At 42.3% G+C, this 72,089-nt stretch overlaps 2 protein-coding genes across 6 annotated transcripts in view; one reads left to right on the top strand and one right to left on the bottom strand.

Moving 5' to 3' along the window:
* Window positions 1–28,199, top strand: part of mtr (5-methyltetrahydrofolate-homocysteine methyltransferase) — a 119,578-nt gene extending 91,379 nt beyond the window's left edge. For 4 of the 5 annotated variants that reach the window (XM_070889288.1, XM_070889287.1, XM_070889292.1 and 1 more), the window contains 9 exons: window positions 6,832–6,913; window positions 10,273–10,371; window positions 10,802–10,877; window positions 13,460–13,615; window positions 13,947–14,143; window positions 15,370–15,570; window positions 24,453–24,645; window positions 24,995–25,107; window positions 27,354–28,199. In XM_070889288.1, coding sequence (XP_070745389.1) covers window positions 6,832–6,913; window positions 10,273–10,371; window positions 10,802–10,877; window positions 13,460–13,615; window positions 13,947–14,143; window positions 15,370–15,570; window positions 24,453–24,645; window positions 24,995–25,107; window positions 27,354–27,437 — 1,201 coding nt within the window. In that variant the 3' untranslated portion in view covers window positions 27,438–28,199. Of the gene's footprint in view, window positions 1–6,831; window positions 6,914–10,272; window positions 10,372–10,801; window positions 10,878–13,459; window positions 13,616–13,946; window positions 14,144–15,369; window positions 15,571–24,452; window positions 24,646–24,994; window positions 25,108–27,353 lie in introns of those variants that run through there. The other variant, XM_070889290.1, reaches the window with a different exon arrangement.
* An 8,481-nt stretch (window positions 28,200–36,680) lies between these two features.
* Window positions 36,681–71,613, bottom strand: adpgk2 (ADP-dependent glucokinase 2). The gene is made up of 6 exons (XM_070889286.1): window positions 70,999–71,613; window positions 62,419–62,578; window positions 52,453–52,643; window positions 48,119–48,215; window positions 46,369–46,505; window positions 36,681–41,184 (listed from the first exon to the last, which is right to left on the bottom strand). Exons 1-6 carry the CDS (start codon window positions 71,171–71,173, stop codon window positions 40,517–40,519), a joined length of 1,428 nt encoding a protein of 475 aa, XP_070745387.1. The 5' UTR covers window positions 71,174–71,613; the 3' UTR covers window positions 36,681–40,516.
* Between the last annotated feature and the right edge of the window lie 476 nt (window positions 71,614–72,089).

Here is a 72,089-nt window from a genome sequence, read left to right as displayed (position 1 = left end):
TTGTATTAACAATAATCCTCAAACCAAAGTGAATAATTTTTGTATAACTGCAATAAAATATATTGGCCCGTAATTTGTGGTCAGCAGCGAAGCAAAGGTATTTGCCGCTGGCCCCGAAGCAAGCTTCCAACAAAGATCTCGCGATCTCTGTGGTGAGAAGTTCGGCTTTTCTCACGTGCAATTGAAATCAGCATAAGTTAATGCGGAATCCCTAACGCGAGCTGTTGTGACATTAATAAGCTGTCTAAGCAGCCAATCACAATGCAGAATTCTCAGACAGCAAACCAGGAAGTGAGTAAGCTCCTTTGATTCTAAGTTTAAAAAAAATGTTATGGCGAACAAAACAAATATTGTGCTCTCATATGGGGAAACGGTAAACCTGAAATAAAGATGAAGAAACTTTTTTTGACTTTTTTTTAACGTTTCTTAAAAGTTATAATTATTAAAATAGATACATTTGACACTCCACAAAATTAAAATTCGTTTTCCAGGGCCATAAACCTTTGTTTAGCAGTAAATATGCTGTTAAAACACAAGTTACACCTAATGCAAAAGGTCTAAGTTTTAATGGGATATATAACAGTGATATTACCGCGGAAGAGTCGAAGTTTCCCTGATTTGACAGATTACACTGATTGCCAGCCCTGCTGGCGGGGGCGGGGGACGGTGTCCATAACACAGCCGATGTTAGGGCAGTGATGACTGACTGCAACTTTAGGATTTTCGTGTTGGGATACGCATGCACTAAATCCTGAAGTTGCGGTTTCAAAGAGGCAATAACAGGGAATGCTAATTCTGGGCTATTATTTTACTCTGCTTGTATGAGAATTACAATTTTTATGAAAACCTCTGTGTGGGAGGGAGGAAGAAATGATCAGATACAGGATAGTAGCTTCCTTATCTTCGTAAAGGCTGAAACCATCCAATTTATACATGCTCCTTCTGTGCAAGTTATACTACTTTAAATCCCTTCACTAATACAGCCTTGTACGTAAGTTTTAAAAAAAATTCTAAGGACACTATGATCTTGATTTCTTTTTACTCATTTGGCTCCATATATTTGTCTTAAGCATATCAGCCATACATTCTTCTGTAATTTTGGTAAAATACAAAAAATGCTCAGCACCAGTTTTGAGAGAGAACCACAGAGCGACGAGAACCTAGTGACACCATGTATGTCCAGAACAGCAGGTGAAAGACTTCATAAAAAGAGATATAAATAAAAGGAAAAAAATGCAAATACTGGAAATCTGAAACCAACCTATTCTGATGGCATGTACCTCAAATGTTACCATCTACTTTCTTTACAGATGCTGACTGTGGTATTTCCAGCTATTTCTGTTTCCATTAATAGAAATACCCGTTGCTTGTGTAGCACTTGTACTAGTGTACACTTAATCAGCCTGTCTTAATCTGAGTCCATCAAAGAATTAATTTCATTTCCATGACGTGGTAGCATTCTTTGTCAAGCACATTAAGTTTATTACTCCATTTGACGCTAAATTTGACCCGAGGTCATGTTTGTGACCTTTTATTTTGCTTTTTCTTGGGCAGTAAATAGTGAAGACTTGCTACCCACTATTCATTAATATATGCATAATTCAAGGCATTTATTTTTAAATAGTGCTGGATTGGATTGTGGAGCAGTGAACTGGGAATTAATAGTACTGTAATTCGAAAAATATCATCATCGGCAGTCCTCGAAATTGAGGAAGACTTGTTTCCACTCTAAAAGTGAGTTCTCAGGTGGCTGCACAGTCCAAAGTGGGAATTACAGTCACTGTAACAGGTGGGACAGACAGTCATTCAAGGAAAGGGTGGGCGGGGAGTCTGGTTTGCCGCACGCTCCTTCCGCTGTCTGCGCTTGATTTCTGCATGCTCTCGGCGATGAGACTCGAGGTGTTCAGCGCCCTCCCGGATGCTCTTCCCCACTTTGGGCGATCTTGGGCCAGGGATTCCCAGATGCCGGTGGGGATGTTGCACTTTATCAAGGAAACTTTGAGGGTGTCCTTGAAACGTTTCCTCTGCCCACCTGGGGCTCGCTTGCTGTCTAGGAGTTCCGAGAAGAGCGTTTGCTTAGGGAGTCTCTTGTCGGGCATGCAGACGATGTGGCCCGCCCAACGCAGCTGGTCGAGTGTGGTCAGTGCTTCGATGCTGGGGATGTTGGCCTGAGCAAGAACACTGACATTGGTGCATCTATCCTCCCAGTGGATTTGCAGGATCTTGCAAAAATTTGTCACCATCCTCCGCCTGCTCCACGACAACATGCAAGCAGTGATCCTGACCAACGGATTCACCACAGACCCAATCCACGTCCAGACCAGGGTCAAACAGGGTTGCATCATCGCACCAATGCTCTTCTCGATCTTCCTTGCTGCAATGCTCCATACTCTCAATAAGCTCCTCGCTGGAGTGTAACGAAACTATAGAACCAATGGGAACCTGTTTAACCTTCGTCGTCTCCAGTCTAGATCCAAGACTGTCCCATCCTCTGTCGTCGAACTACAGTATGTGGCCGATGCTTGCATCTGCGCATGTTCAGAGGCCGAACTCCGAGCCATCGTGAACACCTTCACCGAGGCGTACGAAAGTATGGGCCTTACACTAAACATCTGTAAGACAAAGGTCCTCCACCAACCTGACCCCGCCACACAGCATTGCCCTCTCCGGTCATCAAAATCCACGGTGCGACCTTGGACAACGTGGACTATTTTCCATACCTCGGGAGCCTACTGTCAGCAAGGGCAGACATTGATGATGAGGTCCAACACCGCCTCCGGTGTGCCAGCACAGCCTTCGGTTGCTGAGGAAGAGAGTGTTTGAAGACCAGGACCTCAAATCTGGCACCAAGCTTATGGTCTACAAGGCAGTAGTGATACCCACGCTCCTGTATGGCTCAGAGACGTGGACTATATACAGTAGATACCTCAAAGCTCTGGAGAAGTACCACCAGTGCTGCCTCCGCAAGATCCTGCAAATCCACTGGGGATTCGAAAAATAAAGCTGCTTTCAACTTTTAGATCTAGCAGTCAAAAAGCATCTATTTATTCCGATTGTCCTTTTCACACACAGCTTTGGCGGGGGGGAGATAAATTACAGCTTTGGAGGGGCGATAAACTACAAAGAGTTGACAGACTGGTCAACAAATGAACATTCATAATCTTCCAAATCATTGAGAACAATTACAGTTGAACATGCTGTGTAAAGTAAATGTTCCCGTGGTATGTCGTGCTGCAGCCTAGCATTTTGGCTGTTGTGTTCTGAAACCGAAAAATGATCTCTTACTTTCACGTGCTAGGTGATTGTTTCTCCTATCATCATTCAGCTATTGTCAGTGTTTTTGCCAACCACTTCCTTCAGCACCTATTACTTTCTCCTTTTTCAGAATAGCCTTGACTTAATGCAGCTCTTAATTAAGTAACTGGGGCTGGATCATGGACCCTTGTTTAATAACCACTCATTTTTTTTCGTCCCTGTTCTGCCCATTTTCTCCTCCTCCCCATCTTTCCTGAATCATTATTAAGTCCTTGCTGGGACATAGGTGTTTGGTGCTGAGTTCCCTCAGTACCTCACCCAAGTGACCACTTACCGTGCGGGCCTAAACAGTAAATGTTAGCTGGTCAGGTTATTCGACTGGTGACCTTGCAGCCAAGTCCAGTTCTGTCCTCACCCGACATCTACACTTTGGCGCTTCCAGCAAGAGTGCCTGGATTGTTATCAGGAGAGGTAACTGTTTCTAATTTTCCACGTCCCTTGCTCATGGAAGCTAAGTTCAGTTGTGGTGTCTCTGTCACCACTGTTGGTTTTTATAGGATATTGTCATATATCTTTTGCCCTTGTTTTGAGGTATTTTAGGGTCGTCATTGATCCTGCACCTCTGTTACAAGTTTGAGGACGAGGAAACAATTGAGAAGTCTAGTTAATACTCTTTATTTTTCAATCAGTTATACAACACAACCCCTTGCATGCAGTGCCCATGAGAATGGTATCGATTATAACACACGTGCACAGGATTCATAAGGAAGTCATAAGCGCTTTGTCTTGACTGCTCACACTAGCCTCAGCAAGTCCCTAAGGATCAAGTGTTCATATCATAGGGTTAATCATGTCCCCATACGTGATATTCCATCAACACATCCTATCTACATCTGGCTAAATAAGTGAGCACTGTAGTCTACTACGTCACTGTGTAAAGTGACGTTCATTGGGTAATCCCTTCCAATGGACTTGTATAATGCCACTAGTTTCTTCATTGCATTCACTAAATGTGAGTATCAGCTATGACCTTTTTTCTTTTCTCTTACCATCCATAACTTGCTCCATTCATACCGTTTACTCCCCATATGTCTCATAGAAACATAGAAAATAGGTGCAGGAATAGGCCATTCGGCCCTTCGAGCCTGCACCACCATTCAATATGATCATGGCTGATCATGCAACTTCAGTACCCCATTCCTGCTTTCTCTCCATACCCTTTGATCCCTTTAGCCGTAAGGGCCACATCTAACTCCCTTTTGAATCTATCTTAACGAACTGGCCTCAACAATTTTCTGTGGTAGAGAATTCCACAGGTTCACAATTCTCTGAGTGAAGAAGTTTCTCCTCATCTCGGTCCCAAATGGCTTACCCCTTATCCTTAGACTGTGTCCCCTGGTTCTGGACTTCCCCAACATCGGGAACATTCTTCCTGCATCTCACCTGTCCAATCCCGCCAGAATTTTATATGTTTCTATGAGATTCCTTCTCATTCTTCGAAATTCCAGTGAATATAAGCCTAGTCGATCCAGTCTTTCTTCATATGTCAGTCCTGCCACCCTGGGAATCAGTATGGTGAACCTTCATTGCACTCCCTCAATAGCAAGAATGTCCTTCCTCAGATTAGGAGACCAAAACTGTACACAATATTCAAGGTGTGGCCTCACCAAGGCCCTGTACAACTGCAGTAAGACTTCCATGCTCTTATACTCCTCTCGCTATGAAGGCCAACATGCCATTTGCCGCCTTCACTGCCTGCTGTACCTGCATGCCAACTTTCAGTGACTGATGTACCATGACACCCAGGTCTCGTTGCACCTCCCCTTTTCCTAATCTGTCACCAAATAATATTCTGCCTCGCTGTTTTTGCCACCAAAGTGGATAACCTCACATTTATCTACATTATACTGCATCTGCCATGCATTTGCCCACTCACCTAACCTGTCCAAGCCACCCAGCTAAGTGTTATCTGCAAACTTGGAGATATTACATTCAATTCCTTCGTCCAAATCATTAATGTATATTGTAAATAGCTGGGGGCCCAGCACTGAACCTTGCGGTACCCCACTAGTTACTGCCTGCCATTCTGAAAAGGACCCGTTTATTCCTACTCTTTGCTTCCTGTCTGCCAACCAGTTCTCTCTCCACATCAATACATTACCCCCAATACTATGTGCTTTAATTTTGCACACTAATCTCTTGTGTGGGGCCTTGTCAAAAGCCTTTTGAAAGTCCAAATGCACCACATCCACTGCATCTCCCTTATCCACTCTATTCACTATCTGGCTTTACGCCCGCTTATTTTCTTAGCTCTTCCCACGTACTGTTAGTTAGCTATTATCTGGTATACTCCAGGCCTGATCTCGTACTATTTGCACTAATACAGATTTAGTCTTTAATACGTGTGTGTATATATATTTCATGTAAAGAAAAGCTTACTGTGGCTGCTCTATCTATACTTATAGTTGCTTACAACCACCCACAACTAAAGACATAGACAGGCTAAGTGAGTAGGCAAAAATTTGGCAGATGGAGTATAATGTTGGAAAGTGTGAGGTCATGTACTTTTGCAGAAAAAAAATCAAAGAGCAAGTTATTATTTAAATGGAGAAAGATTGCAAAGTGCCGCAGTCCAATGGGACCTGGGGGTACTTGTGCATGAAACACAAAAGGATAGTCTGCAGGTACAGCAAGTGATCAAGAAGGCCAATGGTATCTTGGCCTTTATTGCAAAGGGTATGGAGTATAAAAGCAGGAAGTCTTGTTACAGCTGTATAAGGTATTGGTGAGGCCACACCTGGAATACTGCATGCAGATTTGGTTTCCATATTTACGAAAGGATATACTTGCTTTGGAGGCAGTTCAGAGAAGGTTCACTAGGTTGATTCCGGGGATGAGTGGGTTGACTTATGAGGAAATGTAGAATAGGTTGGGGCTCTACTCATTGGAATTCAGAAGAATGAGAGGTGATCTTATCGAAATGTATAAGATTATGAGGGGGCTTGACGAGGTGGATGCAGAGAGGATGTTTCCACTGATGGGGGAAACTAGAACTAGAGGGCACGATCTTAGAATAAGGGGCCGCCCATTTAAAACAGAGATGAGGAGAAATTTCTTCTGAGGGTTGTAAATCTGTGGAATTCACTGCCTCAGAGAGCTGTGGAAGCTGGGACATTGAATAAATTTAAGACAGAAATAGACAGTTTCTTAAATGATGAGGTTTTGGGGAGCGGGCGGGGAAGTGGAGCTGCATCCATGATCAGATCAGCCATGATCTTATTGAATGGCGGAGCAGGCTTGAGGGGCCGTATGGCTGACTCCTGTTCCTATTTCTTATGTTCTTATTAGGTGTGAAAATGCTGTATAGAGTGGGGATCTTTCTATCTGTATGGCTCAGCTACTCACTGCCTTGACCAGTTGAGCCACTGAGAGTGTCAACAACCATATTCTTATATTGACTTTGATAGGTTGCATCCATTTGCATCTAAATTGGGCTGGGACTAGCTGAAGTGCTTCGATGGGTGAATAACCACCTGTGCTGTAATCATTCTATGAAATTGCTTTTCATGTTTTCAGGACACACACAGCTGTCAAAATTGCGCCAAGGTATAGTGCACCTGCAATTCATGTTCTAGATGCTTCTAAGAGTGTTGTTGTGGTAAGTGTTCCTGTGAGAATGCCCTTGTGACTGACTGGAGGATTATTTGTCTTTCTGGAATTTAATTTTTTGGTGATGTTGCTCATTTTGACTTTATGTACCATCCCTTTTTGCAGTAAGGAGGACTTAGCAGATACTCTCTCAAATTTTCATCGAATCACCACATTATCTGTGCAACTGAAGTTCAAAAACTTGGATACACAATGGTATCAGGAGACACCAATTCTGTTACTGGCATACAATCTCTACTCTGTGTAACTGCTGGTTTCATCTACCACTATTAAAGTACTGACCATAGTCAGGCTGATTTTAATTGGGAAATATTGCATTAATGGGGTGGTGATGGCCTTAAAATAGTGTTATTAGATTCGGCGTTCAGGTGGCGCCACGCCCCAGCCACCGCCATTTTGAATGGCATCCAGAGCACCCGGCTATTTAAGGCAGCAGGGTCTGGATTTTCGGTACTGCTCATTTCGGAGCAGTAATGGCAGCGGAGCGGTAACAGTTTGCGCCTCAGTCAGCAAAATTCATCAGCTGGGCCTTGAGTGTGGGGCGGACCGCTAAGGGAGGCGTTACGCATCTTTCTGCCAACTGAGCAAGCGAAAATCCCGAGCTAAACAGCCGGCTTCAGAGTGTTGTAAGAGAGGCCCAGGGGTCAAAAATAAAACCTGAAAAAAAAAACCACCATAAACATTCATTCTCAATAAATAACTCAGCCCACCACAACATAAATCGCAAAAAAAAACAATCACATTTACCTGAGGTCAACATTACTTACTTCACTGCAGCTGTGACATCTCGTACCGCACACTTTCACAGCGTTCCGGGAAGGGCGCTCTACAGGGTGCTGAGGGTCGGGCGGCAGCCAAGAATCAAGCCGGTGTCGCAACCATGGACGTTGCACGCCGGCTCGCCTCTTGGTCGGTAATGCTCCACGCCCCGTTGAAACCGGCACCGAAGCTGGCCACCTGCCTGGAAGTGGTACCTGCCACCATTGCCGCCCCTCCAGGGCGCTAACCGGGGCAGCAGAAGCCCGAAAATCCAGCCCCATGCCTCTTGATTATGCAAACCATGGTCCTATGACATCCCTCGTTTCCCTGGGCAGTGGTCATGGGCCTTCTCCTTGAAACACTGGAGGAATCCTTGTGGTGATGTTTTCTTAAACTCATTATTACACAGATACTGACCCCTTCATCTCCTGTTTCTAAACTCACTACAGGTGCAGTGTCGAGAATCCGGAACCCTTGGGACCAAGGCCGTTCTGGATTTCGGGCTTTTCCGGACTTTCAATCGTCTTTCTGACGACACACATCCGGAAACACCCAAGCCCAGGTTCGGGTATTTCTGGATTTCGGAATGTCAGAAAGGGAGGGGGGTGGTGGGGACACCCCTGCCGAGGAGCTCCTTGGGCTGACCGGCCCAGTCAATGAGGTCGTCGGGCGGGGCCCCTGCCGAGGAGGAGCTGTTCGGGTGTGTAAAGTCCTGACCCTGCAGTACAGACTTACACGAGGCACATGCTGAAGTCAAGGTCACTCTGGACCTGCACCTTTATTTCACAGCTCTCGAGTGCCACACTTGCCTGAGACCTACCTTTATAAACCTGTGTGGAACAGGTATGCAGTGTCTCCTGCAAGTGCACCCCTGGTGGTAAAGTATGCTTGTGGTTACAGGTCATATCTAGTTACAGTCATGTATAGCATGGTAAGATACAGTTATGTACAGTAGTGTGAGATACATGACAGGGTGGGCCCCGCCGAAGAGGAGCTATTTGGGCCAGTTGGTCGAGGAGGCGCCCTGGATTCCGGTGGGGAGGCCTTCTCTTGCCGCGCTGCGAAGTGCGCTCCCATCCGGAGGGTTCCCACGCAGAAAATACAGTCAAGTGTGACTGCTCAGCCAATCAGGTACGTATTCCACAGGTTCCCATTAATAGTACTGAGAACTCCGTATCTACAAGTTCTCATTGCTATTAATGGGAAAAAAAACAAACACACAATAATAAAAAATAAGAAATAGACCACACATATTTAAAATTAATTGAAATTAATTATTAATGTCTTATTAAAAAAATATATATATTTTTCCAATTTAAAAAAAAAAGTTTTTAAAATTATGGTTAAAATAAACTTACCGTAGTGGGGAGGGTTTTTAAACATAGAAACATAGAAAATCGGGCCATTCAGCCCTTCGAGCCTGCACCACCATTCAATATGATCATGGCTGATCATGCAACCTCAGTACCCCACCCCAGCCTTCTCTCCATAACCCCTGATCCTTTTAGCCATAAGGGCCACATCTAACTCCCTTTTGAATATGTCCAACGAACTGGACTCAACAACTTTCTGTGGCAGAGAATTCCACACGTTCACAACTCTCTGGGTGAAAAAGTTTCTCCACATCTCGGTCCTATATGGCTTGCCCCTTATCTTCAAACTGTGACCCCTGGTTCTGGACTTCCCCAATATCGGGAACATTCTACCTGTATCTAACCTGTCCAATCCCGTCAGAATTTGATAAGTGTCTATGAGATCCCCTCTCATTCTTCTAAATTCCAGTGAGTATAAGCCTCTTAGCATCCTCCTCGCAGCTCGCACTGCCACCATAATAAAATATGTTTTTATAATTTTATTTTAACATGTTTGTGTGTTTTAAAGCACTTGCACTTGTAAAAGTAAGCTACGCGCCTGTTTTTATCAGGCGCAAGATTTTTGAGAACATTTGCTGGGCTAGATATGCGTAAATCACACAATCTTGCCCAAGCAAATGTCCTCGCTCCTGATATGCGTAGGATCTGTCGAGCTCCAGCTTGACAGATCGGAAAAGCCGGTTTTCAGTGTATGCGCATTGCGTGCTGAAAACCGGCTTTTCCGATGCCTTCCCGGGTCCGTAGGAACTTCGTACGGGCCCGGGACATCAGAATTTCTGCCCCACTATTGCACAAACACTGCTCCTTTCATCTCACGCTTCTAAATTCAATATTACACACACACGGCCCACTTCTAAACTCACTATTACACAAACACTGCCCACTTCTAAACTCACTATTGCACAAATACTGACTATTTCACTTCCTAATCCTAAACTTGTTACATCAACACAGATCCTTTTGCTTCTCGCTTGGATAGTAAGCCCCATAATTATCTAGAAACTTTAATGTAGTGAAATGTCTTAAATGTGAGACAGGATGTGGGCAGCAGAACTTTAGATGTTTTGAAACCCATCTTTTCCATTGACTTGTAAAATATAATTTTATTATCTCTCAGCTTGTATCAAGTGTATCACTTTTATATTGCACTGAGCTAAATGTTTCAACACTCTTCAGCTTGTAGCGTGTCATTATTCTCTTGTTCTTTAAATTGTAGTGCTCTCAACTTTTAGATGACGACCTAAAAGATGACTACTTTGAGGAAATAACTGAAGAATATGAGGAGATTCGACAGGATTATTATGACGTTTTAATGGTCAGTTTAGAAATTAATTTGTTCATCAAATACTTAAGGGAACAGAATGGTTCCTCTTTTTCTGAGGAGAGGGAAAGAGAGGAAGGGTGGTTTCTGTGAATGAGAATGGGTCTGGATTGAACAGTAGAGATATGAGGATGGATAAATACTTTGGAGTTTGGTTTGGGGGAAAAAACAGTATTTATGATAAACTTTCCCTTGGGGTTAAATGGCTGAGGGTGAGGCCATGTTAGAGAAATTACACACGGTCTGAGGAAGGAGTGAGCTAATGGACCAGTTAGCCTTTTCTCGCTCCATTCTTCCATACTTATATTTGTATTGAGTTTTGACCATTCTGACCTTTGCCATTATTGCCAAGGAGGAGATTGGATACATTTGGTGAGTGTCACAGGTCTGTCTGTTCATTGATCAGAAATCTTACCGTTTGCAGGACAGAAAATATTTAACGCTAGGGCAAGCCAGGAATAGAGGATTGCACATAGACTGGCTCTCCCATCCTAAACCAGGTTAGTAGCGACAGAATTTTTTCACAAAGTAACATTCTTTTCGTCACAGGTGCATTTGAGTCACTACTGTAGAAATTAAAGTTTTTTTTAATGTATATTTTTAATTTATACGTGTTTTGTTCATCTTGCATCATTTCCAACTCGAAGGAGAGATACAAGACCTTATTTATAGAAGTGTACCACGAGGAAACCTGCCGATATCTCCCAGATTACCTTAATCCTACGCTTTCTATTTTTCTAACATACTTTCCTTCCTTTTCTTCACTGCAGGAAGTGCCAGCAACCAGCATATCTCCCTCTTGAGAATGTAAAATTGCCTATCAAGAAGGAGGACTAAGGAATATGGAGATTGTAATAGATCTATTTGATCCACATAGGGGTTTGGAAGAGAATGCAGAGATTTACCGGGGGAAGGGTGCGAGTCTGTGATTGAGGTCTTAGGCATGAAATGAATGGGCCTGATGATCTAAGTGTACTGTTCTCGTTCTGAGCTTTGTCTTTATGGGTAGAATCACATGTAAATGTACGTACCACTGTATGGTGCAGCTTGATAAGTAGTTCACCATTATGGTTGAGAGTAGGCTCCTTGCAAGAGAAGAGCTAATAACTCCCAGCATAGTGATTCTTACTCGGGTAACTGTTTCATTGCTACAACAACAACTTGTATTTATATAGCGCCTTTAATATAGTGAAATGCCTCATGACTCTTCACAGGAATATTATTAAAAAATTGGCACCGAGTCACATAAGGAGAAATCGGGGCAGATGACCAAAAGCTTGGTCAAAGAGGTAGGTCAAAGCCAGCACTATATGCTTGAGATGTTATTACTCCTGCCAAAATGATCTAGATGCTTCAAAAATGGAAGTAACGTTACAATGGAGGGTAGGAGCCTGCAGGAAGATCCAGTACATATCCTGAAGTAAAAATGTCAGGCTAATACTAATGAGAATCAAAGTTTCTGAGGGAAGATTTCTCTCACTAGGCTCAGTTAATTTCGGCCTAGTAGGAGATGAACAGGCAGAGTTGTTGGTGCCAGATGTCTAGGTTAAATGTTTTGTGTTACTTTCTAGTTATTAGAATAAACCTTTTTGGGGGCACAGGTGGTGAATTGTTAGTTATCTAATATGTTATTGCACGTACAGTAGCATCGTGGTCCTGTAACTGGACTAGTAATCCAGATGCCTGGACTAATGATCCGGGAGACAAGAGTTCAAATCCCACCAGGGCAGCTGGGGAATTTAAATTCAGTTAATTAAATAAATGTGGAATAAAAAGCTAGCATCAGTAATGGTGACCATGAAACTACCAGATTGTTGTAAAAATCCATATGGTTCACTAATGTCCTTTAGGGAAGGAAATTTGCCGTCCTTACATGGTCTGGCCTTTCTGTGACTCCAGACCCACAGCAATGTGGTTGACCCTTAACTGCCCTCTGAAGTGGCTTAGCAACATAGCAAGCCAATCAGCAAGCTACAAAGAAGTGTTATGGATTGCAGCGGTTCAAGATGGCGGCTCACCACCACCTCCTCGGGGACAATTAGTGATGGGCAATAAATGTTGGCCTTGCCAGTGACGCCCACATCCCGTGAATGAATGGAAAAAAAAGGTGCGATTGTACATGTGCATTCTCATCAGCACAGTCTGTGAAAGGCACCAAGTAGGAGCCCAGAGATACCTCACCAACAGGCAGGAGAAATCAGTGGAAGAGTTGCGCTGGGACACACCTGGGCGATGCACAGTAGCTAATTAGAGACCAGCATTACTGGAGGCATGGGAACAGGAAATCTCCGGCATCAGCAGGTGTAGTGCAGGGAAAAGGAAGAAAATAGCACACTAAAATTGCTCCTGATCTGTGCATTACTATCTATAATTTCAAAGAACATGTCTATTAAAATCATTTGATAGAATTTAGGTTGTGTGGACAATGCAAATAAAATTGTATTGGTTTTGGAAGTTCTCACTAGTAACTGCTGTTGCCTCTCACTCTATCTCACTTCTTACCTGACTGTCTTAAATACTGTTTTCCATTTTGTGCATCAGAACTTTTTCTCCCCTCATTTTCTTTTTGCTTTTTAAAAAATGACTCTTGTTCAGTTCCTGTGCACAATTATCCAAATTGAGATATGGCACTCTTTTGCCAGTCCCCCTCTAATTGGCTAGTGAGAGGTGTGAAAGCATGCCGATTTGGATTTGTCCCCTTCTCTCAATGGCATTTCTCCAACCTCCTTTGCTATTTCCTCTTCCTGTCCCCGCCTTCTCCTCCCATGACCAAAGCCAAGATTGGAAGCTGTCAGAGTATTCACCTGGCATTTTCTCTCTCCCTGCTGCACTGCTGACAGATCTATTTATTGTGTGTATAAAACAAGTGTGTTGTGCACTTTTAATACAGTTACACAGATAGGGGAGATTTACAGTGGCTTACCATAAATAAACTGGATAAATGTGTTCGACTGCACCAGGTACAGTGTGAATGATCAGGGAAAACAATTGTTAATAAATGGGAAAAAATGTTTTTTAATCTTAACACAGTTTCTGTTCAATTAACTTTAAAAGTGATCAGAATTATTTCATTCTCTTGCAGTGAAGCCAACGTTTATTGGGACCCAATCCTTTAAAGATTATGACCTGCAGAGACTGACGAACTACATTGATTGGAAACCTTTCTTTGATGTTTGGCAGCTGAAGGGAAAATACCCAAATCGAGGATATCCCAAAATCTTTAAAGACAAGACAGTTGGTTAGTGCCAATAAATTCATTAAGCCTTAGTACTAAAGTTGCATTCTGCTACTTCTTTTACCTTAAGCTGTCAATATTCTTATGGTGGTGTGGTTAAGATGCCCAACAACAGAATTGAGCAGTTTGAAGACTATGCTATCCTAATCTTTGTAAATAACATGAAAGGTAGTGTTCATCTGTGTTTTTTTTGTTGCATCCACTGGCCACATCGAGCAGTCTCAAGTGTAAGCCAAAAGTTGCCCCGCACTGACCAGAGAATGTGCTATCTAAATCATGCCCTGCATCAACACCCTCCCCTCATAATAGGTATCACCTGTTAATCAACCTGTAGGTGAAGAAGCCAAGAAGGTTTTTCAAGATGCGCAGAATATGCTGAACACAATGATTGAAGAGAAGAGGTTGAAGGCCAGAGGAATTATAGGGTTCTGGCCAGCGCAAAGTGTGGGCGATGACATACACTTGTTTGCAGAGGATATTTTCCCCCACACTGGTGAACCAGTGGCTAAGTTTCATGGTTTACGGCAACAGGTACGACTTTTTCTTGTCGGTTAGAAATACTTAGCTCCTCCAGTTTCTTGATTGGTAAACACACTGCCCAGTGTGGAACTGAGATATGCAGACCAGGTAAGTCTTGGATATGATCCCTCGCCTGTGCTGTATTAGCTGATCTTTGCTGGGGTGTTAGGTCACTGGTTAGGGAAGTGAAAGACCAGCAATGGTTCCCACCTGATCACTGTTTAGTGATACTTGCTGGGAACAAAACATGCAAGGACATGATTGGCCTCCATTGTGCTGCCCATCACAGTTGAATAGTCTGTCGGCACTCACTATCTCGACTCAAATTATTAACCGCATTTGAATGAAGTGTTAGAAAGGCACCCATATCGCAACAATTGTGCACGCCTTTCCGAGGTGGAAAAATTGACAGTAAAAAATTAACTAATGTATTGCTCATTCTCTGCTTTTGAAATGTTCAGTCTATAATTTGGGGCTAACATTCTATTCAAGGTTCTAGTATATTTGGATTTTTAAAACCTAGTAATGGCATAATGTCTGTTTTGCTCTCCAACAATTGTCCTTTCCATGACCAGTAAAAGCTTACTTCTGTGCGTTTGCCCCAGGTCATGCTTCATTTCCTGGGGGTAGGGGGGGAAGGAACGGCCTGCAACAGATTTCTCCCCACATTGAGCAGTGTAGCTAAGACATTAGCTGTTGGGAGTGGGTGACTGTGGGCTCTCCTTACATATTAATGGTTTTCTTTATTGGTAATTAGGTGGCATGTAAGCTTGCAGTCAGGGGCACCTGTAATGAGGACAGATTCTTTTGCTTGGAGCCTCTTCCGGTATGAACGGGAGAGTTGAGGGGGTGAGCCTGTACAGAGCTTTGGTGTACCAGCATCTCTTTGATTTCATGGCAGTAAAGGAAACCTGGAGTGAAGGCATGTAGCGACCATCTGAACGCTTGCAAGTACAAAACCTTAATCACAAATGGTAGATTTTATGTTTATTAGGGATTAATAAAGGACACGGGGGCATTGAATAAATGCTGTGTTGCCTATGACACTGCTCCCAAGTAGTATTGCAGTTACAATGAGTGCAAGCATGGTTTTCATGTGTGTTGTGTAAATCATTATTTCATCCAGTGTGACAATTGTTGACGATGTGACTGTGCTCTTCCTTGCGGGCCATCAGCATGATTTTTGTATGCCAGGTTGGCAATAAATACAATTTGTTCCAACTTTTTGTGTTTTCCAGATGGAAAAGGACTCTATTAGCACGGAAAAGTACTGTTGCATCTCCGACTTCATAGCACCCAAGGACTCTGGCGTGCCAGATTACATCGGCATGTTTGCAGTGGCATGCTTTGGTGCTGAATTGCTGACCAAACAGTTCGAGGAGGACGGCGATGACTACAGCAGCATAATGGTTAAAGCCTTGGCTGACAGACTGGCTGAAGTGAGGCTGATATTTGAATAATCATAATACTTAACTAGAATGAATAGTCTCATTTACATGTGGCTTAATGAAAACCAGTAAGATTTCCATATTGGATATTTGCATTTGATAGTTGAGTTGTCACTTGAACAATAAGAGTTGGCCATCATCATAAAAATAGATGTGACCTAACTTTCAAGTTTTCCATCTTAGGTTTGATCCCAGCTCATTGCCCAGGCTTAAGAGTAAGAGAAATTACACTAAGGATGGGTTTGGGTATGGGTAATACCTGAATTTCTCCATGCAGAAAGAGTTTTACTCTAACTTATTGTAAGGTATAAAAATAACTAATGTGTGGTTTTGTACCACAAAAGTAGGAGATAGCTAGACTGCTTTAAACAAACTGTTTATCCTCAACTTTACCACACAGGGCAACTATAGACCAGTATTTTTTGTTTAATAGTATGTAGGAAATCAAGGACTAGTCGTTTGCACAAAGTTAACTGACTCCAGGGACGTTATTTCAACCAGAACATAGCAAGGGGTATAATGTATAATTCCAGACAGGTCATTTTAAAACTCTTATTTGCCACTGGTGAGACCACATCTGGGGTGCTCCATACACTTTTGGTCTCCCTGTTTCAGAAAGAATATTCTGTTATTGGAGGGCTACCGTGGAGGGCTGCATTTGATTCCAGAACTGAGAGAGAGAAGGCTGAGAGAGGATAGGATGGAAGCATTCAAAATTATGAAAGGTTAGGACAAATTGGATCGAGGAGATTTTCTGCCGTGTACATAATTTAAGTATAAAGGATCATACAGGTGCAAATTGCCGAATCCGGAACTCTGAAAACCGTAATTGTCCAAAAACCGGACGTTTTTCACATAGCTGATGGAGTCGACTGGAATCCGGAATTATTGTCCGAAAACCGGACATTTTTGAGGGAAGAGGCAAAATCCAAAATCCGGCACTGATTCGGTCACGGATTTCCGACAAGAAAATCAAGTCTGAAATCCGGAATGCTCGACCGAATCCGTGCCAGATTTTGGGTTTTGCTGGATTTCGGACCTCACCACTCAAAATCCAGCATGGATTCGGTTGAGAATTCTGGATTTCAGACTATTGATTTTCTTGTCTGAAATCCGGAAAAACACAAAACCAGAACGGACTCTGTCCCGAGGATTCCGGATTTTAGACGTTGTACCTGTATTTACAAATTAAAGACAATGAAATAATGCAGGAAATGAAGAAGAAACTTTTTTTTTACCAAAAGGTTGGTATGTATTTGGAACAGATGATTGACATGGGTGCTGGAACAAAAAAAAACTCTAATGGGTTTCAAAAATGCACCAGACTTGTTCTTATCAAATGGGATTCAAGTTATTAGGAAATGTGGGCTAGATGGACCGATGTCCTTCTCCTACCTGAAACTTACGAGCTCTGTCAAGCCCGTATGGAGGCTGGTGTGCAACGGCCGCCACACGTTAATAAAAAAATCCACGCACAGGCATCTTCCACCCTTCAACTTGTAGTTCGGGAATATTAGGTCCTTCATTGATACACCTGTGATTATGTCACAATATAGCATCAGTGATTTATTCTGAACAAATCCCCACTCCACAACATGTGTTCTCTTGGTTTAGAAGAACATAAGAATTAGGAACAGGGGTAGGCCATCTAGCCCCTCGAGCCACCTCCGCCACACAACAAGATCATGGCTGATCTGGCCATGGACTCGGCTCCACTTACCCGCCCGCTCCCCGTAACCCTTAATTCCCTTATTGGTTAAAAATCTATCTATCTGTGACTTGAATATATTCAATGAGCTAGCCTCAACTGCTTCCTTGGGCAGAGAATTCCACAGATTCACAACCCTCTGGGAGAAGAAATTCCTTCTCAACTCTGTTTTAAATTGGCTCCCCCGTATTTTGAGGCTGTGCCCCCTAGTTCTAGTCTCCCTGACCAGTGGAAACAACCTCTCTGCCTCTATCTTATCTATCCCTTTCATTATTTTAAATGTTTCTATAAGATTACCCCTCATCCTTCTGAACTCCAACGAGTAAAGACCCAGTCTACTCAATCTATCATCATAAGGTAACCCCCTCATTTCCTGAATCAGCCTAGTGAATGGTCTCTGTACCCCCTCCAAAGCTAGTATATCCTTCCTTAAGTAAGGCGACCAAAACTGCACGCAGTACTCCAAGTGCGGCCTCATCAATACCCTGTACAGTTGCAGCAGGACCTCCCTGCTTTTGTACTCCATCCCTCTCGCAATGAAGGCCAACATTCCATTTGCCTTCCTGATTACCTACTGCACCTGGAAACTAACTTTTTGGGATTCATGCATAAGGACCCCCAGGTCCCTCTGCACCGCAGCATGTTGTAATTTCTCCCCATTCAAATAATATTCCCTTTTACTGTTTCTATTTCCAAGGTGGATGACCTCACATTTTCCGACATTGTATTCCATCTGCCAAACCTTAGCCCATTCGCTTAACCTATCTAAATCTCTTTGCAGCCTCTCTGTGTCCTCTACACAACCCGCTTTCCCACTAATCTTTGTGTCATCTGCAAATTTTGTTACATTGCACTCTGTCCCCTCTTCCAGGTCATCTATGTATATTGCAGACAGTTGTGGTCCCAGCACCGATCCCTGTGGCACACCACTAACCACCAATTTCCAACCCGAAAAGGACCCATTTATCCCGACTCTCTGCTTTCTGTTAGCCAGCCAATTCTCGATCCATGCTAATACATTTCCTCTGACTCCGTGTACCTTTATCTTCTGCAGTAACCTTTTGTGTGGCACCTTATCGAATGCCTTTTGGAAATCTAAATACACCACATCCATCGGTACACCTCTATCCACTATGCTCGTTATATTCTCAAAGAATTCCAGTAAATTAGTTCAACATGGTTTCTCCTTCATGAATCCATGTTGCGTCTGCTTGATTGCACTATTCCTATCAAGATGTCTCGCTATTTCTTCCTTAATGATAGCTTCAAGCATTTTCCCCACTACAGATGTTAAACTAACCAGCCTATAGTTATCTGCCTTTTGTCTGCCCCTTTTTTTAAACAGAGGCGTTACATTAGCTGCTTTCCAATCCGCTGGTACCTCCCCAGAGTCCAGAGAATTTTGGTAGATTATAATGAATGCATCTGCTATAACTTCCGCCATCTCTTTTAATACCCTGGGATGCATTTCATCAGGACCAGGGGACTTGTCTACCTTGAGTCTCATTAGCCTGTCCAGCACTACCCCCCTAGTGATCGTGATTATCTCAAGGTCCTTCCTTCCCACATTCCCGTGACCAGCAATTTTTGGCATGGTTTTTGTGTCTTCCACTGTGAAGACCAAAGCAAAATAATTGTTTAAGGTCTCAGCTATCTCCACATTTCCCATTATTAAATCCCCCTTCTCATCTTCTAAGGGACCAACATTTACTTTAGTCACTCTTTTCCGTTTTATATATCGGTAAAAGCTTTTACTATCTGTTTTTATGTTTTGCGCAAGTTTACTTTCGTAATCTATCTATCCTTTTTTTTATTGCTTTCTTAGTCATTCTTTGCTGTCGTTTAAAATTTTCCCAATCTTCTAGTTTCCCACTAACCTTGGCCACCTTATACACATTGGTTTTTAACTTGATACTCTCCTTTATTTCCTTGGTTATTCACGGCTCGTTATCCCTTTTCTTACCGCCCTTTTTCACTGGAATATATTTTTGTTGAGCACTATGATAGAGCTCCTTAAAAATCCTCAATTGTACCACCGTTTAGTTTATGTTCCCAGTCTACTTTAGCCAACTCTGCCCTCATCCCACTGTAGTCCCCTTTGTTTAAGCATAGTACGCTCGTTTGAGATACTTACTTCCTCACCCTCAATCTGTATTACAAATTCAACCATACTGTGATCACTCATTCCAAGAGGATCTTTTACTAGGAGATCGTTTATTATTCCTGTCTCATTACACAGGACCAGATCTAAGATAGCTTGCTCCCTTGTAGGTTCTGTAACATACTGTTCAAAGAAACAATCCTGTATGCATTTTATGAATTCCTCCTCAAGGCTACCTCGTGCGATTTGATTTGACCAATCGATATGTAGGTAAAAATCCCCCATGATTACTGCCGTTCCTTTTTCACATGCCTCCATTATTCCCTTGATTATTGTCCGCCCCACCGTGAAGTTATTATTTGGGGGCCTATAAACTACCCCCACCAGTGACTTTTTCCCCTTACTATCTCTAGTCTCCACTCACAATGAACATTTTGTTCATTAGAGCCAATATCGTCTCTCACAACTGCCCTGATACCATCCTTTATTAACAGAGCTACCCCACCTCCTTTCCCTTCTTGTCTATCTTTCCGAATTGTCAGATACCCCTGTATGTTTAATTCCCAGTCTTGGCCACCCTGCAACCACGTTTCTGTAATGGCCACCAAATCATACCCATTTGTAATGATTTGTGCCGTCAACTCATTTACTTTATTTCGAATGCTGCGTGTGTTTAGGTAGAGTGTTTTAATACTAGTTTTTAAATCATGATTTTTAGTTTTGACCCCTCCTGCAGCCCCTTTATATTCATACATATTGTCCCTTCCTATCACCTTGTGGTTTACACTTACCCCAGTGCTACTCTGCTCTGTTGCCTCCTGTCTTTTGTATTCTTTCTTGGGGTCCTGTTCATCTGCGCTCTCACCCACTCGAACTAGCTCAGAGCCCTCTCCTGGGTTCTGAATACTCCTCGCATTGAGGCACAGAGCTTTCCGGCTTGCCTTTTTATTGCACTTTGACCCTTTAGAATTTTGCTGTACAGTGGCCCTTTTTGTTTTTTGCCTTGGGTTTCTCTGCCCTCCACTTTTACTCATCTCCTTTCTGTCTTTTGCTTCTGTCTCCATTTTGTTTCCCTCTGTCTCCCTGCATTGGTTCCCATCCCCCTGCCATATTAGTTTAACTCCTCCCCAACAGCAATAGCAAACATTTCCCCCTAGGACATTGGTTCCGGTCCTGCCCAGGTGCAGACCGTCTGGTTTGTACTGGTCCCACCTCCCCCAGAACCGGTTCCAATGCCCCAGGAATTTGAATCCCTCCCTGCTGCACCACTGCACAAGCCATGTATTCATCTGAGTTATCCTACGATTCCTACTCTGACTAGCACGTGGCACTAGTAGCAATCCTGAGATTACTACTTTTGAGGTCCTACTTTTTAAATTTAGCTCCTAGCTCCTTAAATTCGTCTCGTAGGACCTCATCCCTTTTTTTACCTATATCGTTGGTACCAATGTGCAACACGACAACTGGCTGTGCACCTTCCCTTTTCAGAATGTCCTGCACCCACTCCGAAACATCCTTGACCCTTGCACCAGGGAGGCAACATACCATCCTGGAGTCTCGGTTGCGGCCACAGAAATGCCTATCTATTCCCCTTACAATCGAATCCCCTATCACTATCGCTCTCCCACTCTTTTTCCTGCCCACCTGTGCAGCAGAGCCAGCCACGGTGCTATGAACTTGGCTGCTGCTGCTCTCCCCTGATGAGTCATCCCCCTCAACAGTACTGAAAGCGGTGTATCTGTTTTGCAGGGGGATGACCGCAGAGGACCCCTACACTACCTTCCTATGGCTTTGAAGGGCATAAATTAAAATTCATTGTAGTTTTACAGCGATTTAGTAAGAAGTTGCAGGGTAACACTCATGGTGATACTGTATCGAGTAGCCCAAAATCAACAGGAAACGTATGGGGAAAATCTAACTTTCCTTTAAACAAAATGCTCTTTCATGAAAATCATTTGGCAAAGTCTTTTTAGTTGCTATTATGTGCATTTTGAAATGTGTTGTTAAAAAAAACTTGTGCACAATGAACACCATTGTGACAAAAATCAAAAGACAGTTCTTAATGAAGACCGTGCCCCTTTAGAAAGATTGATTTGTAAGTTACAGCACGACCATATTAAAATAATCAGCACACCCATCGGGACTAAATAGTTTACAAAAATTGAAATCGCTCCTACTCCAGTGATTTTTCCTTCCTGAGACTGAAGGAGTTCTCGCTGTGTCGGAGATGCCACAAAACAGGTAGAACAATCGAAATCCGGAGTTCTAAGACATGTAATTGTCCGAAAATTGGACATTGTGCAGACTGCAAGAGTCGTTGTACAGAATCTGGAAATATTTCCATACAAAAAGACTTTTAAGCTGTACATATCTTTTTCCAAGCAGGAATCCAAAAAATTACGCAGCCCAGCATGGCCTGGCTCGGCCTCAAGGTTGTCAGATTCGGGCCATCTGATGTAATGCTTTGAAATACGGAAATACACTTAGTCGGCCCAAGGGTTTCTGAATTCGACATGTCTGATTGTCTCCAAAACCTGAAAATACTCGATACTCGAAACTCGACCCAAGGGTTTCCGGAATAGGGGCGTCGAATTTTCTTCTCCGATATCCAGAAATACCTGAACTCGGCCCAGGACTTTCCGGATTCAGGACGTCTGATTTCTTCCCCAAAATCCGGAAAAACTCAAAATCGGAATGGCCTCGGTACTGAGTTTTCCGGTTTTGGGACGTTATACCTGTACATCTTAAGCACACATTGAGTAATGGGCATTAATTCTGGTTGCCATTATTGTTCCAAAGACAAACTAAAGTATTTTGAAGTAGCTTCTCTTGAAAAGCTATCTGAGACAGATGACTGTCTTAAAAGCAGCAGTCATGTGATTTCTGGGCCATGTTGTTGAACCAGTATATCAGCAATTTACTACAATTATATATTAAGACAAAGGTCCTCCACCAGCCTGTCATCCTCGCCCAGCACTGCCCCCCCCAAACATCAAGATCCATGGCGTGGCCCTGGACAACGTGGACCACTTCCCCTATCTCGGGAGCCTCCTATCAACAAGAGCAGGCATTGATGATGAGATCCAACACCGCCTCCAGTGCGCCAGTGCAGCCTTCGGCCGCCTGAGGAAAAGAGTGTTTGAAGATCAGTCCCTCAAAACTGTCACCAAGCTCATGGTCTACAGGGCCGTAGTAATACCCGCCCTCTTGTATGGCTCAGACGTGGACCATGCACAGTAGACACCAAGTCGCTGGAGAAATACCACCAGCGATGTCTCTGCAAGATCCTGCAAATTCCCTGGAAGGACAGACAGACACACAAACATTAGCGTCCTCGCCCAGCCCAACATCCCCAACATTGAAGCACTGACTACACTTGATCAGCTCCGCTGGGCAGGTCACATTGTTCACATGCCAGACACGCGACTCCCAAAGTAAGCGCTCTACTCGGAACTCGTCCACGGCAAACGAGCCAAAGGCGGCCAGAGGAAATGTTACAAGGACACCCTCAAAGCATCCCTGATAAAGTGCGATATCCCCACTGACACCTGGGAGTCCTTGGCCATAGAGGAATAGATCACTAAAAAGTGGCAGTGTGGAGGAAGTGCATTCGGGAGGGCGCTGAGCTCCTTGGGTCTCGTTGCCGAGAGCATGCAGAAATCAAGCGCAGGCAGAAGGAGCGTGCGGCAAACCAGGCTTCCTGCCCACCCTTTCCCTCAACGACTACCTGTCCCATCTGTGACAGAAACTGTGGTTCTCTTATTGGACTGTACAGCCACCTAAGAACTCATGCTAAGAGTGGAAGCAAGTCTTCCTTGATCTCGAGGGACTGCCTATGATCGGGCCCTGGTGAGATGGCACCTGGAGTATTGTGTACAGTTTTGGTCTCCTTACCTAAGGAAGGATATACTTGCCAGATGAGTGCAACGAAGGTTCACCAGACTGATTCCTGGGATGGGGAGATTGTCCTATGAGGAGAGATTGAATAGACAAGGCCTATATTCTCTCGAGTTTAGAAGAATGAGAGGCGATCTCATTGAAACATACAAAATTCTTACAGGGCTTGACAGGATACATGTCGGGAAGATGTTTCCTTTGGCTGGGGAGTCTAGAACCAGGGGTCACAGTCTCAGAATAAGGGATTGGCCATTTAGGACTGAGATGAGGAGCAACCTCTTCACTCAATGAGTGGTGAATCTTTGGAATTCTCTACCCCAGAAGGATGTGGATGTAGAATAAAGTTCAAAATTTAACAAAAATCATCCTTTATGGCATCTCCGAGAAAGACATTGCTGATTTGGTGGCTTAATTGTGGACGTGCTATGTAGCGCTGTGCACTTGTATCCGCTAAGAATTGCATTGCAAGACTTTCCAAACCCATTTCTTGAAGAACTCTCAATAAATATCCAAAAGAGGAGAGTTTAATTCCTTCGGTTTGGGCTGGATTCAAATCCAGGTACAAGATATGAAAGGGCTTTGTGCGAAACTACTGCGTTGCCCAGGCTGCACCCGGATTGTTTTTCTGCAATAATTTACGAGTTAATCCCTGCAACATTGTGATGGTACAGAGTGCTCTATTTTTCACACATTCAGCTGTATTTCAGCTACGCTCCTTACAGGGGTGTGCCAAGCAGAGACCACGTGTTTTCATGAATAGGAAGAAAATTGAATGTCGTATCTTCAATGGCTTTGACCAAGGGAGGTGCATGACGAGAGAGCCTAGAAATTGGAGAATGGTTAGGGTGGAGGTACTAAGAAAATTGGTTTTGCTCTTTCTTGTTAATCTGGTCCTGGGAGGTAGGGAATTCATTAAATGCTGTGTAAATGACAAATGGAATGTGGCTTTTAGTGCATATTACACGCAGGTCAAGGGTCAAATGGCAGAACTAAGTGCAGCATTAGAATTTGGTACTCTCTGCTCTATATTAGAACGGTGTGGAGAAATCACCATTCTATTTAACCATTTCCAGATGCACCGTTGGACTTGCTGCTTGGCTATATTACCTCGTAGAATGCTGTAAAATATGTTCCGGAGATTTTTTACTTTATTTTCATATTTTGAAGGCCTTTGCTGAAGAGATGCATGCAAGAGTCCGTAAGGAATTTTGGGGCTACTCCCCTGAGGAGAGCCTGGGTGCTGCCGACATGCATAGAATCAAGTACGCGGGAATCCGTCCAGCTCCAGGCTACCCAAGCCAGCCTGATCACACTGAAAAAATAACTATGTGGAAACTAGCCAATGTTGAGGAGAGCACAGGTAATCAAGTGTGAGACTCTTTCATTTACTGTATTGTTCAGCAGGAATTGATTGAGGGTTTAAGGATTGTCGTAACCAAGAGCAGCAGTTATATTATGGATAGGTATAAGCTTCCAATTGTTCCAACTGTGTTTATTTCTTCTTGCTCAATTTGAACTTTTGGCTGAAGTTGCAGCAATGCACATATTTCTCTGAACCTATTTTCTATCCTTTAAGTGGATCAGATAAACATGTTAAATTATTTGAGAAAATGTGTGTGCTTTTGTTCGTAATTTCAATACCAAAGATATTTAGTTTTCTCTCCTTGTGCACATCAAGCTGAAAAGGTTTTTCTTTATTTTCTGCACAGGGATTGCAATGACGGAATCCTTGGCTATGACTCCAGCAGCTGCAGTCTCAGGACTGTACTTTTCCAGTCCACAATCTATGTATTTTGCAGTTGGAAAAATTACTAAAGAACAGGTTGGTGATTATATTGTGTCACAATCTGTTCCAGGAAATGCATTTAATGGGCTAAATCTGCCTAATCTGGGGGAAATGGGCAAAACTCACAAATTTGGGAATATTTCCTTGCATTTTATGGGGCTCTTGTAAAAGTTACATAAATATAAATATACCTCCTCCATTCTTTTTTTAAAAAAAAATAATTTCTACTTGAGCACACATGTTTCAGACTGTCTTATTAATGCAGTACTCTGGGAGTGCTGCACTGTCACAGGTGACGTCTTTCAGATGAGACATTAAACCAAGGCCTCACCTGCCCCCCTAGGGGTGGACATAAAAGATCCCACGGCACTGTTCAAAGAAGAACAGGGGATTCTCCTCGTGTCTTGGCCAATATTTATCCCTTCAACCAACATTAAAATAGATTATCTAACTATTAACTCATTGGTGTTTGTGGGACCTTGCTGTGTACAAATTGGCTGCCCAATTCCATATATTACAACAGTAATTACATTTCAAAAGTACTTAATTGGCTGTAAAGCGCTTTGGGATATCCTGAGGTCATGAAAGGCATTACATAAATGCAAGCCCTTTTCTTCTTTTCCTTTAATAGTATTGGACATTACTATGAAAGGGATAATTTGCATTTATTATAGCGCCTTATTCGTATCTCTGAGGTCATCCTAAGGCACTTCATATTCAACTAATTACTTTGAAATGTAATCCATTTTTGTTGTAAGCAAGTGCAGCAGGCAATTTACACATAAGAGGGTCCCACAAAAAGTAGCGATGAATGGCTAGTTGATCTGTTTTCCGTGATGTTGCTGAAGGGAAGAATGTTGTCCAGGACACTAAGAAGACTTTGATCTTTTGAGTAGTACCATGGGATCTTTAACGCATATCTGAACAGGGAGGCGGGGTCTGTGTTTAATGTACAACAGCTCCGCCAATGCAGCGCTTTCTCTCGAAGCGCTGCATTGAAATGTCAGCCTATCTGAGGTGTTGAAGTGGGTCTGGTCTTCTGATTTCTGACTCAGACAATTAAAATGGCTTGCAATAAGGTTTCAGTGCTTTTAAAATAGCAGGTTATCAGTCAGTGTGGATTTTGGGGGTTGAATTCTCTCCCTCTGGTGCATTCCCAATGTCACCTCAGCTGACTGGGACAGCCACTGAGCAGAGTTGAGATAAATTGCTCTAACAGGAGGTGTAGAGGGAGAACATAATGATGGGGAGCTTCTGCAAAGCCAGATAAAGAGCAGGGAGTAAAAGACAGGACACTGCCTGTCATTTTGCTCGGCGTGTTATGAGGATAGAAGTAAATGAATTTGGGGAAAACCATTAACAATGGGGAGAGAAATTTTGGGTTTATGAAAATGAACAATGGTAGAAAATCAGCATATTTTAGAACAAAGTAAAAAAACATGGCAATAGAGCATAAGAATACCATTCTTGAGTTATCATGATTATTACAAGCTCCTTAAAGAATCATGGGGTCTGCACATCTCAACTATCCACAAGAAAATCCCAGGTTCAGTCTCCACTCTTAAATTATCGACCTCAGTCAGGGCAGAGTAGTTATGCTACAATTGCCTTCACTGCACCTGAGTTGCGAGGGAATTTTGAGGCAGTGCGGGGGATTGGCTCAGCTTCTGATCCAGAGATACCTGCTGCGAGTATGTTTGTAGAGGTCAGGTGAGGTTCAAACCCAGTTTTGATGTCCTCCATAGCTGAATAGCCTGTCAAGGCTCCCATAACAATAACTCACCATTTGGGTAAGTTACCAGAAGACAACTGGCACTCATGGGATTGTACCCCAGCCTTTAGAAGAGAAAATTAGGAAGAATATTTTTAAAAGATCATTTTAACCCTGCTCCCATTTACCATTATTGTCCCACTTAACACACAGGCACATTTCACAAAGATACTTTCCAGTGCATTGCTACACTGAAGGAAGTTCGCCAGATCTATCTTTTTTTTAAATATAGTGAACATTTGCCTAACTTGATGTTTGCAATACTGTATTCAGTCTGACAAATGCAACAGTGTACATGCTTTCATTTTGTCCTGTTGTATATCTAGGGATTTTTTAAACCTGGATATCTGCTTAATGCAAATTCACATTATGAAGCAGATTGTTTTAAATGTAAATGTACGAACTTGCAGATCAATATTTAAAACAGGCCAGTTATCTTGATTTGTGTTGATGTACTGGTGATAAATTGGTGGTGTTTTGCAATTCATATGAATGTGATGTTGATTTACAGGTTGAAGATTATACAGCCAGAAAGCAGATGAGACTAGAAGAGGTTGAGAAATGGCTGGGGCCCATTTTGGGATATGAATACTGACCTCGATTTCTTTAAGACAAATCATATTGAGGCACTGACCATAACCGTCTTAACTAGGTCTTAAACACAAAAACATTTTAGAATTTCTGCATTCATTGATGACAATACTGATAATGTTTTCATATGTTACAAAAATTATGTATTTTTACATACAGTAAAACTGCAATTCTGAAAAAATTTCAGAACTCCACTCATACATAGTTTTGAGTTCACTGAAATTTTCACCAGCTATCTTAATATATTTTAGTAGAAATGGAATTAAATAACGCATGTTAAGAATCTTCTTTTTCTGTCTGAGGCTTTCACTCCCCACAGGTCATAATGTTCCCAGCAGAGAGGGTACTCCCAGCTCCCAAACCTCTATCACCCTATAAGCAGCAGTGATAGTATTCAATATTAAATTCCCTTTCAAACAAGATTTCAAAACCAAATTTCTGATGTCCTCAAAATTAAGTCCAAGACTTCAATATCCAGCAGTTATCTCAAACAATAATTTTTTAAGTTTAGGATTTTTTTTTTTTAAACTGAAGAATAAAAATCAGGTTTTATGTAAAAGAAAATATCCTTCTCCATGTAAAACTTTTCGCACAACTCCTTAGTGCTTAACCAATGATAACAAAAATTAATACTGGGTAAGTACTACATGTTGGCGCACGAGCACATGGTATCGAGTGGTGGGTATACAGGGTCAGCTCTCTTACCTGCCTTCCTGTCGAGTACAGGTACACGATGGTCAGTGCCTTGTGAATGGGGGTGGGTGGGAGGGGTGTGGGGAAGGGGTAATTGTTGCATGGCTGAGTAACTGGTTCAAAACGTGCAGTAGCTTGGCTGCAGAAAGTCTATTAAAGATCAGAACAGTAAATGGGGAGGGGGAGGAAATAAAAAAAAACATAAAACTAAAATCACAAGGACAGCAACTTTTTTTTTCTCTAGAATTGTATATTCTAGAACCATGTATAATATACAAAACCATATACTATATATAAAAAGTGTGAATTCTCATACAATAATTTTCTAGGTAGATACTTTTTCCCCCATTTTCTGTCCTCGTGAGAGTCTCGGAGGAGGATCACGGTTCAGCCCAATCCGGTTTCCTGTTTTTACTCGCTATCCTCTTGCTTTCCATCAGGGTTGACGGGATTGTGATGAGGTACATTTCACTCTGGCTGGTTTCTTTCCGCCCGCCCGCAACACTGAGGTTAGTTATTGTTCTGCCAATACTGCCCTGGCTGAAATCTGCTAGCTCAGCACAGACAAGGGATGACGATCCTGAGACTTTCCTGGTCTGCCTAGTTGAGAACCATTTACCCACTGAGCTATTAGGGTCACCTTGTGACATAAAGGTGAAAATTCAGAAGCATTGTTTTTGTGTGAAAATGATATGCCAAATTAAACAGGGGCATTGTAAATATTGCAGGATCAATACCATGGTAAAAAAAAAAAAGGCAGCTATAAACAAGCTGGGGTTTTATTATGCACTGATGGTCAGAAGGAGTTTCTTTAATTTACTATATATATGTGTCACCTTGATGTGTCATCAGTCATTCACCTTCTTTCGTTGTTGTGTGGTTCAAGTATAAACTTGCACATGTCTGAATCAAGTGTTGATTGAAGGTCTGAAACTTTTCACTGAGTCCTCAGGTACTTTCTTGTCTCTGACATTAAGATGATGCTTGATTTAATTCAGACCAATGACATCTTGGCTCACCCTGAAAAATTAGTATCTTAAACTTAATGGCAGCTTATATAGAACAAAGTGATTGCTAAATCTGGCAAATCTCATTTGTATTTAATATATGAACGGTTACACTGTCTGATATTGCACACCCTGTATCTTTAATCTCGATCGCGGAGGATATTTTTCAGTTACATTGCTATTTGCAGTGCTCTTTAGAAGTGCAATAAAAATTTAATTTTGAACAGTTCTGTTCTTTATAACAATCCTGAATGTATAAATCATTTCAGTCAAACCTGTAATTTGTTCATGTCGAAGTATCACTGTATATTCTCAATGAATGTGCTGATCTTTAATTACATTTCTGATTTCACATTGCAATTTAATTTCCTTGGAATAGAGTTTCTGCTTTGGGCGCAGTCAGTGATTCTGGCATAAATTTCCCCCGTTTTGAAGGGTTTTTTTGTGTTTCTGCTCACTCATTTGCATATCGAACACATAATCTGCCATGAACCAGCGCATAAGGACAGCCTTTTAAAATCATTTTTTGTATTTAAATTGGCTTTAAAAATATTCATAAAAATGAGTGGTAACTTGGTAAAGTTTCATTAATAGAACTGAAAATTGGTTTATCATATTAAAAAAATAAGCATTTTAAATCTGTCAATCCACCACATGTGAGTAACCCAATTTTAAATGGCTGAAGTAATTAGTTTTGTATATATTTTTAATTAGGAGCTGACTTCTGTAGCCCAATTTTAAATAATTCAATCCTAATGTCTTTGCGCCTAAAAAATCCAGCTTAATTTATGCTTGCAAACGAGCAAAATTAGTGGAAACTCTAGTAATTAATTCACCTGGGGTTGTGGCTAGTTCTGTGCTTCTAGCTTGATGTTTTTAAAACTAGTGCAAGATTGTGGGAATTATTTGCAGTGAACGCAATTTGCGCTTAAAATCTGCCCTCTTTTACGCTGGTTACAGATATTGGGGGAAATGTGCCAAAAAAAACTAGCACTAGCACAAGTGAGTAGAAACTCCAGTTCAAGTCTTTTCCAGAATACATTCAGGTTTTAAATGCAGATTTTCATTAATGTATTGAATAAAATTGTTAGAATTATTGTATTTTTGTGTTTTTGGTTAAGTCCTGGTATTTATTTCAAATCACATTTATAAAGCAAACAAATAGTATTTAAATCCACCAAAAGACTTAACAGAAGAACGGTGTTTTCTAAATCTGGATAAAATGGCACCTTTATTTTCTGGAGTCTAAAATTGAGGGCAGTTAGTGTCCTGCTCAAGAGTGAAAATGATACAGCACCAGAAGTAGATCATTCTACTGTAGTGAAGAGTGTCGTAAAAGAGTAGAAGAAGCAGCAGACAGAATAGGTGTCCTCAAAATCAAAAAGACCGATGTGGATGTTCTTAGATTAGGCTTTAAATACACAGAAGATGGGAAAAAGCCATTAGGCACATAAGCATTTGCCCCATAATTGTCTAATATCATTTCCAGGTTAGAGCTATCACTCTTCCTCCTAACTCTTGGGCAAGGCGTGACACCTGTAGCCAATTCAAGAATCCTGTGTCAAATATTCCTTTGATCTATCAAAATCAGGAAAGCTTCAGGAAGCCCCCAAACTCTAATTATTTTCCAGAGTCTAATTAGTCTTGCCATCCATGTCAAGATCACCTCTTTTTCCATAAACCCATCTAATACCTTCTTACCAGACTTTAAAGAGTTGGTCTTCAGTACCACTGCCACAATCCTGTTTCATCATTCTCAGAGAAAAGTAAAACTTCCAATCATCCAACCTCACTACCAGCTATTTCCAGTTTATATTGGTAGTCCCCTAGTTCTACCTGATCCCAACACCTCAAACACACTGCCACTTTTTAGTGATCTATTCCTCTAATAGTTTATTACAGATACAGTACGAGTAGTCATCATCCTCATAGGCAGTCCCTCGGAGTTGAGGAGGACTTGCTTCCACACTAGAAATAAGTTCTCAGGTGACTGAAGAGTCCAATGCAGGACTGACAGTCTGTCACAGGTGGGGCAGACGGTGGTTGAAGGAAAGGTTGGTCGACGCTCCTCCTGCTGTCTACACTTGGTTTTCTTGGTCCTCAGCGCCCTCCCGGATGCTCTTCCTTCACTTTGGGCGGTCTTGTGCCAGGGATTCTCAGGAGTCGGTGGGGATGTTGCACTTTGTTAAGGAGGCTTTGAGGGTGTCCTTGAAGTGTTTCCTCTGCCCACCTGGGGCTCGCCTGCCATGTTGAAGCTCCGTGTAGAGCGTTTGTTTTGGGAGTCTCGTGTCGGGCATGCGGTTGATGTGGCCTGCCCAATGGAGCTGATCGAGCGTAGTCAGTGCTTCGATGCTGGGGATGTTGGCCTGAGTGAGAACACTGACTTTAGTGCATCTATCCTGCCTCTGGATTTACAGGATCTTGCAGAGGCAGCTCTGGTGGTACTTCTCCAGTGTTTTGAGGTGTCTGCTGTATATACTCCACATCTCGGTCGACAGGGCAGTAATGATACCTGCCCTCTGATATGGCTATGAGCTTTTTGCCAGGTTAGAGGTCCTGGTCTTCAAACACTCTCTTCCTCAGGCGACCGAAGGCTGCGCTGGCACATTGAACTTGGTGTTGGATCTCATAGTCAGCGTCTGCTCTTGCTGACAGTAGGCTCCCGAGGTATGGAAAATGGTCCACGTTGTCCAAAGCCTCGCTTTGGATTTTGATCATCGGGGGATAGTGCTGTGGGGCAGGATCAGGTTTGTGGAAGACCTTTGTCTTACAGATGTTTAGCGTAAAGCCCATGCTCGTATGCCTCGGTGAAGGTGTTGACAATGGCTTGGAGTTCGGCCTCCGAGTGTGTGCAGATGCAAGCATCGTCCGAGTACTGTAGTTCAATGACAGAGAATGGGAACGACCTTGGATCTGGCCTGGAGGCAATGGAGGTTGAACAGATACCCATCTGTTCTATAATTTAGCTCCACTCCGGCAAGGAACTTGCTCAGGGCGAGATGTAGCATTACAGCAAGGAAGATCGACAAGAGTGTTGGTGCAATGACGTAACCTTGCTTGACCAGTCCGGACATGGATTGGGTATGTGGTGGATCCATTGGTCAGGATCACGGCTTGCATGTCATCGTGGAGCAGACGGAGGATGATGACTTATGTATGTAAGGTCTGCCTACCAACAGGGGGCACTACCGTTGGAGATGGTCGGGTCATCTGTACACTTGTGCTCGGCCCAGTATTTAACCTGAACTTCACTTTTGTGTCTTCACTTCTGGAAGCCATTAAAGACTGACCAGGTTACACTAGTCACTGGCTCACAATACAGAGTTCATTGGATCATTTCATACACCACAACTGGTGACGAGGTAAATACGAACCCACGCAAAACTATGGCGAGCACAGCACGATTGAGTACTGTTGGAATTCTTGAGAGATTCAATGAGGGAGAGGATTGGGGAGATTTCACAGATAATTTTGACCAGTATTTCGTGGCAAACACCCTAAGCAAAGACAAGGGTGCAGAGAAGTGCAGAGCAGTTCTTCTCGCCATCTGTGGCCCCACGATCTGCTCAAGAATCTGTTCTCACCCACTCTTCCTACAGAAAAGGATTACAAAGAACTGTGTGCTCTAGTTCGGGAACACAAACCCACGGAAGGAATCCTCATATCCAGATATCGCTTCTATACGCACGTTCATCCAGAAGGCAGGACGTAACGATATTTGTTGCCGAACTGAGACGTCTTGCAGGGCCTTGCAAATTTGGGCCTGTGTTGGAAGACACGCTGCGTGACTTTTTCATCATCGGCGTCAACCACGAGGCGATTTCAAGTAAGCTGTTGGCTGCAGAGACGCCGGACCTTAGCAAGGTCATCACTATCGCCCAGGCTTGCATGTCCATACAGAAAAGCAGATATCGCAATAAAACAGGAACTCCACAGCAAATATTGTGTACAAAATTGTATCAACGGCTGGCAGAACTGCACATGGCAGGGCCTACTCGAGTGTGTCTGCAAGACGAGGAGCGGCGCAAATCTGAGCTCAACGTGTTGGCGTTGCGGCGGCAATCACCGACCCCATCAGTGCCGTCTCAGGCAGTATGTATGCAGAGGGTGTGCAAAGACAGGGCATCTTCAGCGGACGTGTGCACAGCAGAGCATGCAAGCTGCGACACAGCGTGTGGACGATAATCCACGCGGAGGAGGCAGTGTATAGCGTACGTGCGTTCCTAACAAAGATTCAACTGATAATGGAGGTAAAATTAAATGGCGTACCGGTATCCGTGGAATTAGGTGCGAGTCAATAGATAATGAGCCAGAGGACTTTCGAAAAGCTGTGGGAGACCAAAGCAGAGAGACCCAAACTGAGTCCGATAAATGTGAAGTTACATACCTCCACCAAAGAGCTCATACCAGTGATCGGTAGTGCAAGCCATAAGAGTGTTGTACAAGGGACCGATTCATGATCTACCAGTATGGATTATCCTGGGCAATGGCCCATTGTTATTCGGCAGAAGTTGGCTCGAGAAAATAAAATGGAAATGGTACGATATCAAAGCTTCATCAGCGGATGATGTGTACTCAACAGCTGAGCAAATTTCCCTCACTGTTTGAACCAGGAATTGGCAGCTTCAAGGGAGCCAAGGTGTAGATTCACCTGGGCCCAGACACAAAGTCCATCCATCACAAAACCAGGACGGTCCCGCACATGAGAAAAGGTTGAGCTCGAATTGGACAGGCTACAACGCAAGGGGGTCATCTCACCGGTTGTTCTCGGAACATAAAGGTATCAATACCAACGCGCTGTCCTGCAGCCAGAGGTGGGCGCTGACATTATCTGCCTATGATTGTCATTTGCCATAGACTAGGCACAGACAACTGCGCTGCTGCATTGAGCCGGTTACCATTGCCCACACCGGAGATGGAAACGGCAATGCCCGCAGAGCTACTCATGGTCATGGATGCCTTTGAGTGTGAAGGGTCGCCTGTCACTGCTAAATAAGTTAAGACCTGGACCAGCCCATCAGTTGTAAAACGTTCGGTTCTCAACAGGGACTGGTTAACCATCCCCAAGGAAATGGGTGATGAAACCAAACCTTACAGCCGTCGCAAAGATGAGCTTTCCATCCCGTCCGACTGTTTACTGTGGCGAGATTTGTACGGAAGTTATGTAGTACGCATCCCAGTATTGTCATGATGAAGGCAATCGCCAGGTCCCATGTTTGGTGGCCTGGCATTGACGTGGGCTTAGTCATGTGTGCATGAGTGCAGCACTTGCATGCAGTTAAGCAATGCCCCAAAGGAAGCTCCGCTCAGTCTGTGGTCATGGCCATCCAAACCATGGTCTAGAATCCACATAGACTTTGCTGGCCCCTTCATTGGTAAAATGTTTTTTGTGGTGGTGGATGCATACTCCAAATGGATAGAATGTGTGATCATGTCATCCATCACTTCCATTGCCACCATTGAGAACCTGAGAGCCATGTTTGCCACATATGCTCTGCCAGACATCATTGTCAGCGACAACAGACCATGTTTCATGAGCCTGGAGTTTCAAGAGTGCATAAAACACGTGAGGTCATCCCCGTTCAAACCTGTAGCCAATGGTCAAGCGGAACAGGCAGTTCAAACACCATCTCACAGCCTGAAATGTGTAACTCACGGTTCCTTAGACATGCGTGTCACGCATACTGCTCAGTTACAGGACAAGGTCACACACGCTTATGGGGGTCTCCGCTGTGGAACTATTGATGGAGAAGCCTCAACAATTGCCTATCCACTGTCAACCCTTTAAGTATCATTTGCCAGTCTATCCTTGCCAATTCACGTCTCATACCATTAAAGTTTCCTCATGTTCAGAACCCTAGTCTCTGAACTAACTGTCACTCTCCATCTTAAGAATTCTACCATATTATGGTCACTCTTCCCCAGGGGGCCTCACAAGATTGCTAATTAGTCCTCTCTCATTACACATCACCCAGTCTAGGATGGCCAGCTCTTTAGTTGGTTTATCAACATATTGATCCAGAAAGCCATCCCTAATACACTCCAGGAAATCTACCTCCACCACATTGCTACCAACTTGGTTAACCCCATCTCTACGAAGATTAAAGTCGCCCATGATAACTGCTGTACCTTTATTGCACACATCCCTAATTTCTTGTTTTGATGCTGTCCCCACCCTCACTATTACCATTTGGTGGTCTGTACACAACTCCCACTAGCAGTTTCTGCCCTTTGGTATTCCGCAGCTCTACCCATACAGATTCCACATCATCTAAGCTAATGTCCTTTCTTACTATTGTGTTAATTTCCTCTTTAACCAGCAACACTACCCCATCTTTTCCTTCCTGAATGTTGAATACCCCTGGATGTTGAGTTCCAAGCCTTGGTCACCCTGGAGCCATGTCTCCATCATCCCAATTATATCAATCATTAGCAGCTGCTATTTGGACCCTAAGCTGTGGAATGCCCTCCCTAAACCTCTCTTTCCTCCTTTAATACGCTCCTTAAAAATTACCTCTGAACAAGGTCATCTGCCTTAATTTCTTCTTGTGACTCTGCCAAATTTATCTGCTTTGACTTGTAATACTTGGGATGTTTTACTATGTTAAAGGCACTATATAAAAAAATATAATCTTTTGAAAAAAATTCAGTTCATTGAGTTTATATCCACTGGTTCCCGATTTAAAAATCAGTAGAAACAATCTTTCCCTCAAAACTTATCTTAACCCACTATTAGACATTACCTCAATTTTCTCCAAGTCTCATAGCAGCAAAAGGGAATGGAAATTTGAATCACAGTGCTCTTCATAGAAAAAAAGAGTTTTGTGTTGAAATTGCTGAATACAATGGTTTCCCCAATGCATTCTGCTCTGTCAAACCAACTTCTGTGGCAGTAGCAAAAACAGGAAACGATGGAAATACACATCAGTAAATATCTGTAAAACTAGTCAATTTTTTGAAGAGTCAAGCTAGAAACATAGAAAATAGGTGCAGGAGTAGGCCATTCGAGCCTGCACCACCATTCAATAAGATCATAGCTGATCATTCCCTCAGTACCCCTTTCCTGCTTTCTCTCCATACCCTTTGATCCCCTTAGCCATATCTAACTCCCTCTTGAATATATCCAATGAACTGGCATCAACAACTCTCTGCGGCAGGGAATTCCACAGGTTAACAACTCTGAGTAAAGAAGTTTCTCCTCATCTCAGTCCTAAATGGCCTACCCCTTATCCTAAGACTCTGTCCCCTGGTTCTGGACTTCCCCAATATCATTAAATATTAACTCATCCTCTACAACTGTTGACTGATCTTTTTCTAGCATTTTCTGCTTTGGTTTCAGATTTCCAGCATTTGCATTTTACTCCTCAGAAGCAGCAAGCACTCAGTTGTGGACTTGAAGTTATGCCAGCAAACCAGTTGCAATCTCTACCTCCCCTCAACCAAAGTGATGGATCCTTTTTGGAGGAGATGACTAAATTAGACAGTGAAATATTCAGAATCACTTTATTGGAAACAATATAAAGTACAATAGAGTAAAAGGATATTTCATCTGAAACAGGGAAAAAGAAAAAATAGCTTATAATAATGGCTGACAATTTGAGCAATTTAATTCACGATCTTTGTCATGCCACAAAAACAAATTCACATTTTCAAGCAAAATAGCTACATTTCTGGCAAAGAGTTTGCACCATAATGTCTTGATCAACTAAAGTACAGTATCCCATATTATCTTTAGCTGACCTCTTCCTCTATTCTGAATGGTGAGGCAGTCTTTCAAGAGATCTCACATTATAGAGGAAAACCTGTGAATAAGTGGAAGCAAGCTCGAGCGGATTCACTCCGTGGTTCAGAGTCCTGACCTCAGCTTTAAGTACATCTGGATTCAGTAAGAATGAGTGCTTATCCCAAAATAAAGGACCAACTCAACATTCTCAGGAGGCAAGAGCCAGTAATCGAGCTTGTGTACACTCTAGCAACAAGCTATTGGATAAACCTAAAATATTTACTGCATTTTGTTGATAAGCTAGTAATTTCTATGGTGGTCAAAGACTTCCTGAGTAGTTAAATCCAAAGTCATTTTCTTTGGCTTTAAATTTTGAAGTGAAGTAGAAGAGGGTTTCATTGCTAGTTTGAGCTATCTATACTTTGAACACATTATTCTTACTGTGTAGAGAACTTTATTTATGCAATGAAAGTCTCAATTTCATTATATTTAACAGAACAAAATCAGTCTGTACATTTTTTTTGGGGGGGGGGGGGGGTGGAGGAAAGAGGGGGAAGGTGGAGAGAACAAGGACAAGAGACTCTGTACTTGAGCACACAAAGCTGTGCCCTGCAGGTAACAATGGAATTTTATACAACTTCTATATGTCTTTAACATAGTAAATCCTCCCAAGGTGCTTAACTTATTAGATTTAACATCTAGTAAGTTCACTACCAGAGAAAAATAAACCTCATGATTCCCAGGTGCACTTCATTGCTATGTCATAGTGCTAACCTTCCAGACCTGCATAACAACATTGGTTACACTAGTTGTGCACCACTTTTTACAAAATTTACCCAAAAGGTTTCAGTTTGTGTCTTTATCAGATAACAGTTAATTTCTGAATTTCCTTTAGCAATCATCTCTCTGTTGCATTACTGACATTCACAGCAAACATAGGAACAGGAGGTGGTCATACAAGCCCCTCAAGCCTGTCTCATCATTCTATTATATAATGGCTGATCTGTACCTCACCACCATTTACAGGTCATTGCTCCACACCCCCATAAAGCCTGATCTAATAAATTATCTCAGTCTTGAAAATTTCAACTGACCCAGCAGCCACAGCCTACTTTTGGGGAGTTACAGATTTCCACTAATGTGTGTGGGAAAAGTCCTTCCAAACTTCACTCCTAACTGGCATAGCTCTAATATTATGCACCCTTGAACTGGATTCCCTCACTGGAGGAATTTTCAGCACTAATGAGAAGCACAATGGAACATTTCCATATGCATTGCAATTCAATCAAAGCAAAAATACACTGAGAATTGGTAGGTTCCTTTGAGTGAGCATTTACTTTTCATGGTTTCAACTCACCAAATCTACCCAAGAATCAACTATTAGTTTCAAAATCATACTGTGCTATTCACTTTGCTCCAATGAGGGCAAACAAACAAATATTTGTCATATTTGTTTAAATTAATAAAACATTGTAATCACAGTAAATAAAAACTTACGATGGCGACTTTTGAAGGGACCCTGTCAAATCCAAAACTTCTGCTTCCACTTGGAAAGATGTTACAGGTAGGGTTTCTGATGTTTTTAAAAATATTCAGTGCTGATTTTAATCATTTTTCAGTTGTACTAAACCCAGGTGTTAACTTGTGCTTTGCATTTCTCTTTCATTTAAAAAAAGTTAAAAATTCAGAGTAAAACAGGGTGCGATAGAAGAATGTAGCATATTATTTCATCCCTGATTGGGTTGCTTCTGTACCAGATACTACAATACAAGTGAAACTTTAATTTAGAGAAAGCATTTTTTTTTCTCATTTCCCACCCTAACCTATCAATTCCTTTTGGAGTAAAGCACTCTACACTCAAACAAGTACTGATGAACGACCTTGATGAACAGTGATGCTTCCTGTAATGGAATAGCCAATTAAAATAGGTTACTGACTTTCATTTTAATTAGATTCATATAGCAATATTTACTACTATAAATCTTGCTTTATTCATTTAACCCAATAAGGTCCCTCAATTGGGTATAAAAAAAGACTGTAAAATGGATCCTTTCTATTTGTCCTATTCTGTCCTTCCTGTTCACTAAATATTAAATATTTGTATTGAAGAACAATGCTGTTTATTTTTCCACATTAACTCAATTAAAGCACACCTATCTCGCATGTTTTTCTTTTGCTCTGTAACCTTATGAACATACAACTGTTAGTTTGATTTTTGTATTTCCACATGATAATTTAAAATATTTTCCTTTGTTCATTAATGACACAGTAGACTACTATAAAATACTGCTCAATACTCATTTTTTCTAAAATTAGCAAAGGAAAATACACTTAATTATTTAAATGTACATAATAAAGTAGTCAGCAAAATGTTTTCTGCTGAAAGTTTTTGGAAATTCACATGGAATTGTGATAATGTCCCAGCAGCTCAAGAGTTGAGGGTTCCCAGTTTCGATCAGACTTGTATTGCCATTTTATCTCAAACCTTCTCAAAAAAAAGAGAATGTGTGTGGCCAAATGCACCATGTGGGAAGGTACAAAACCAGAGACTAGAAAAGTCCTACCCATAATCAGTGATCATGCCAAATTAGCTGTGCTCAGTTATGGCAGAAACACCATGATTGGCTTCAGTGTCCTTAAGTGGGAAGGGACAAGGAAGAATGGTCAGTGTTTTCACTTGCAATTTAGTGATCCTGCTAGAATTGGGCTGATTGGAGATAATGTTTCAGATAGGATGGGATCAGATAGAACTTGGCTGTCTATTTGACCATGGGCAGGGAAGAGAGAGACAGATAACACTAGCTATCCAGGCTCACATGGCTATTTTGATGAAGTTCCAATCAGCTGCTAGTGCCCATAGAACTGGATCTAGCGTGAATCACAGGGGTTTAAAAAAGGGAAAACTGAAATGGGCCATTTGGTTGATCGGGACCAAACTACTGGAGCATCTGGAAGGAACTGTTAAATCAAAACATGTCTGCCTTACACTCCATACTATTGTAAAGTCACGTAGGAGCAATTGGCATATACACTATTGGGAAACTGAAAAAGGAAAAAATAAAGCATAAAATATATACAGAATCTTTAAACAGCCTGTCAGGAAGAATGTTTAAAGAAAAAAAGCAGCACAGAACTGTTTTGAACCTGAGAACAGTCAAAGACTCATAGTTTCAATTAGTCACCTTCGACAGCCATGGGAATTTAAAATATTGACAAAAAATGGAGATGGAATTTGAACATTGCACCAAGCTCTGTATTCATAATGCTGAGCAGGGGCTGGCTTGAGATCAGAATATTCTCAAGAAAACGGGAATGGGACCGACAAAGATTCACTATTCAGCCACGAGTATTAAATAGTGAAAAAGATTTAAACAAAAAAAACCCTACAAAAATCAAGATTTTATCTTTAAACCTTTTGACGATCAGAGTAATTTATACAAAAATCATCAAAAATGAGTATTTAATCACGTGTGTGTTCTTAAACAATACCCAAAAACCTGAACGTTGATTACAAGAGGCCAGAACATTGACTAAATTTTATTTTTAGGGGTGGTGGGGCATAAAAGCGAAAAGTAGTAAGTATAATTTAAATCTTCATGATCTCCTTCAAGGAAAGATGCAAAGGTTAAGGATATGCCAGTTCTACCTTCCTCCTTCCCTTCAGATCTGAAGAACCAAGCTGGCCGCAGAAATGTTGTCACCGCCACCCACAGTCTGATAGACCTCAGTACATACCAGCACTGGAGCAACACAGATCTCATAGTCATACTCCTCCCAGCAAGAAACGGGTCGATTTTCTTTGAGTGGGATTTTCTTACTCCCTTGTACGCGGCTCACAGAAAAGGAATCATCCATGATCAACTTGGCTTTGCTGGGGTCAATATTCGGCGAGCCACAAACATGGCGATTTGCAGTCAATGAAGCTTTGGCAGTTGCTGACATGGTGTTTCTCCAAGAGGACCCTTTGGCAATGATGATTGCTTGGAAAGCAAGAGTATGAACATGCAGCCGTGTCAGCCTGCGTTGTGCGCTTGTTATTTCCTGAGAATTTAAGATGCGATAAACTTCCCGCATTTGATCGAGTATACTCGCTACTCTTGGGTACGGATCAGACAGGACGGTGATGTTGGCCCCCTTTAACATGCTAAGCAGGTTGGGCAACTCCTGTTCGTTCATCCCTAGAGAATCTGCATGAGTGATGATGTAAGTAAAAAGATTGCTCAGAAGACGGTTGTCCACAAAAGAGGCCATTTCAAAATGAATTCCAGTGGTGCTGTCAACTGATAACATGAGATCCTGGAGCAATCTTATCCGTCCCTCAAGTTGACCTGTCAGCAAAAGAATTCAACTGTCAGCCACAATATAATGAATATTTCTGGGATCTGGGAACTGCAACAGTTACATGTGATTAATAGGTGGCACGGTTTTCACTGTCTGCAACAAATGAAGCAAAGCTATGCCAACTTTATCTCAACCAATCAAATCTGAAATGCAAGCATCTCACCAAAAGAATAAACCAAAGCAGAAAAATTAAACTTTGACCAAAATATTGTGCATTATATTGAAATTGAGTTAATTCCCCAATTACAATTTATTTTGCTTTGACAAACTAAATACGCCACTTCCAAATGTTTTAATAAAAATAAAGGCCACTTTTACTTTCCTTCGGCAGTCAACACATGATAAATGTGGCCAAAAATTGAAGCAACTGAACCTTCACATCTACACCAGCTCCCCTAATGTGAGGATAGAATTATTCAGCTCGGGAGCATCTTTGAAGATAACTTTGAAGTCATCTTCAAAGTTGCTCCCAAGCTAGTTAATCTTCTCCCTTACTCTTGAGTAATTCACCTAGATGATCCCTCAATTAGTCTCCATTCCTCCCTCGAAGACAACCAAGACTGGCAAGTGTGATCAGAGATATTTTTTTTTAAAAAGAATCCTCAAACATAATGTAGTACGACCAACAGTAGCAGAAACCACGCACACACATTACCACCAGTGCACAGGTTCCAATTAATATATTCATACCATGTGCAAACCTGGGCATGCATGCAACAGTTGCAATTTCATATACAATGTTTAACTGCAACTTGTAGACCCATATAGGAGATTGGCAAACGAGCCATTTAGTGCATTTTACTGCTAACTGTCAACAACAAAATGCCACTTAGAAATTACAGCTTCAGGAACCTTCATTCATATAAAAAGCTTCAGGTCATCTAAATTTAAGTTTGTGTTACTCATCTTTTTCCACAAATTATTCGTTAAACACATCCATGCTAAAATTGTCAGCTAGTCCCTTTCATAAAGTGCTTGAACTCTGGCCTTTTTCACATTTCACTCCTTTAAAAAAAAAACAAATGTCTTGTCCCTTTTGAAAACACTTTTTGCTTTTGCACTTTTCCTTCAGTTGACAGTGGTGAGCCTATTGAGTCAGTCAGTGCCATAACATAACATAATAGGAGCAGGAGTAGGCCATACGGCCCCTCGAATCTGCTCCGCCATTTAATATGATCATGGCTGATCCGATCATGGACTCAGGTCCACTTCCCTTCCCGCTCCCATAATTCCTTATCAGTTAAGAAACTATCTATCTCTGTCTTAAATTTATTCAATGTCCCAGCTTCCACCTCTGAGCCAGCAAATTCCACAGATTTACAACCCTCAGAAGAAATTTCTCCTCATCTGTTTTAAATGGGCAGCCCCTTATTCTAAGATTATGCCCCCTAGTTCTAGTCTCCCCCATCACTGGAAACATCCTCGCTGCATCCACCTTGTCAAGTCCCCTCATAATCTTACATGTTTTAATAAGATCACCTCTCATTCTTCTGAATTCCAATGAGTAGAGGTCCAACCTCCTCAACCTTTCCTCACAAGTCAACCCCCTCATCTCCAGAATCAACCAAGTGAACCTTCTCTGAACTACCTGCAAAGCAAGTATATCCTTTTGTAAATATGGAAACCAAAACTGTATGCCGTATTCCAGGTGTGGCCTCACCAATACCCTGTATAACTGTAGCAAGACTTTCCTGTTTTTATACTCCATCCCCTTTGCAATAAAGGCCAAGATTCCTTTGGCCTTCCTGATCACTTGCTGTACCTGCATACTATCCTTTTGTGTTTCATGCATAAGTACCCCCAGGTCCCACTGTACTGCAGCACTTTATTATTTAAATAGAGAATTGTGAACCTGTGGAATTCTCTACCACAGAAAGTTGTTCAGGCCAGTTCGTTAGATATATTCAAAAGGGAGTTAGATGTGGTCCTTACGGCTAAAGGGATCAAGGGGTATGGAGAGAAAGAAGGAATGGGGTACTGAAGTTGCATGATCAGCCATGATCATATTGAATGGTAGTGCAGGCTCGAAGGGCCGAATGACCTACTCCTGCACCTACTTTATATGTTTCTAAGTCTTGTTCTTGTGTTCGGGTACTACAACAATTTGTATTTATATAGCACCTTTAACAGTGAAACATCCCAAGGTGCTTCACAGGAGTATTGAGAATACGTGTTGAGGAATAAGCATGTCTTTTTCACTGCTCAGCATTTTATGTAACATATCTAGAAGTTACTTAATAGAACACATAAGCTGATTATTTGTTAGTAATGAAGATGTTTCATAACATGGCTTGCGATATACTGAATTGGATACGGTTAAAGTTGAAAACTTCAATGAAAGGTTGCATTTCTAAATCAGACGATTATGGCTCACTGAATCATGTTGCTTAGGCTTTAAACTTATGATGCACACTGTGTTGCTTTTCACATGTAATCAATACTAAAGAACGTGTTAGTAATTAGTAGAATTATATTAGATAAAAGCCTATTGCCCTATTAAGTGAGCAATATTTAATTTGAAAGTCTTTACCACATCTCCCTTTTGTCACAGAACTCCAATACAAAACTCTATAGCTTCATGGTACTCAACAGAAGGGAATACTACAGAATGTTGTACTTATATTACATCATTGCTGCATGAGGCAGCCCTTCCTCTAGTGACAACGTGCAACATAAACATGGAAACACTGCTGTCTTCAACAGCACAGGGGCCCCCATTAAAAGACAATTTATTTCCCAAATAAATGGCCACTGCCATTAGTGCCAGATATGACACCATCATTTAAAAGCAACATTCTCATCAAGAACTATTTAAAAATGTTGCAAGTCCAAAGATTTTTTGAGGTCAATATGCAACTTCAGTCCAACAAACTAATGTAGCATAATAGATCAATTCATGCACTTACATAATCAAAACAAGTTGGAACTGCAAGTACAACTGGACCTTGTACTTTCAGCATGTTATTTAAGTACAGCTTTAGTTTGCATCTTTGAAAGCACACACAATTAGGCCCTCACCAATATGCATTGCAACTGCATCTTCAGAAAGCAAACAATGAATCCTTTGATAATTTGATCTGAGGGTAAAAGTGTGTGTAAACACAGAAACACAAGTTGTAATAAAGCCTTTTGTACAAGAACATACGACTGGATTTAATACTGAACCAATGATTTTATCAAGTGGTTAAATTCAAATGTACTCAAAAGGCAGCATTAATAGACACTAAAAACTAAAATACTTGAAATCAACTTTGAAATTCTGAACGCTGCACTATGGCTCCTTCTTACCTAGAAAATAATTTTAAATTCATTACAGCCTAGATATACCATAATTATTATCTTGAGACAAGAACATAAGAAATAGTAGCTGGAGTAGGCCATTTGGACCCTCGAGCCTGCTCCACTATTGAAGATCATGGCTGATCTTCTACCTCAACTCCACTATTACTATTCAAAAATGTATCAATCTCAGTCTTGTATAGACATTTTTTTTTTTAATTATAAATTCAGTTTTCAACCCAATGATGTGTCTTTTTTGTGTGCACTAGAGCAGTGTATGGAGCTAGAGTGGAGAAATGTTGGTTTGAAATCCATTATCCCTATGCTCCAGAATTCCTTGATGTGGCTGAGTAGAAAACAGCTGCTATCCCATTGCAAGAGGATATGGGGAAGAACCCAACAGGAGTCACCAGACTGCTGTCGTGCATCTTCTAGTAATTAATGCACGGGGGGGCGGTGGGGAAGGCAGAAATGTAAAATCTCAGTTTCCTCTTCCAGTGATATACTCTGACTGTGGCCAACAGAGACAGCAAGCCTCTAATGCCCAGGTTTGTGCCACTGTTACTCAGCCCACAGGAGATTATTCCTCAGTTCAGTGCCTTCCTATAGTAGAACTGAATTTATGTCCAGCATACCGTAACACCACCCCTTGGTATTCTAATACATTTCATTGTACAAGAAATGGAGGTTCGATCACATACTATATTGGGATCTGGATAAGAACCTTAGTGTGGTAAAGCTGCAAGAAGCTCAGAGGAATAAGCTATGTTGATATTATCATCAAGACCGAGATCAATAGATTTTTGGATATTAAGGGAATCAAGGAATATGGGGATAGTGCAGGAAAGTGGAGTTGAGGTAGAAGATCAGCCATGATCTTATTAAATGGCGGAGCAGGTTTGAGGGGCCAAATAGCCTACTCCTGCTTCTATTTCTTATGTTCTTAATTATGGATCAGTCAAGAATTTGTGTTTCAACCCATTTCTTCACTTCAGTTTCCAACAGCATCAATGCAATTCTAAAATCTTACAGCAGTAGTCTTGTAATCAGAGCTGCAAGGGAGCTGCAGGAACATTCCTCTCTCCCTTCCCTTCCCCTGCAGCCAACTCTCCCCACATTTCCTCTAGTCTTCTTAGTAGACACAGAATATGTCTTGCCATCTTTTTCATGACCTGGGGCAAGGCGTGCTTCTTAGCAGAATCAAAATTCAAATGATCTTTCTGTGAAGGACGATGGGAAGCTATTCTTGCATGAAAGAATGAGATGCAATAAACTGAACAGTCACCCTTTTATCAACCACACAACATTAACAAAGGAGTCATGAGTGTGAGTCACTGGAAATGATTCCTGAAAGTATTTTCTAATCTTAAATCAGATAGCAGCAAGGACAAATCAAAGATCCTTCTGTTAGTGATCTCCATTGACCAATATTAAAAATGTAAAAACAGGAAGATGCATCACAAAGTTGCAGCATTGATGATAGGTAATTTGAAACTTTACCTCTTTTAAAAAAAAACTTAGAATAGGGTTATATAGACACACTGGGAAGGAAAACTTGATAAAGATAAAACTGAAAGGAAAATTGTGACTGGTGTTTTCCCGTTTAATGATATATATTTGCTTATATGTGGAGTATAAATGCAAGAGGGAGAATATTTTAAAACCAGAACAAAAATACTGGGAAACATTCTCTTCTACTTAAGTATATATTGGATTTTCAAATTAAATATATAAAAAATAAAAATGAGAACCACTGCAGTAATAGAGTTTAATTGTATAAAAATCATGAAACAAACTATTTTTGCAAGATGTGTATCTTGATAAGCCCTGTAAACAATTAACAGATATTGAATCACAGCTACAGCTTACGTTTGACTGCATTTTACACTCACCTGGTCTAAAGGGGAAATTATCCATCATTTGAAGCCCACTAACTATCAGGAGAGATGGTTTAAACTGCTGGAGTTGAGTCTGAAAGTCCTCCAGAGACTCTAACATGGGATTGGATGTATCACTATGGACTATGAACCTATGGAATCAAGCAGTGGATTATTTTCAGTAGTTAAAACATGTCAAATTTTACCAAATTAACATTACACTATTATAGAGGGAAAGAGTAGAATTGCTGGACCACATGAAAACATGCTCTACACTGAAACTCATGTTTTAACCATTTGTACTGTCCAAGTGGCAGTTGTGGAACATAAATGAAGCACTTTACAAGCATCCTCAGATAGCTTCATTCCATCTCTGAAGCAAAACACCAAAGTACCTCATACTAATCATGGAGCAGAGAGCGATGAAGATTCAGATCTTCCCTACTCAGTAGTCAACTGACCTACACCAGAAATTCACGAAGTCATCATCACCATAGACAGTCCCTCGGAATCGAGGAAGACTTGCTTCCACTCCTGAAGTGAGTTCTTTGGTGGCTGAACAGTTTAATTCGAGAGCCACAGACTCGGTCACTGGTGGGACAGATAGTAGTTGAGGGAAGGGGTGGGTGGGACTAGTTTGCCTCACGCTCTTTCCGCTGCCTGCACTTGATTTCTGCATGGTCTCGGCGTTGAGACTCTAGCTGCTCAGCGCCCTCCCGGATGCACTTCCTCCACTTAGGGCGGTTTGGGCCAGGGACTCCCAGGTGTCAGTGGGGATGCTGCACTTTATCAGGGAGGCTTTGAGGATGTCCTTGTAGAGTTTCCGCTGCCCACCTTTGGCTCATTTGCCGTGAAGGAACTCAATAGAGCACTTGCTTTGGGAGTCTCGTGTCTGGCATGCGAACTATGTGGCCTGCCCAGCGGAGCTGATCGAGTGTGGTCAGTGCTTCAATGCTGGGGATGTTAGCCTGGATAAGGACACGGATGTGGGTGCGCCTGTCCTCCCAGGGGATTTGTAGGATCTTGCAAACATCGTTGGTGATATTTCTCCAGCAACTTGGTGTCTATGTACATGGTCCATGCCTCTGAGCCATACAGGAGGGCAGGTATTACTACAGCCCTGTAGACATGAGCTTGGTGGCAGTTTTGGGGGCCTGGTCTTGAAACACTCTTCCACAGGCGGCCGAAGGCTGCACTGGAGGCGGTGTTGGATCTCATCGTCTATGCCTGCTCTTGTTGCTAAGAGGCTCCCGAGGTATGGGAAGTGAATCACGGTGTCCAGGGCCGCACCGTAGATCTTGATGACTTGGGGGGGGGGGGGGGGGGGGGGACACCTTTGTCTTACAGATGTTTAGCGCAAGGCCAATTGCTTTCGTACGCCTCAGTAAATACGTCGACTATGTCCTGCAGAGGGAAAAGTAGGGGAATGGCATGCCTTGGTATATCCGACACACCCTTAGTCAGATACAGTAAGCATTGGTGGCAAAATATGACAACAGCAGAGGTGTTAGACCATGAAGATTGTAAAATCAAAGGGGAAAACAGGGAGAAATCTATAATGAAAATCCAAAGAATCTTTATGTAAAATCTGTATGCAAATGTTTTCAGACAGTTTATTTTACTTTCTAAGAGTGGATCTGTAAAATAAATTGGTATGAATTATCATTGTGTAACCTACCTTACAATCATTCTATGAAAACTGAATGAAAGTTTGGTCAATCACTCCATATCAGTTTGCGTAAACTAATAATGTTGTGTTACAAACCTGTTTGCTCTTTTAGACACTAGCTGTCCCCATTTGGAACCAGTTGAATACTCTAGAATTAGGTGAATGTCAGTTTTGTCCACTGGCTTGCTTGTAACTAGAAGGGAGGAAATCAATTATTTGAAGAAATCTAGTATTTATTATGTCATTTTTGATTATAAAGCCCGTAACAAAAATACCAATACTGCAACATTGTTTTTAAATATAAATATATAGTTCTATGCCAGTCAGGTGAAAGATTTAGCAGTTTCATCCATTGTTATCAGTACATAACATAAGAAATAGGAGCCTGCTCCGCTATTTAATATCATGGCTGATCTGATCTTGGCCTCAACTCCACTTCCTGCTCGCTCCGCATAACCCTCGACTCCCTTAAGTATATTCAACTATGCATGTATAATCAGATGTGAGCATCAGTAGCAACAGGTCAAAGGCACTACAGATTTTCCCAATTCCGGTTTCCAGTATCCGTGTGGTTCAGACCTCTGCAACCACAGCATTTTACAATATATTAACCCTCTGCATTGGAGTTTCAATGTACTGCACTATTGCGTTGTAGGACTTAGGGGAAATTATAGACTGACTTATCACGCAAGGCACTGATTGGAATTTGGAGTTGGAGTACATGGAAAGGGAGGGGGAGAAATTAAGAGTGGGATACTACCAATCACTCTTGTGCACCTCCCACTCAGCTATGTGAGGGCATCACTACCACAACCCTGGAAATAAGTCATGTTTCACATCCATCCTCTCAACTGAGGAATGGTATGGACTGCAAGGAGAGCTTTAAAAAATGTATCCTTTTTAAAAAAAAACAAAATAGACAAGAAATGCTGGGACCATATCCTGTTGAATATTTAGTATGAACATTATTAAAATGACACCCCAGACAAACACATTAGAATCACAAGACTGAAACTAGGCAGGTTTGGTAAAAACAAGCACACAGCCACTGTGCCCCTTCCATTATTACCCAATACTCTAAAAAGAAAACGATGGGCAAATTGATGACTATACACGATCTAGGAAGAACACGAACAGCACTAAATTAAATTAAATCTGTTCTGAAAGATCAATACAAATGGGGAGAATTAAGTTTAGATGCACCAAGGAGTTGAGCGCCTTGAGAAAATGATTCAAAAACTTGTTGCAAACTATGGTTTCGAGTGCAAGGTATGTGCTTATCCACATTGGAATAATTTGTGCTCAACCTCTATCTTGATGCAAATAAAAAAAAAATCCCATAACATGCACATCCTACTTATTTGTATTTTTATTAGCAAGTTATTCATATTTTCCCAGAGTTCTCATTTTTCTCTTACTCTATTCCCCAACAAGACAAGACGTTGACCAGTCAACCTCCAGAGTCTGTGCCAACACTGCTACAAAATGTCCGCTAGGAGGCATGCAAGAACAGCTCAGAGTGACTCATCTACCAGTTTTTGCTCCCTCTATATTGGAAGTGCCACATTTCAGCTGTGCAGCATATCCTGACAGCATACATTAGATTGTGGACTGGATGATAGAAGTTAAACTAGATGGGACCTTGGTGTTTTTTCATTTATCATGTTCTATGTTTCCATCATTATATTCCAATTAAAGCACCACTACCACCACCCCCTGCCTCAGCAGCATCTAATATTCCATCATTATGATTTGATATCACTGACTGGGAGGTGCACACGAGTGGTTACTTTTGATCCACTCGATCTTTTTCCCCTCCCTTTCCATGTACAAAACATCCAATCAGTGCCTTGCATGATAAGTCAAACCCATAATCCTCCCCCAGTCCTAAATCAGTTATACTTTCCTTTAAGTCACTGCTTCTTTTCATCCCCACAACTCCACCTTGCATTGGTGTAGTACAAATGTACAGTAAATCAGTGGTTCTCAAACTTTTCTGGTTGAAGGAACCCTTTTCAAATGTAATAACAGACCCAATCTAAATTACATATCATAAATTCCTTGCATATTTACATTTCTGAATATAAAGTTCATCAGAGTTTTGTTAAAGGGACTTGCATAAAATGTTGCCAGGGTTGTCAGACATGGTGAACATTGATGTCATTGGTGATGTGAAAACTTTTATCTTCCCTTTACAGGAAAGGTAACCCTCCAGGTTCAGCAACATACCTATTGAATACTTCCGGGCACACCACCACCCTGTTCTGGAATTCGGTAGTTCCTGCTGGAAACACTGGTGCCATTTCAGGTGTAACCCTCCACTGCCTGCTTACTCACTGCACAGCTGTTGTGTTTCAGGGTTTCCCCCTCTGCTGTTTACCGGCCTGTCTGCATGGACCCCAGTTTGAAAACCACTGGATTATCCTTCCATTATCCAAATACATGGCAGGGCTGCTGTCATATCCAATTAGAAAATTACAAGTGTGTTCTGATTCGCATTGGACAATGCTACATAACAGGATATTGGCATATAAAGTTACTTCAGTTAACATGGCGTGTGGGCTTACCTACAGAAATTATTTTTGACACTGGACTCAACGAAACCATCTGATGCAGCCTAGAATCTCAAATACCCTCTGACCTGCCCCCCCCCCCCCCAACCAATCCATCTATCCATGTCTCCTCCCTTCTCTCCCCTCCCCATCCCTTACTTCTGGTCTTGCTCACTAACCCTTCTGGTTGCTCTCTTCTGCCCCCTCCTTCCATTATCTTTCACATCTCTCCGTCAACTGCTCACCCCTATCTTTCTCAAGTTTACCCACTACATCTCAGCTTCCTTCATCTGTCTCCCCTCTTCATCTCTTCCTTGTATCTCACGATCTCTTACCCTCAGTGTCTACTCCCCTCTCTACCTGCCTGGTCCCTTTCTGTTCCTCATGTCTCCACCCCTCTCCCTCCCATGGTTACGATCTTTTTCCCCTCCCCTGCAAACTGCTCCCTCTGAACCCCATTTCTATCCCCATCACTCATCCACATCATCTCCTGTACTCCCATCTCGCTAGCTCTCCCCGCATCCCATCCCTCTCCCCCGTTCGTCCTTCCCCATCTCTCTGTACCTTCATCTCTCTCCCCATTCTTCTTTGTACATCATCTCTCTCTCTTCCTGTCACTCTCCACCATCTCTCCTCCCACCACTCAAATCTCACCTTCACCAGACCGCACTCGCTGACTCTGCTGAAGTACTCGAATAACGGCTGGACCGCATCCCCACAGAGATTCACCATGCACACTACCATCACAACGCAGTTCAGCCCGGGAAGGGAGAAACAGAGCTGCGGCCCGACTCCATCCGCGATTCACAAAATGGTGGCCGCAGAATCACTTCCTTGCTCTTTCATTGGCTACTCCGTCACTTCACTATGATTGACAGCAGAGGGAACCAATTAACTGCCAGACCTGTGAAAGTGGTCAAAGAATCTTACAACGGAGACTGACAATCATCTGCTGGCTTGGAGTCTTTTTTTCGCCCCTCCTTCTTTTCCTGCAGCGCCTGGCTGCTGCTGCCGCCCCCATGGTAAACATTCAATACCCCCATCCAGCAGCGCCCGGCTGCTCCCCACCAACTTGCACACCATCGGTGATTTGTTTTTTTTTGCAGCCCCCTCCCGGGAAGTTTCTACGGACCCCCAGGGATCCGCAGACCCTAGTTTGAGAATCACTGCAGTAAATGTTGTATATGTTACACTTCATCAAAACATTGGCATCTAAATTTTGCAAATCTATAGATTTGTCTGCTGAATCAATGGAAGATTTTGAACAAGATAAAGCCCTCACTCCCGAAATCTTTATAACCCTGTTATTTCCAAATGCAACGACACCAACATCCTCCTTATTGACCTCCCATCCTCTATTCGCCATAAACTCCACCTTGTCCAAAACTCTGCAGCTCGTGCCTCGTCTCATAAGTTATGCTCACGTCACTCCCTTCTTCATTTGACCTTCACTGGATCCGCAACCCATTAAATTTAAAATTCTCATCCTGGTCTACAAGTTCCTCCAAGGCCAAGCCCACTCTATGAAAATTCCTTCAGCCTCATGACCTCAATTACTGTTCCTCGGATTCCTGCTCAAACACACCATTGGCGGCAGAAAACTTTAGCAGCTTGGTCCTATTTTTTGGAACTCCCTCCCCAAGCGTCTTTCACCACCTTTTTAAAAACTTCAAACCCCATCTCAAATCAAGCTTTTCATCACCCAATCTAATTTCTCAATTCCTCAGGCACGACATATTTCCTTGCATGCATCAGTGAAGCACTTTGGTACGTTCCGTTAATTAAACATGTTATACAAATTCAAGCCGTTGATGTAGCCTGGCTTTTCCAAGATTATTTAAGTGAATTTCAGCCAAATATGACTTTATTGGTACAAACCAGTCACATGTTCCTGAAGGACCTCAATAAGGTCAGGCGTTAGACGACTTCCCATGAGCACTTCACACCCTTCCTTTGCAAGGCGATTTGCCATGACTGGTGCATTTCCACCTAATGACCATCGTACTCGAGGGAGACCCTGGGTGGCTTTCACCAACTTACGAAACAATGTATCATTGGAAATAAATCGTCTGGAAAAAAAACACAGGATTTTACCATCAACATTTAGAATAGAATCAGAATTTTAACAGGACAGGAGACTGCTATTTGGCCAATAATGCCTGTGCTGCCTCTCAAATAGCAATCCAGTCAGTCATGTTCCCCAGTCCTTATTAATTTCTTATTCAAGTATGTATCCACTTCCATTTTAAAAGCTATTACACATTCTGCCTTCTCTACTGTTCCTGGTCTCGCGCTTGGTATAAATTCTCTCTCCCACTCCTTTTATTTATTTGATGATCTTAAATTTATGTCCTCTAGTTACCAACTCAAATCAACCTGTGGAAACAGTGCTCCCTATTGAAAACCATTCATAATTTTGAATATCTGCATCAGATCTTCTGTTACCTTTGTTTTATTGAAAAGAACCCCAGTTTCTCTAGTCTCATAACAAAAGCCATGCATACTTCGTATCACGTATGCAAATATCTCCTGAACCCTTTCTATGATCTTGACATCCTTCAACAACAATTACTTGCATTTATATAGCACCTTTAATATAGCAAGATGTCCCAAGGCACATCACAGGAGCATTATCAAACAAAATTTGAGACAGAACCACATAAGATTTTTTTTACTAGGGCAGAGCTTGGTCAAAGAGGTAGGCTTTAAAGGAATGTCTTAAAGTAGGAAAGAGAGGTAGAGAGGCAGAGGTTTAGGGAGGAAATTCCATAGCTTAGGGCCTCGGCAATTGAAGGCATATGGAACAATTAAATCAGGGACATACAAGAGGCCAGAATTGGAAGAGTGCAGATATTGCTTGGGGCAGCAGGGGGGGGGGGGGGGGTCAGCAGGGGCAGGAAAGAACATAACATAAGAATTAGGAACAGGAGTAAGCCATCTAGCCCCTCGAGCCTGCTCCGCCATTCAAAAAGATCATGGCTGATTTAGCCGTGGACTCAGCTCCACTTACCCGCCCGCTCCCCATAACCCTTAATTCTCTTATTAGTTAAAAATCTATCTGTGATTTGAATACATTCAATGAACTCGCCTCAACTGCTTCCTTGGGCAGAGAATTCCACAGATTCACAACCCTCGAGAAGAAATTCCTTCTCAACTCGGTTTTAAATTGGCTCCCCCGTATTTTGAGGCTGTGCCCCCTAGTTCTAGTCTCCCCAACCAGTGGAAACAACCTCTCTGCCTCTATCTTGTCTATCCCCTTCATTATTTTAAATGTTTCTAGAAGATCACCCCTCATCCTTCTGAACTCCAAGCAGTAAAGACCCAGTCTACTCAATCTATCATCATAAGGTAACCCCCTCATCTCTGGAATTAGCCTAGTGAATCGTCTCTATAACCCCTCCAAAGCTAGTATATCCTTCCTTAAGTAAAGTGACCAAAACTGCACGCAGTACTCCAGGTGCGGCCTCACCAATACCCTGTACAGTTGCAGCAGGACCTCCCTGCTTTTGTACTTCATCCCTCTCGCAATGAAGGCCAACATTCCATTCGCCTTCCTGATTGCAGGTGCAGCAGGTAAACGAACTTTTTGGGATTCATGCACAAGGACCCCCAGGTCCCTCTGCACCGCAGCATGTTGTAATTTCTCCCCATTCAAATTATATTCCCTTTTACTGTTTTTTTTTGTCCAAGGTGGATGACCTCACATTTTCCAACATTGTATTCCATCTGCCAAACCTTAGCCCATTCGCTTAACCTATCTAAATCGCTTTGCAGCCTCCGTGTCCTCCACACAACCCGCTTTCCCACTAATCTTTGTGTCATCTGCAAATTTTGTTACACTACACTCTGTCCCCTCTTCCAGGTCATCTATGTATATTGTAAACAGTTGTGGTCCCAGCACGATCCCTGTGGCACACCACTAACCACTGATCTCCAACCTGAAAAGGACCCATTTATCCCAACTCTGCTTTCTGTTAGCCAGCCAATTCTCGATCCATGCTAATACATTTCCTCTGACTCCGCGTACCTTTATCTTCTGCAGTAACCTTTTGTGTAGCACCTTATCGAATGCCTTTTGGAAATCTAAATACACCACATCCATCGGCACACCTCTATCCACCATGCTCGTTATATCCTCAAAGAATTCCAGTAAATTTGTTAAACATGATTTCCCCTTCATGAATCCATGTTGCGTCTGCTTGATTGTACGATTCCTATCTAGATGTCCCGCTATTTCTTCCTTTATGATAGTTTCAAGCATTTTCCCCACTACAGATGTTAAACTAACCAGCCTATAGTTACCTGCCTTTTGTCTGCCCCGTTTTTTTTTTTTTTAAAAACAGAGGCGTTACATTAGCTGCTTTCCAATCCGCTGGTACCTCCCCAGAGTCCAGAGAAATTTGGTAGATTATAACAAATGCATCTGCTATAACTTCCGCCATCTCTTAATACCCTGGGATGCATTTCATCCAGACCAAGGGACTTGTCTACCTAGAGTCCCATTAGCCTATCCAGCACTACCCTTCTAGTGATAGTGATTATCTCAAGGTCCTCCCTTCCCACCTTCCCATGACCAGCAATTTTTGGCATGGTTTTTGTGTCTTCCACTGTGAAGACCGAAGCAAAATAATTGTTTAAGGTCTCAGCCATTTCCACATTTCCCATTACTAAATCCCATTAGAAAGAGGTGGCGGTGAGGCTGGAGATTAGAGGTAGGGAGGGGTGAGGCCATAGAGGGATTTGAAAATAAGGATGAGAATTCTTTTTAAAATTGAGGCGTTGCTTAACTAGGAGCCAATGTAGGTAGAAAGCACAGATGAGATGGGGGAAACAGGACTTGGTGCAAGAGGAAGATGCCCAAGAGTGGACATATTAGTCTAACTGCACCCTTTGTACAGCTCCAGCATTCCATCTTTAGTTTTCTATTCTCTGCACCTATTTATAAATGAGTTGTTTTTTCAACTTGTCCTCCACTTTTAAAAAAAGTATCTCTAAAAGGTTAAAGTAGGAGGTGCACTACTTCACATTGTTAGAAATAACTACTACAGCAATACACAAATACATAGGTTTAGTGTTTTTGGTGTTGAAGTACGATGAGAATAGTTTGATTAGGGAAGTGGGAAAATAGCGCAATAATGGTGTGGAATTCCTGGCCTCCCCGGGTCCGTACAAAGTTTCTACGGACCCGGGAAGGCATTGGAAATCCAGTTTTCAGCGCGTAATGCGCATGCGCTGAAAACCGGATTTTCTGATCTGTCAAGTTTCTGGCTTGACAGGCCTCGCGCATCTCGGGAGCGAAGATAATTGCATGGGTAAAATTGCGGAATTTACACATATCTTGCCCTGCAAATGTCCTCAAAACTCTTGCACCTGATAGGCGCCTGAGTTTAAAAACATAACATGATTAAAATTAAAAAATGTTAAAACATGTTAAAACCCTGCCCACTCAGGAAATGTTATTTTAAACCATAATTAAAACTTTAAAAATCGGCAAATTTTTTTCTTTAAAAAACATGTTTATCAACTTTAATTTCTATAGCGTATTTATGAGGTGTTTTTTTTAATGTTTTATGTAGTGTTTGGGTGTGTTTCTCATTCATAGTAACAGGAGTTTCAGACTTACGAAACTCTGATGACTATGAATGAGAAAATACTTGACCATGATTGGGTATCCAGGCCCACGTGACTCCTGTGGACATCCCAACGTGAATGCACGCCGTTGCGCAAGAAGAGGAGGCCTCGAGTCCAGGATTTCTGGCGGGCATTCAACCAAAAGGTAGGTGCGCATCTTCTCTCCTATTTTTAGTCGAACGCCAGCGGGAAGAAAAAGGGATTTCTGGCCCATAAATTTTAAATAAGGCTATCACTGATTGCCAAGTTAAAAGGAAGACAAGTCACCAGGTCCAAATAGACTTCATGCAAAAATGGTACCTGGCAGCAGCAGATAGCAAAATCAGTTACATCCTTGCTATTATCTTTAGGAAATCATAAGAATCAGCAGTAAAGTCTGAGGGTTGGGAAAATACCTAACTAGACATCACCTTTTTTTTTTTAAAAAGAAAGGGCATTAAGATGATTTGGGGAAACTACAATTCAGTGAGCTTTGCATCTATAGTAGTTAAGAGTATTAGAAGGCATTTTGAAAGACAGGATAATGAAACATCTAGATTGGCATGACAAAAAGGAATCACCTTGGATTTATGCAAGGGAACATTTACCTAACAAATCTACTTTAGTTCTTAAAGGAAATAACAGACCTGGTCAACAATGGAAATTCTGTGATGGGATATATTTAGATTTCAACAAGGTTTTTCATACCGTGCTGCGCAAGTAATTAGTCTACAGGTACAACTATGAGAATGTTTGAGGGAGAAAGCAAAGGCTGGTTATGAATGGAACTGCACCAACATGGCACGAGGTCACTAGTGATGTGCATGATTGTGGTTTATGTAATGTCTGCATGTTAATGTATGTACTGTAACACTCGACCACTGAATGTACCTTCACCCTGTATACACTATACCTGTACCACCAGAGGGTGCTGCTGCTGGAGACCTAAGGGTCACCTGTGCATTGCAGGTAACCAAATATAAAAAGGAAGCTCATCTCGGTGTCCTCACTCCAGGAGCTGCAATAAAGGACTAAGGTCACTACAGTTCACTACTATACCCTTACCTCGTGAAGTAGTTATTGGAGTGCTTGCATACACTACAATTTACAATATATACATAAACAAATTGGAGCTGGGAACAGAATAAAGCTTCAAGTTTACAGGAGGGAAAGAAATACAAAAAGTTTTGCATAGGTTAGTAAGGTGTATTGATGAGTGAAAATTACATTTAATGTGGGAAAATCCAGGAGTAATGAGACTCTGGAAAGGAAACAAACAATGGAAATCTGAACTAAATGGCTCTAGATTACAACACACAGGAAAATGTATGGGGGATAACTCACTGAAACCAAGATATGCAAGCAACAGCAAAGAAAGCTAACCAGATACATAACCAGAAGGGCAAAGTACAAATTCCAGGAGGCAATAATGAATCTATACAAGGCACTAGTGCAACCACAGCCTCATTGCCATATGCCATACTACAGAAAGTTAATGGACGCAATACAGAAAAGAGCAAAGTCATCTGAGCTAAGAGGAGACATTATTCAAAATACTTAAAAGGGATCGTTAACTGAATCCCAATTATATACGTTTAAGATTGACACAAATTCTACAACCAGGGGATTGAGGCTCAAGCTTAGAAGGTGCAGACAGTTTGGATTCAACTATTAACCAGTCATGAACATATGGAAAAAATACTGCTCGAGGAGGGTGTGGAACAATTCAAGAGAGAAGTAGATTATTGAACGATTGAGTGGTATTAGTTTTCAGGACTAGTAACTTGGACTGCAGAGTCTTTTCAAGTCCTATACTTTATGGACCACCAACAATCCAAGTGTCTTGTAGCTTATTAGGAAAATGCATTCCATGGTGTAGAACTGACCCTACAGACTAGGAGGGTTCCAAGCTCAATCACTGGTCTACAACAAATTGGTTGATCTCAGCCAGAGTGATGGTAGGCATGCTATAAAATATAGGGGAGAATACAGCCAGGGTTCACATGCCTAACTGGAATGTCACGATTCAGTAAACATTGCCTTTATTTAACTTCCAGGCTACTTCTCCACTAAAAAAAAAATGCATTCAGGCTCCATATTCAATTTTCCATGGTAATCACTAATTACAAACACAAACAGATAGCTCTCACTCCATTAATATTCAAGTCACTTCTTTATGGAACAAAATAAAATGTATGGGGCAAGGAAAAGTGTTTTCTGTTCATCAAAATAAGTGATGGGATTTTTTTTTTTAATATAAACTATTTACACCTAGTTGCACTCACCAGCAAAGTTCCCTGTAATTTTTTTTGGGTGCACGGCCTCTAAGTGGTTACACGGCCCATTCAAATGTTCGCGCATGCAGTTATTGCAATTGAAAAGCTACCAAGCCAGCTTAAAGGGAACATTGCTCACTAGTACGCTCAACTCGGTCGTAACAAGACAAGATGCAGCATGAAGTCTACTCTGACAGTGTGCATTTGCCCCAATCTCTGAAGAACACTAATGTGCCAGTGTAAATATTTCTTCTCCAAGCAAGGAAGAAGAATAGTTAAGGATGCATTTACACTATAAGGCGTTTTGCTATAGCTGACCTGCATACTTGATGTTGATAACAGGTGCATAAAAGTATTCAATTTCTCAGCCAAAGCATCTCATCTCAAGGTACACAAATGCACAAAGCCCTTTCAAAATATAAAGCATGGCATATATTAATACTGATCAAATTTGGAGTAGTGAGCAACTGAAAAGCCCCCAAAATCTGCAAATCAGCTCAGTTTACAAAAAATATTTGCATGATTGCCTGTTCCTACTGTTGAATACATTTGACTATGATTACAATAATCTGGCTGAATAATGACGATTCGGGAATAAAAAGCAATTAAAGCCCAAGTCTGTATGACAACTGCTGATTCACCACCATATGCAGGGTGCTCAAGAGTGATGTTGTCATGGACAGTTTCAAAGAAATTACTGCCAAGTGCAAGACTTAATATATAGCACAATTCTTTAAAGATAAATACTAAAAAAGGTTATTTAATTATGGACTTATGGCTACCATCATCCCAATGAGGTAGGGGTGCGTGCAATAAAGGTGCAGCAGTTATAATGGGTGACTTTAATATGCACATAGATTGGGTTAACCAAACTGGAAGCAATACGGTGGAGGAGGATTTCCTGGAGTGCATAAGGGATGGTTTTCTAGACCAATATGTCGAGGAACCAACTAGGGGGGAGGCCATCTTAGACTGGGTGTTGTGTAATGAGAGAGGATTAATTGGCAATCTCGTTGTGCGAGGCCCCTTGGGGAAGAGTGACCATAATATGGTGGAATTCTGCATTAGGATGGAGAATGAAACAGTTAATTCAGAGACCATGGTCCAGAACTTAAAGAAGGGTAACTTTGAAGGTATGAGGCGTGAATTGGCTAAGATAGATTGGCGAATGATACTTAAGGGGTTGATTGTGGATAGGCAATGGCAGACATTTAGAGACCGCATGGATGAACTACAACAATTGTACATTCCTGTCTGGCGTAAAAATAAAAAAGGGAAGGTGGCTCAACCGTGGCTATCAAGGGAAATCAGGGATAGTATTAAAGCCAAGGAAGTGGCATACAAATTGGCCAGAAATAGCAGCGAACCCAGGGACTGGGAGAGATTTAGAACTCAGCAGAGGAGGACAAAGGGTTTGATTAGGGCAGGGAAAATGGGAGTACAAGAAGAAGCTTGCAGGGAACATTAAGACGGATTGCAAAAGTTTCTAGATATGTAAAGAGAAAAAGGTTAGTAAAGACAAACGTAGGTCCCCTGCAGTCAGAATCAGAGGAAGTCATAACGGGGAACAAAGAAATGGCAGACCAATTGAACAAGTACTTTGGTTCGGTATTCACTAAGGAGGACACAAACAACCTTCCGGATATAAAAGGGGTCGGAGTAACTGAGGGAAATCCTTATTAGTCGGGAAATTGTGTTGGGGAAATTGATGGGATTGAAGGCCGATAAATTCCCAGGGCCTGATGGACTGCATCCCAGAGTACTTAAGGAGGTGGCCTTGGAAATAGTGGATGCATTGACAGTCATTTTCCAACATTCCATTGACTCTGGATCAGTTCCTATAGGGTAGCCAATGTAACCCCACTTTTAAAAAAAAAAAGGAGGGAGAGATATAACACGGAATTATAGACCGGTCAGCCTGACATCAGTAGTGGGTAAAATGATGGAATCAATTATTAAGGATGTCATAGCAGCGCATTTGGAAAGAGGTGACATGATAGGTCCAAGTCAGCATGGATTTGTGAAAGGGAAATCATGCTTGACAAATCTTCTGGAATTTTTTGAGGATGTTTCCAGTAGAGTGGACAAGGGAGAACCAGTTGATGTGGTATATTTGGACTTTCAGAAGGCTTTCGACAAGGTCCCACACAAGAGATTAATGTGCAAAGTTAAAGCACATGGGATTGGGGGTAGTGTGCTGACATGGATTGAGAACTGGTTGGCAGACAGGAAGCAAAGAGTAGGAGTAAATGGGGACTTTTCAGAATGGCAGGCAGTGACTAGTGGGGTACCGCAAGGTTCTGTGCTGGGGCCCCAGCTGTTTACACTGTACATTAATGATTTAGACGAGGGGATTAAATGTAGTATCTCCAAATTTGCGGATGACACTAAGTTGGGTGGCAGTGTGAGCTGCGAGGAGGATGCTATGAGGCTGCAGAGTGACTTGGATAGGTACGGTGAGTGGGCAAATGCATGGCAGATGAAGTATAATGTGGATAAATGTGAGGTTATCCACTTTGGTGGTAAAAACAGAGAGACAGACTATTATCTGAATGGTGACAGATTAGGAAAAGGGGAGGTGCAAAGAGACCTGGGTGTCATGATATATCAGTCATTGAAGGTTGGCATGCAGTTACAGCAGGCGGTTAAGAAAGCAAATGGCATGTTGGCCTTCATAGCGAGGGGATTTGAGTACAGGGGCAGGGAGGTGTTGCTACAGTTGTACAGGGCCTTGGTGAGGCCACACCTGGAGTATTGTGTACAGTTTTGGTCGCCTAATCTGAGGAAGGACATTCTTGCTATTGAGGGAGTGCAGCGAAGGTTCACCAGACTGATTCCCGGGATGGCGGGACTGACCTATTGTGGAAGAAAGAATCTATGAATCTATGGCTTATGGAAGAGGGAAGGGTTAAATTCTGTTTCTGCTATGCTTAAAGAAATAATAGGACTAGAAAAATAGCCACGCTGTTTAGCCTTGAAACTTAGAGATGCAATTAAATGACCATCTGGTATTAAAAGGGAGTCTCCTTTTGATTCTGCTTATCAGACTGTGAACAGAGAAAAATTATGCAAGGACAGATAGAGTGTGTACCTCCCGAGACGGCCTTTGTACTCGTGGGACTAATGAATAAGATTCCTTTTCTATTTCTGTATTCAATTTCTGTATAAAGATAAGTGCAATTTGCTTGTACGACATAGTTTTGCCTTGGTACGGTCCAAGCAGGCTCTCCGAGATATATCTCGATTTTTAAAATAAATTCTCTCGAAGTGCACCTCTGAAAGTCTCTGCCTGAGTTAATTTAAGTTAAATATTTCCTCGACACCTATCAAAAAAGACTGGATAAACTGGGCTTGTATTCACTGGAGTTCAGAAGAATGAGAGGGGACCTCATAGAAACGTTTAAAATTCTGACGGGGTTAGACAGGTTAGATGCAGGAAGAATGTTCCCAATGTTGGGGAAGTCCAGAACCAGGGGACACAGTCTAAGGATAAGGGGGAAGCCATTTAGGACCGAGATGAGGAGGAATTTCTTCACCCAGAGAGTGGTGAACCTGTGGAATTCTCTACCACGGAAAGTTGTTGAGGCCAATTCACTAAATATATTCAAAAAGGAGTTAGATGAAGTCCTTACTACTAAGGGGATCAAGGGGTATGGTGAGAAAGCAGGAATGGGATACTGAAGTTGCATGTTCAGACATGAACTCATTGAATGGTGGTGCAGGCTAGAAGGGCCGAATGGCCTACTCCTGCACCTATTTTCTATGTTTCTAAGAGTCTCATTACCATCACCCTCAAATGAAATTGTTCAGGACTGCGATGCTTTCTGAAATGGTGTTACTACCATCTATACTCTAGAGAGACTATAAAGCATCACCAAAAACTGTAGATATATTTTTGCTACAAATGTCAAGTGTATGTCCAATATGGTTAGTCTCATTCATGCTGCTATTTCCTTACTCAGATGCAGCTCCAGGAGGAAAGAAGTATGCAAAGCTTTCAGCCAACTGTTCTTCTGATGTGATGTAATTATGGTGGACAGGATTACTGCTTGGTTGGATGCCAGCTTTCTTTAATAGAGCAACTCCATCTGCAACAATGTCAAGACAGCCACCAAAACCTACAGCAAGACCAAAATAAGAAATGCATGATTAATACATATATTTTAAAGTTTCAAATTTAGTTACTGTTGTAAAGTAGGGAATGCAGTAACTAATTTGCATACAGCAATGTGATAATGAGCAGATAAGCCGCTTTTAGGTGTTAATTGAGAGATAAATTTTGGCCAGGACACACTCCTGAACATTTCTTCGAAATAGTACAGGTTGGACCTCCCTTATCCGGCATGATTCGGATGGCCGGGTGCGCATGCGCAGAACGCGGCCGACCCCCCCACCCACCCGACGTCAGGCCACCCGCCCGCGGGCTGACCTCCCTTTATCCAGCAAAATGCTTTATTTGGCACAGGCCAGGTCCCGAGAGTGCCGGATAAGGAAGTGCAAAACCAGAAGCCCTTACCTCAGCATGGCTGTGAACATAGCAAAAACAAAGGCTTGAAGTCACAACCTGGGCTGGGACTGAAGGCAGAAGTCTGAGAGAGCCATAAGGCATATAATGGAGCGCAGATCTTGATGAAGGCACGACAACGATCAGTTTGAGCTCACACCAGAAGCAACAATTCAATTCAGAGGAACTTATATACAGAGCAAGAGAGCGGCGGAAGCTGCAGCAGGACCAAGTGGAGTAGAGTTCTGTTCAGTAAAAGATAAGCAGCTGGGAATCAGAAAGAAAAGGCGCTATATCGCCATTGTTGAACCACTCTGATGAGCCGATGTTTACATACAGATTTCCATGATAACTGGATATAGCCTGGGCTAGAAATTGGCCAGCCCTGTGCCCGGTTTTTCAGGGATATTGTGGCTTTTTTGACAGTAAAAGGTGTTCACCTAAATTGGCTAAAGTTGTGCGCGTTTGGTTTTGAAATACCACTGTAAAGCAGACCACCGTCGTGCTCAACAAAAAAAGCGTTATCTTTAAATTGGCCGTCGGCACACCTGTATTCTGCGTTAAAAAAAACACCCAAGAAAATTCTGTGTTGCAGTGCCAGAAATAGCAAAAAAGGCATGGCAAAGTTTTTTTTTTTAAATTCTTTTGCAGCAATTAGTTAAGGGTCTTGTAAACGTTTTGTGATTTTTAATTTTTTGCAATTGTGTGTGTTTTTGCCCCTTCCCAGGGCCTATCTTTTTAAACTGTAACTGGCCTCAATCTAAATTGGCGAGGACCGCGGTTTCCACCGCGATTCTTCGTGCAACGTCGATTTTTACCGTTGAGCACATTTTGTTGCCAATTTTATACCTTTAAAAAAAGTGGTATTTGTAACAGTTTTTGGCGAAAAATGCTGAAAAAAATACCATCGACAAAAGACCAATTTTTAGCCCCCTCAGAGTTTTAATGTTAAATATTAACATTAAAAAAATCATACAGCACAAGGCCTTTCAGCCCATCATGTCTGCGCCAGCTCTTTGAAAGAGCTATCCAAGTAGTCCCATTCCTCTGCACTTTCATAACCCTGCAAATTTCTTCATTTCAACTACATACCCTTTTGAAAGTTACTATTGAATCTGCTTCCACCACCCTTTCAACAAATTGACAGGAACCAAAATTATGACAGGAAGTAAAGTCAACAGATGTAATATGCAACATTTTCATAACTATACACATTTCTAATGTTTATTATATTCTTTACTTAGGTAAGCAATAATTAAACTAGAAACAACTTCAACTTCAGGTAGTTTTGCAATACAAAATCCAGATTGGATACCTTCACTGGGACAATAAAGACGGAACTTTAAATGAGCGATTTGCGAAGGACTGTGAACTTGTTTTTTTGGATTCAAAAAAGGTATTTCTTGGCTGAGAGGAGCCTGTGGATAACAGTTCAGAGGTAGACCTGGGAAAATACTGCACCTCGACACCATAACATGCAGAGTGTGAGCCAGTGAATTTGATGCTAAGGTGGTCCTGTGTATAAATGTGCTTACTTACTTCATAATGTTAGTTTAGTGCATTTAGTAGGCCAGTATGGGAGGCCATTGTTCTGACAGTATCATAAAGTGGGTATCCACTGTTTTTGGAAGAATGTCAGGTCATTGTATTTCAAGATGTACCCAACTGCCAGAGAACGTACAAAAATGATGGACAGGAAAATATCTATGGGTCCATCCAACCTGTCCCACACAGTTGTGATGCTTTATGCATCACAGTACATACACCATCCACCCACAACATGTAATCTCCTTAGAGGTAAAAAAAAAATCCAAGCCAATTGGGGGGTGGAGAGAAATCTGAAATTCCTCTTCGTCCCCTTCGGTGACTAACGAGTGACCGCCTCCAATCCTGCGCGATTTCTGCATTCCTCCAATTCTGGCCTTTTGTGCACCCCCAATTTCCTTTGCCCCACCATTGGTGGCTGTGCCTTCAACTGTCTAGGCCCCAAGCTCTAGAATTCCCTCCCTCTCCCTTAAAACCTACCTCTTTGACCAAGCTTTTGGTCACCTGTCCCAATATCTCCTTTTGTTGCTTGGTGTGAAATGTGTGTTTGATATTCACTCCTGTGATGCACCTTGGGATGTTTTGCTGCATTAAAGGCACTATACAAATGCAAGTTGTTGTTGCAAGTGGTTTATATAATGCATACCAATGATTTTCCCCGAGCAACTTACCTATAACTGACTTCAAGCTAATGGGGGGGGGGGGAAGAAGAGGGGGGGGGGGGAGGAAGAGAAGAGGGGGGGGGGAAGAGAAGAGGGGGGGGGGGGGGAAGAGAAGAGGGGGGGGGGGGAAGAGAAGAGGGGGGGGGGGAGAAGAGAAGAGGGGGGGGGGAGAAGAGAAGAGGGGGGGGGGAAGAGAAGAGGGGGGGGGAAGAGAAGAGGGGGGGGGAAGAGAAGAGGGGGGGGGAAGAGAAGAGGGGGGGGGAAGAGAAGAGGGGGGGGGAAGAGAAGAGGGGGGGGGAAGAGAAGAGGGGGGGGAAGAGAAGAGGGGGGGGGAAGAGAAGAGGGGGGGGGAAGAGAAGAGGGGGGGGGAAGAGAAGAGGGGGGGGGAAGAGAAGAGGGGGGGGAAGAGAAGAGGGGGGGGAAGAGAAGAGGGGGGGGGGAAGAGAAGAGGGGGGGGGGAAGAGAAGAGGGGGGGGGGAAGAGAAGAGGGGGGGGGAAGAGAAGAGGGGGGGGGAAGAGAAGAGGGGGGGGGAAGAGAAGAGGGGGGGGGAGAAGGGGGGGGAGAAGGGGGGGGAGAAGGGGGGGGAGAAGGGGGGGGAGAAGGGGGGGGAGAAGGGGGGGGGGAGAAGGGGGGGGGAGAAGGGGGGGGGAGAAGGGGGGGGGAGAAGGGGGGGGGGGAGAAGGGGGGGGGAGAAGGGGGGGGGGGAAAGAAGAGGGAGGGGGAAGAAGGGGGGGGAAGAAGGGGGGGGGGGGGGAGAGGAGAGAGCAGAGGTCGAGTCGGGTCCGGTCGGGTGGGAGGAGCCTTATTCACGCAGCCCCAGTGAGGCCATTCGGCCAGGGCTAGGGGCTGCGTGCTTCGGGCCCTTCCCACAGTTTTGGGCGTCTGGAGCTACTGCACATGCGCGCCCACGTGCAGAGATCCCGGCACTGTTTTCAGCGCAGGGACCTGGCTCTGCCCCCTGCCACTCGTGCTGCGCCGTGCCCAGCTCCAGAGGGCCTGCAGGGAGCCGGAGAATAGGCAAGTTTTTTTTTTAGGTGCACTTTGTGGCGCGAAAAACAGGCGTCCAGGTCCGGACTGCGCCGTTTTAGGCGCGGCCCGAAACTTGGGCCCTATCAGTCTCGAATAAAATTTTGTGACGTTCAACTCTTTCACACCTACTTCTATTGCAGTGGACTTCGGTTCTAATGATCAATTTAGATAGGCCCGCATTTCACCATTATCACAAAGCATTTCAAATATCAACCATGTATATGCTGCATATGCCACCGAAAAAGCAAATGCTCTGTTCACTGGCACATTTCATTTTAAATAAGAGCATATTTAAGTTCTATATAATTGTTCAATAACGAGCACTTCAAATATATAGGATTCTATTGAACAGAGGGAAAGAACAGAGTGCACGTTGCTGAACGTGCAGTAACTTGATAGTGATGCAGTGACAATTTTATAATGTTGCGCAAATTACTTTAGGTTCAGAACAGGTCATGACATCCTTTCCAGGGCTGAAAAAAATAATCTACCGCTGGAATGATTAATACAATTGAACTCTAGTCGAAATTGTAAGTTAGCACAACCACAAAGATGCATTGCTTTTTAATGTCAGCTGGTCAAATCATTACAACCCAATAAATGACAAATTAAATTCCATTGCTTCATTTGCAAAAAAAATTATTCTCCTTATAAATCATAAGGATTACTTAAAACAGCTAAGAACTGATCATGTATGCTTCACCTAGTCATGCTTTCCAACTCTCAATTTGCAACCAATGCTGTCTCCAATGTTGTCTATTTATATAAAAGTCTTGACTATATCACCACAAATTTAATGTGGCACCCTAGATATTTAATATTTCCATAAAAAGAGAATAAACTTAATGACAAAGATTGGCTGAACTATAGATCAGGTAGGATCCCACTGAAAAGCAACCAATTCAAATGTTGCAGTTAGAACACATTAATTATCATTGTTCAAATCATATACTTTTTTAAGTAGCTCTATCTGCCATCTTAATTTTTGACCAAACATGTAAAAAAATTTTATAATTTGCACTAAAAATTGTTAAACTTACCGATACACAATACTGTCATCTCCCATCACCCCAAAAGAGGTCTACCTATATCTAGAGAGCCCGAGACTTTTTTCCTCGTCTTGGCTGCAGCTGTGTTTCTTTATCTGGGCTTTGCTTTTTTATTAATTTCCCTTACACTCCCCTCAAGATGACACATGCAGCGCCTCTGGCCCCATTATCAGTGCAACGCACATTGTTTTGTAAAGCTACTTTTCGCTCATTTTTTTTTTCTGAGTTGTCCATTAGAATCTTTTCAAATAGAATTTAATAATCTTCGCTATTTACATCCCTGTTTGAAAGTCACCATTTTCCACACATTTGCATGCCCATTTTTTTTTTAAAACAAATATGCTGAAAAATTCCAAACAATGAAACAGAGATAATATTCTGAAGGGAATGACAAGACAATTTTAAAACAAGTTCTAAACGCAGTTTATGGAAATTTACAATGATTGAAGATGGCAAAAGATTGTCAAACTCACATAACACACTAGTGAATAAAACTTCTGTTCCACACTCCTGGCTCAGGCCAGGAGCACATAGCAGGAAACTTGACAGGGTGGATGCAGAGAGGATGTTTCCACTGATGGGGGAGACTAGAACTAGAGGGCATAATCTTAGAATAAGGGGCCACCCATTTAAAACTGAGATGAGGAGGAATTTCTTCTCAGAGGGTTGTCAATCTGTGGAATTTGCTGCCTCAGAGAGCTGTGGAAGCTGGGACATTGAATAAATTTGAGAGAGATAGACAGTTTCTTAACCGATAAGGGATTAAGGGGTTACCTAAGAACATAAGAAATAAGAGCAGGAGTAGGCCATATGGCCCCTCGAGCCTGTTCGGCCATTTAATATCATAGACTCAGGTCCACCTCCCCTGCCCACTTTCCATAACCCCTTATTCTCTTATCAGTTAAGAAATTGTCTATTTCTGTCTTAAATTTATTCAATGTCCCAGCTTCCACAGCTCTGAGGCAGCAAATTCCAGAGATTAACAACCCTCAGAAGAAATTTCTCATCTCAGTTTTAAATGGGCGGCCCCTTATTCTAAGATTATGCCCCCTAGTTCTAGTCTCTCATCAGTGGAAACATCCTCTCTGCATCCACCCTGTCAAGCCCCCTCATAAGCTTATACGTTTCGTTAAGATCACACCTCATTCTTCTGAATTCCAATCAGTAGAGGCCCAACCTACTCAATCTTTCCTCATAAGTCAATCCCCTCATCTCTGGAATCAACCTTGTAAACCGTGAAGACCAATACAAAATATTTGTTCAAAGTCTCTGCCATTTCCCTGTTCCCTACTCTCATCCTCTAGGGGACCAACATTTACTTTAGCTACCCTCTTCCTTTTTACATAACTGTAGAAACTCTTACTATCTGTTTTTATATTTCTTGCTAGTTTACTCTCATAATCCATTTTTTTTTTTGCTTTAAAAATTCACAATCCTCTGGCCTCCCATTAATCTTGGCAACATTGTATGCCACTGTTTTCAACTTGATACCATCCTTTACTTCCTTAGTTAGCCATGGATGGTTCTCACTTCTCAAAGGTCTTTCCTTCTCACTGGAATATATTTTTGTTGAGTTATGAAATATCTCCTTAAATAACTGCCATTTCTTTTCAACCGTCTTGCACTTTAATCTATTTTCCCAGTCCATTTTTTAGCCAACTCTGCCTTCATACCTTTGTAATTGCCTTTATTTAAGATCAGGACTCTGGTTTGAGACCCAACTTTCTCACCCTCCAACTGAATTTGAAATTCAACCATGCTATCATCACTCTTTCCTAGAGGGTCCTTTACTATGGAGATAATTTATTAAATCATGTCTCATTACTCAGTAACTGTTAAAGGAAACCATCCCGGTTACCCTATGAACTCTTCCTCAAGGCTATCTTGGCCAATTTGATTTGTCCAATCAATAAAAGATTAAAATCGCCCAAGAGTATTACCATACCTTTCTTACAAGCCTCCATTATTTCTTGATTTATACTCTGTCCAACAGTGTAACTACTGTTAGGGGGCCTATAATCTACGCCACCAGTGACGACTTCTCTCCACCCAAACTGTTTCTACATCTTGATCTTCTGAGCCAATATCATTTCTCACGACTGTATCGATCTCATCCTTTATTAACAGAGCTGCCCAACCTTTTTTTCCTTTGTCTATCCTTTCAATTTATCAAATACCCCTGAACATTCAGTTCCCAGCCGTGGTCATCTTACAACTACATCTCTGTAATGGCTATCAGATCATACCCATTTATGCCGTCAACTCATCTGTCTTGTTATGAATGCTGCATGCATTCAGATAAAGAGCTTTTGATTTTGTCTTTTTACCATTTTTCCCTGCTTTGACCCCACTTTCTGACACCTTTATAAAATTTCCACTCATTTGAAACCCCCGCCCCACCATTTAGTTTTAAGCCCACTCTACAGCCCTAGTTACATAGAAACATAGAAAATAGGTGCAGGAGTAGGCCTTCGAGCCTGCACCACCATTCAATAAGATCATGGCTGATCATTCCCTCAGTACCCCTATCTTGCTTACTCTCCATTTCCCTTGATCCCCTTAGCCATAAGGGTCATATCTAACTCCCTCTTGAATATATCCAATGAACTGGCATCAACAACTCTCTGCAGCAGGGAATTCCACAGGTTAACAACTCTCTGAGTGAAGAAGTTTCTCCTCATCTCAGTCCTAAATGGCCCACCCCTTATCCTAAGACTGTGTCCCCTGGTTCTGGACTTCCCCACATCTAACCTGTCCCGTAGAATCTTATATGTTTCTATGAGATCCCCTCTCATCCTTCTAAACTCCAATGTATAAAGACCCAGTTGATCCAGTCTCTCCTCATACGTCAGTCCACCCATCCCGGGAATCAGTCTGGTGAACCTTCGCTGCACTCCCTCAATAGCAAGAACGTCCTTCCTCAGATTAGGAGACCAAAACTGAACACAATATTCCAGGTGAGGCCTCACCAAGGCCCTGTACAACTGCAGTAAGACCTCCCTGCTCCTATACTCAAATCCCCTAGCTATGAAGGCCAACATACCATTTGCCTTCTTCACCACCTGCTGTATCTGTATGCCAACTTTCAATGACTTTTATTCAATTCGCTAGGATAGTAGCCCCAGCATGGTTCTAAAGGGTATGCAATTTTAACTTCTTTTACTGATCATCATCCACTCTAAAATTGAGTTCTTAGGTGACTGAATAGTCCATACAGGAATTACAGTCTCGGTCACAGGTGGGACAGATGCTGACAGGCCTATGTAATTCCAGCAATCTGTATTTTTACCCAGGCTGCTTCGGTTTTAATTATAACATTGAGAAACAGGGTTCTTCCAAATTTATCACTGCTAATGTAGCAACATTTATAAAAGGGGTTCTTCTCACTGCGAATATATCAACATGCATCTCCTTAGGAAACATCTACACGACACAACAGAGATCGAGGTCAGCATAGCGGAGATCCAGATCCGAGGACAGCAGAGCGACAAGCAAATACAGCTGCGCAGCTTGTAGGTGCTTAAAATGTCGCATTAGGTCAGAGACAAGAAAAACATTTCAAAAATGTTGTAAGAGTTAAATATAAAACATTCGTTTAAATGAAAACAAACAGTCTGTAACGACAGGAGACTGGGATGCTTTAAGCAAATTCCCCGTTTAACAAAAGATCATTCATCAATAGGCAGCCTTTAGGCTAGTGTCCCCACCAACTAGTTCAATCCCACCCAGCACACCTCCGATTCCTCACCTACTGCCACCCGGGGCCGCCGGTCCATGTCCACTTTCCGCTCGGCTTTCAGCAGCGAGGACAGGACGGTCTCCAGCCGCGTGTCCAGCTCGTTGCCCACCTGTTGCCTGTACCAGTAAGCCGCGAAAATGACGAATAACGAGACCACGGCACCACATTTGAGTCCGTGACCCATGGCAGAGGCAGAGGGGAAAACAGTCACCACAGCAACGAGCAACCTGCACTCAGCAAGTACCTGCAGCGAGGCGGGGCGCGAAGGTCACCACGGCAACAGAACCCGTGCTCGCGAGACAAGGCTTCGCCGCAGAACCTTCATTGAGGTCACCACGGCAACAGAACTTTCACCGGGGTCACCACAGCAACATTCGCGCGACACCGTTCAAATCCTAACCGTTCTGGCCGGGCTGACGGGATAACAACAACAGCGGAACGCGATTAACCAGCAAGAAAAGTAGTCCAATTCAGAGTTGATATAATCTTCCTTATTATTATTTTTGTTTTCCTATTTTCAGTAAATAAAAATGTGGACGTTTTCTCTTCCGCCCCAACATATATGCGTCGATTCGCTCGGAGACGGTTAGTTCTATGATTGATATCGCCATCGACCAATAACAACAGAAGGGGAAGCTTCGTTTTTCCAATTAGATTTCGGCAAAAGGGGGGGGGGGGTTGCATCAGTCGGTTTGGTTGTAGTCGGCTTCTCGGAAGTAAATTAAACCGCGAAGTGGGCGGAGCCTGCAAATTTTCTGGAAGAGCGCAGTTGTCAGTGATTGACACCTTAACACTGGAATGGAATCAATGCAGGGTCAGTGCAATATCCTCATTCCCATCGCTCAGTGGTTTAAAACTGCAATCAGTCTGAGATGGGGAGGAGGAGCTGTAAGTATTTCCACGTTGTGCAATTTGACGTGTTAGTTCCACGTGGCGTCGGGGCGTTTTGTTTTAGAATCATGGAATGATGCCCATCGTGTCTGTGTTGGCTCTTTGGCAGAGCTATCCAATTAATCCCTACTCTTTCCCCATCGTCCTGTAATTTGTTCCCTTCAATTCTTTATCCAATTCTCTTTTGGATGTTACTATTTGAATCTGCT

Source organism: Pristiophorus japonicus, chromosome 9 (assembly GCF_044704955.1).
Source record: "Pristiophorus japonicus isolate sPriJap1 chromosome 9, sPriJap1.hap1, whole genome shotgun sequence".
Classification (NCBI taxonomy): Eukaryota; Metazoa; Chordata; class Chondrichthyes; family Pristiophoridae; genus Pristiophorus; species Pristiophorus japonicus.
This window is presented reverse-complemented; position numbering and strand designations above follow the sequence as displayed.

Coding starts and splice junctions, on each gene's coding strand:
- adpgk2 (XM_070889286.1), bottom strand. CDS start 71,173: ATGGGTCACGGACTCAAATGTGGTGCCGTGGTCTCGTTATTCGTCATT. Junction 52,644..62,418: donor CCTCCTGGAGCTGCATCTGA/GTAAGGAAATAG, acceptor TTTTTTTTCCAG/ACGATTTATTTCCAATGATA. Junction 46,506..48,118: donor GTGTCTAAAAGAGCAAACAG/GTTTGTAACACA, acceptor TTGATTCCATAG/GTTCATAGTCCATAGTGATA.